Source organism: Spinacia oleracea, chromosome 1 (genome assembly GCF_020520425.1).
Source record: "Spinacia oleracea cultivar Varoflay chromosome 1, BTI_SOV_V1, whole genome shotgun sequence".
In the NCBI taxonomy this organism is placed as follows: Eukaryota; Viridiplantae; Streptophyta; class Magnoliopsida; order Caryophyllales; family Amaranthaceae; genus Spinacia; species Spinacia oleracea.
Genome location: NC_079487.1, coordinates 122,230,409 through 122,301,272, shown reverse-complemented (window position 1 = coordinate 122,301,272; position 70,864 = coordinate 122,230,409). Strand labels below are relative to the sequence as shown.

The 70,864-nt window shown below is 35.5% G+C and overlaps 5 protein-coding genes and 2 non-coding genes across 7 annotated transcripts; 3 read left to right on the top strand and 4 right to left on the bottom strand.

Annotated features, from left to right (window-relative positions):
- The first annotated feature begins 3,993 nt into the window (after positions 1-3,993).
- LOC110787448 (protein NONRESPONDING TO OXYLIPINS 2, mitochondrial) lies at positions 3,994-8,344 on the top strand. Its single transcript, XM_021992072.2, has 3 exons — positions 3,994-4,193; positions 4,302-4,420; positions 7,955-8,344. The coding sequence occupies exons 1-3, from the start codon at positions 4,066-4,068 to the stop codon at positions 7,978-7,980; spliced, it is 273 nt and encodes a 90-aa protein (XP_021847764.1). The 5' UTR covers positions 3,994-4,065; the 3' UTR covers positions 7,981-8,344.
- Positions 8,345-16,088: 7,744 nt separating this feature from the next.
- On the bottom strand, positions 16,089-18,698 carry LOC110787447 (GATA transcription factor 12). The gene is made up of 2 exons (XM_021992071.2): positions 18,087-18,698; positions 16,089-17,130 (listed from the first exon to the last, which is right to left on the bottom strand). The coding sequence occupies exons 1-2, from the start codon at positions 18,414-18,416 to the stop codon at positions 16,366-16,368; spliced, it is 1,095 nt and encodes a 364-aa protein (XP_021847763.1). The 5' UTR covers positions 18,417-18,698; the 3' UTR covers positions 16,089-16,365.
- Positions 18,699-22,373: 3,675 nt separating this feature from the next.
- On the bottom strand, positions 22,374-23,362 carry LOC110787411 (uncharacterized). The gene is made up of 2 exons (XM_021992032.2): positions 23,250-23,362; positions 22,374-23,125 (listed from the first exon to the last, which is right to left on the bottom strand). Exons 1-2 carry the CDS (start codon positions 23,272-23,274, stop codon positions 22,467-22,469), a joined length of 684 nt encoding a protein of 227 aa, XP_021847724.2. The 5' UTR covers positions 23,275-23,362; the 3' UTR covers positions 22,374-22,466.
- A 10,909-nt stretch (positions 23,363-34,271) lies between these two features.
- On the top strand, positions 34,272-42,641 carry LOC110787446 (uncharacterized). The gene is made up of 10 exons (XM_021992070.2): positions 34,272-34,591; positions 34,692-34,736; positions 34,847-34,903; positions 36,947-37,016; positions 37,781-37,822; positions 37,936-38,009; positions 39,843-39,913; positions 40,063-40,148; positions 40,268-40,374; positions 42,360-42,641. Exons 1-10 carry the CDS (start codon positions 34,442-34,444, stop codon positions 42,420-42,422), a joined length of 765 nt encoding a protein of 254 aa, XP_021847762.1. The 5' UTR covers positions 34,272-34,441; the 3' UTR covers positions 42,423-42,641.
- Positions 42,642-42,999: 358 nt separating this feature from the next.
- LOC110787445 (argininosuccinate synthase, chloroplastic) lies at positions 43,000-50,029 on the bottom strand. The gene is made up of 10 exons (XM_021992068.2): positions 49,837-50,029; positions 49,093-49,151; positions 48,849-48,930; positions 48,493-48,622; positions 47,112-47,160; positions 45,206-45,388; positions 45,012-45,086; positions 44,735-44,920; positions 43,779-43,867; positions 43,000-43,689 (listed from the first exon to the last, which is right to left on the bottom strand). Exons 1-10 carry the CDS (start codon positions 49,886-49,888, stop codon positions 43,137-43,139), a joined length of 1,458 nt encoding a protein of 485 aa, XP_021847760.2. The 5' UTR covers positions 49,889-50,029; the 3' UTR covers positions 43,000-43,136.
- Positions 50,030-51,197: 1,168 nt separating this feature from the next.
- TRNAR-UCG (transfer RNA arginine (anticodon UCG)) lies at positions 51,198-51,271 on the top strand. Its single transcript has one exon. It is a non-coding gene; the product is annotated as a tRNA-Arg (tRNA).
- An 8,473-nt stretch (positions 51,272-59,744) lies between these two features.
- Positions 59,745-59,850, bottom strand: LOC130466629 (small nucleolar RNA R71). The gene has a single exon (XR_008926801.1). It is a non-coding gene; the product is annotated as a small nucleolar RNA R71 (small nucleolar RNA).
- Positions 59,851-70,864: the final 11,014 nt, after the last annotated feature.

Here is a 70,864-nt window from a genome sequence, read left to right as displayed (position 1 = left end):
TAGGAAAACAGGCACTATATTATGGGACGGAGGGAGTATTATTTTATTTTAGTGTACTACCCGGTTCACCTTAAGGTTAATCCGAATTCGGGGCGAGTTTTGAGTGGATAGGTTTCAGTCTCCTCCCAATAGTTGTTGTGCAGGATCGAACACGGGATCGATAATATAGTCATATGAGATGACTCTATTCAATGTATTGTATAATTTTAGAATGTCAATTATTTATAATTTCTCCGCTTATGAAATTGAAGATTTTTATGTTTTAAATCGCGTGTGAAAATTTAAATGGGTTAAATATTTAGGGATAGAGAGAACTAAAAAAAAGAAGGAAAAAAAAAAACTGTTATATTAAATTAAAGAATTATGGAAATTAACCTAAGATGGCATATGCATGTTCGGGGCGTGTATGGAACAGGAAAACACATGGAAATCGGACTTCTTTAATCTTTCTCTTAAGGTTACTAAATATCTATCACTATCCAATGGAACTCTTGAGATCATTATCGTAAATGACCTTTTGTTGTCCCTCTATAGAATAGTCTAAAGTGCCCCTACTACCTACAAAGCTACAACTGTACAACTATACTAACATTAATTGTAAAATAAAATAAAATGATATAAAGGAAAATTGGTCAATCAAATTTAATCATAGCAGTCAAAAATAAAATTTTAAAAAAAAATCAATCAAATTTATACTAATATTTAATAACAGGAAATTGCAAGCAATGTGGAGCGTCGCGTGTCCTTGCTTGAAAACATCTTCCCATTTATTCTCTTTAAACTTCATGGTCCTTCCTTCTCCAATTTCATGTCTATTCACCATCGAAAAAAGAAAAAAAAAACAAATCATTCTCCTTCACCTCCAATAAATTTCCTTTATCTTTTAATTCATTAAAATTTTTGTGAAACACTATTTTACTGTTTGTATGTTTTGTGAATATTTATAAAAACTTTTTTAATATTTTCCTACATTATAAGTCTCATTTGCTTGAGTAACACTACCAGTTAAGAACATACATTAACATTCTCCGTTTGTGGGCCCCACCCCAAGATTTTCCTTCCATTTTTTAACTTGAATTTACCTCTAAGTCCACCCTTTACTCCTCTACCGACGACTTTCTCACTTCTCCTTCCTCTTTCCTCGTTCTCAATCTTTGTCCTCTCATTTATTCTTCTTTGTCCTCTCCTTTACTCTCAACTACAAACCGAAAAATCCATTAATGATGAGGTTGTACAAAATCATACCTGATTTCATCTGAAGAAGTGGAGGGTTTATTCGAAGCAGAGCAAGTAAAAACAGGAGAGAACAACGTCGTCTTCTTTCCCAAAACACAATTTTGGTGAGAAAATTTGGAGCAGTTTTTAATCCTACTATTTTGAAGAGAGAAATTGTTGAGTTTCCATCTTAGAAAATGGGCAAGTTGGGGCACATCAGCCATAATTTGGAGGACAATATGAAGGTGAAGAACATCAACAATTAAGGTTCGTTAATGGCAGAAGTTGGTGCTAAACTGTTTGATTAAGGATGCCAATTTTTAATTTTTGGAGGGGCTACCCGGATGTTGAGATTTTTTTTTGAAGTTACTGGATGTGGTTGAATGTGGTCGTAGTTGTGTTTAGATAAGGGGTAAAGGAAGTTAAAGTTGTTGAAGAAAGTCGTCTGGGTGGGACCCATAAACAAAGAATGTTAACGTCTATTGTTAATTGGTAGTGTTACTCAAACAACTGAAACTTATAAGGTAGGAAAATGTAACAAGTTTTTATAAGGTAGTAATTCACAAAACGTCCAAACATTAAGTTAGTGTTTAACAAAATTTCCTAATTCATCTATACATTTCAAATAATATACCAACTTGTGTTACTATTTTCACTATTTTTTTCCAGTGAAACACGAAATGAAATACATTTACTCTTTTAGTTATATGATGCACTAATTCGTAATTGGACCTGGTCCACACTACTTTTATCGTGGATCATGCCTAAAAAAGTCAACAACTTGATTCTAATTTATTTTGACATGTTTGTTAGAATTATTATGAAAAGATATCAAATTGGTGTCGTTAGTATATGCATGTTTGAATAATTTGATTTTAAGTCACGACTCTCTTTTAAAAACATAGAATTACTTTGATTTAAAAAATGGTATCTAAGAAAGTTGGCACAAATTAGAAGGTGCACCAGGTTGCATGTAGAACTACATGCAAACTGGTTAAAAGCATATTTTTCACAGTTTAAAAGCACCCTTTTCTAATTTAAAAGCACATTTTTGCGGTTTAAAAACACAATTTTACAATTTTAAAGCACATTTTTACAGCTTAAGCACATACATTTTTTCAGAAAAAATCTTTTGTTTTAGTGATTGTGTTGTACTTAATAATATGTTATTTTTAAGCCGGATGTGTTTTTTATTTGTAAAAATGTGATTTTTTTCGTAAACATGTGCTTTTAAACAATAAAAGTTGCCTTTTGAAGGAATAAAGATACAAAGTGACCTGGTTGTATGCAGAGATACATACAACCGGGTGTACCTTCTATCAATTGAAAAGTTGGTGTTTAATTTATTATAGTCACTTATGTGAACTATATAAAAGGTCACTATGTAAAAGAAGTGGTAAAGTAAATTGTTGGCTTTAAGTCTACAATAATATTATTGTGGACCAGGTACACGCAAGAATAATCAAATATGATGAATTGAAAAATTAATTTCGCCTTTAACTCACTCAGTATTTTAAAAAGAGATACACTTTCTTTAAACGACCGTATTTTAAAAAGAGATACACTTTCTTTTCTTGACATGTTTTGGTCATCACTTCCAATTATATTAATATTTCTCTTTTTCTTGTGATCCTCACTCACATCATCTTTTTACTATAATAATAATTCATATATTACCCAACTTTCATCTTATTTTAATAATTTCAACTCACTCTCCTAAAACTTTAACCCCGGTCAAAGTGTATCTCGTTTTAAAATACGGAGAGAATAACAAAAGTCGTGCATGACATCACATGCATATAAGACTAGTATCTGGATTTAAGTTCGCACACATAAGGATCGGATATTAAAGCACGTCTCTCACGATATTTGCATGTCTCGTGTACTTAAAGTATCATTTGTTCACCACAAAATCTTATTTACAAGGGGTGTACAATAAATATCGTACACCGGAGTAAAAGTTAACTAAAAATGCTTAAAAGTTACACTTATATATGTAAAAGTTCGCAATTTAGAAGGTGGACCATGGTGCACATAGAGCATGGTGCACCTTAAGAACATTAGTATATAATTAAAAGAACATTTGGTTACGTAAAAAGAACATCGACATATATTTTTTATTATTTTTAATAAATTGTGATTTTTTATAACAAAAAAGTAAAACATTATATTGCATGTTCTTTAGTCGTAGTGTCATGTTCTTTTGTTTATGCACATGTGTTCTTTTGGTGCACATGGTGCACCATGCTCTATGTGCACCCTGGTCCATAGTCTACGGACTGGTAAAAGTTATGTATTTTTTAATCATAAAAGTTTTTTATTTTAACAAAAATTATTTCTTCAAAATCACTAATATGTATAAAATTAATCATTTAACCATTTAAAAGTTTTATCTATCAATTTTTTTTACCAATATAAAAGTTAATTAAAATTACGTTAAAATTACAAAAAACTGGTTAAAAGGTATATTGGTGTACAATAAATTTATTTTACACCTTGTGCGCACAAGGCCTTTTGATTGTTCACAAAACAAAAACAGAAAACATCACTAAATACCTTTTTTTGGTTTATTTATTTGCAAGTACTAAATACAAAGTTTATTGATGATAATTTGGCCTAATGGTTAAGATTAAGTGACTGATGTCTCAAGTTTGAATTCTCTCGCCCTATTTGAAATTTATATTGACTTTGTGGTTAATTCGCCCAAAAAAACTAAACACAATTTATATTTTTATTTTTAAAAAAATTTAAGATACAATTAAAATTAAAATTCCTCTATCAAAAACCCTTTCTCAATTTGCGATAAGCATAAACCCTAGCAATCAACCCATTCCATCTTCTCCACCAACAATGGCTTCCCGTTACCGTTCGTTCTCGCGCCCAGCAATCAACCTTCTCAAAACCACTTTTGCCCAAAAACCGACTTCCAATTCCATCCCTTTTGTTCGTCCTTCTCTCTCCTCCCCCTCGTTTCCCAGGTAAGCATATAACACATTTCAATTTTTCATAAAGATTCAATTTATTTGACATCCAGTTGAAAATTTTCATCAATATTGAATAATTTGACATCGAATTTGAATTTTCAGGGTATTATCACAAATGGGTGCAATCCAATCTCTACTCCCACTTCACTCAGCAGTGTCATCAGCTCGTCTCACATCTTGTCTTGGCATAGACTCAAGCAGCTCCAGGTCGTTGTCTCAGGGTATGATCTGCAGTGCCAATCCAGGAGTTTGATACATTATATTCTCTCTCCAAAAAATATCTATGTTTTTCAATTCATATTGTAAGCAACTTGATCTTTGCCATGTTTTAGGTTTTTATTAGTTTTCATCAATCCTTTTGCATTGCATTATAAGTATAGAAAATCCCTAAATCTTATGTTGTTTGCTGTGATATTATAATTTGTGCCTTAATTTGTTGACCTTTGTTTCGACATTTTTGGGATTTTGGAACTTGTTATTGTTCTTTGAGGTGAAATCTTATGTTGTATGTGAGGTAATCATTAATTAGTTTCTTAATCAGATAGGCATGGTTATAAACTTATTATTGTTAGCTACCTTGTGTCTTGAACTAGTAAGAACATGTTTGTTGCTTTGTTCCTTGTGTATGTTAATAAGGAATTCTACGCGTTGAAGAAGGTAAAAGGAAAATGAGTGGTTGATTGAGTTGAACATAGTATAATAGAGGACGGGGAGAGAAGGTTAAGAGGGTACCTTTTTAACTTATTGGAAGTTTTAGATGGATGCAAATGGGCTAGTTGAAAGGGTAATTTGCTCATTCCTCTGTTGCCTCGTTGGAACACCCTTTGGTTGCTTTAATTAGTAGTAGTGTGCTTGCCTACCCATTTTAAAAATCGATCTCAAGCCTTGGATCAAAGTTTGAGAAAAAATTGAGTGTATGAACAAATGATAGTTCTTCTGTAGAGGAGGAAGTGGAGGATACTTCCATAATGCACCCTGCCTGAATGAGTTGAATCCATGGTTAGATTGGATGCAAGTTCTATATTATTCATTTTAGAGGTTGATCCACTGTTACCTGGTTCGCTAGTATGAGATTGTATACACGTTCGCAATTCACTACCTAATTTGCTAAATTAGACCAAAATTATACCATTTTGATGTTATAATTCGCTTTTACGGTTCGCGGTTCGTGGGCTGATTGGAGGATTAGGTAACACTGGGTTGATCAGCTAACAATTTTCCGATGGTGTACAATTCATTATTCCTTACATTTTTGGTCTAGTTAAGCTAGGAGAAGATCTTTTTGGCTTTGGATACTTTTCCTTCACGTTAGGAGGTATATGTGTATTGCTGTGCAGTTATGTCCACATTTCACACAGTGCCCCTCTTATCTGTGCAGTTAGTTTCCTGTTAACTAATGGTGTGGCCTATATTGGTAAACCTGGTTCATGGAAATGATTTGGTTAGACCAAAATGTCACACTTAACACACTTGCACCTCAAAAGTTGCATTATTCATCTAAGTCCCCCGGGCCCACAAGTCAAACAACTTTCTTTCTTTTCCTTTGTATATCACCAAGAATCCCTTCACTCATATTGGGTTTGGAACTTGGATATTAGGGTCAGCACTCAGCAAACCGATTAAGGATTTCGTCATTGTATATACCATAACATGAATGGCTGCAAAGTCTAACCATGAGTTGTAGAATATGCTTATAGGTTGATTATTTCATCTGATACACTCTGTACTTTGTAGGTACCCACTTTAAAATTTAATTAAGAATAGAGCTTATTTCTTTAGATCAGCTGGAGAGAATGCTCCTTGTACTTGGTTTCTTATTTCTTAAGTGAGGATAGTGTGTGGAGTTGGAAGAAAGATTGAATCTCGTGGAGATTTCATGCCTAAATGCCAAATGTTGAGTTCTATGAGATTTGAAGTTTTGAACAATAGGATCTGTTTGATAGTTTTGCTTTTAAAAACATGTGTCGTGGGGCTTTGAATACTATAAGTCTATAACTACTCAAATCTTGCTCCTTCAGTTGCTCAGTACCTCAGCTCTGATCTTGTTCCTGAGATACAACAAGAGTGCTAAATTGATGGATAATGAATTCTAATGTGGAATCCAATAAAGCTAATCAAAAGCAAATTGTTATCAGAAAATTTATATATTAATGATGGTTTTCTGGACCAGGGGATTTTTTTTGACGCAATAAGACACTTAATTTATGCTAATTTAGAAATACAATTTCGAGCAAGTTTTTTTATACTTTGCTTTATTCTCTAGTGAAATTCATGCATGACTAAGGAAAACTTAAAAAACTTGCAAAAAGTGTTTTGACTGTTATCTTAATGCTTTTGCTAGAATTAGGCACCTAAATTTGACATAGAAAGAGAGGAAGTGATGGTAGGTGCTAATTGAATTAGGTTACGAGTCTGTACTTTTATCTATTTATTGTAACATTGACTTGTGTGTGTGTGGAGCAGACAAGCCTCTCAAATGCAGAAAACTGTACAAGTGTTGTTGCTGTTTTGAGATTAGGAGGGGCGGGGGGTGGGGGGGTATCTTGGTGAAGTCTTGGTAATTTCTGAGCTAATGCAAGTTACGCAATAGCTGGAGAGGAGAACACACAGGAGGTATGGGGAATGATTATCGTAGCCGACTATCCGTCATCAGTCATCTCTTTTTTTTTGGGAAGGGGGGGGGGGGGGCTTGAAGCTCTATACATGAAACATATTCTTGCGATGTGTGCTGGTGAAGGTAAGAACTTAGGAGGATTCTTTTGGCCAATTATAGAACAAATATATTTCAGTCAGATTCTTGACTGCAAATAGTCATGGACATGGATGCTTCAGTCTGTCCAGAAAGATTACCAATGTCAGTGAGGACATGGGTATAATTTCTAGTGCTAAGGATATTGACAAAATGTCTGTCTTTTTGCTTGAAGCTTTATACATGGAACATATACTTGTGAGTTGTGATGTGTATGGGTGAAGATAAGAACTAAGAGCATACTTTTGGCTGATCATAGAACCAATATGTTTCAGACCCCATTTCAGTGTCATCATCCAAATCAGATTCTTGACTCCAAATAGGTATGGTCCGTATGGACATGGATGCTTCAATTTAGCCAGAATGGGAAAGTAGTACCGTTACTGTCCTACTTAATTTTAACTTGTACTCGCTCCAATTTTACTCAATTTGGTAAGAAAGGGGAAAATAGTGTCCATCGAACTTCATTAACACCAATGTCACTAATGTCGTGAGGTGATCTCCTGTAGACAAGTTCGGTGCCTACTTTTATTTGTACTAGGAATTGTTACCAATGGTTGAAGACTTAACTGCATTATTATGTCATTAGGATGCAAGGGTTGTGTTGTCTTGGTCTTAGTCTTTCATGGGTTTGTAACAGTTAGTTGGCTCCCCTGAGACCAGTGGAATAAATGTATGTATCTTGCTCCAAAATGGTGGTCCTATGCTCCCTTTAAACTCGATTGCTTCATGTTTGAGCTACTTGTTTGATTGCGACATGGAATTCGATTATTCATTTTCAGCTTTGGTTTTACATATCTGCTCCTTTTGCTGGCATGTGAGATATCAACACTGTTTGCTTGGAGCTGTAAAATTTAGTTGCTTATTAAGTTGAATATGATGGGATTTTTGAAAATGTAGCAAAATAAAGTATGTACAATTTGGTTGCTTATTACCTTTAATGTCTTGTAATATGGCTTATTCTAAAGAATTTCTTTTTATCTAATGATTGCGGCATTGTTTGCAGAGCTTGGTCTTAGTGTACCTCGATAAGGAGGGGTCAGAATTTGTACTGGAGCTGTGGAGCATACCTCAACAAGTTGCAGTATGGCCTGCTCATTTCTTGCACTGTGAACTTGTTACTGACAAATTATGTAGGACACGCCGCCATGCTTTAATGTTAAAATATTTCAGGGTATGAAGTATTCTGCTCAGACAAATTTTGTTTCATTTCAAAGTGTTGAAAAGCTGTTTAGTGATAAGTAAATCATTTAGAAATTAGAAGTTCTTGGCCAACTAAAATATTCATGTGGAGGAATTTTCTTCCTTTTTTCTGATTCTACCCTTTTTACTTTGGCACTTCTGTTGGATAAGTGATTTAATGACTGTATAAAGTTGTACTCTTTCCATCTTTCCATTAATCGTGTTTAGTAATGTTGCTTAAATCAGTGTTGTTCTAGCAGCGTAGCAAACGCATATGGCTGATAGCCAGTGTGCTACCGGAGCTGGTGTGTGACTGAGCAAGGTGCATGCATCATACACGCCGTATCGGTATGTGCAGCTACATGATAAATATTGGAGGATAACAGACTAGCAGTGTAGCCCAAATAGTTTTCTGGGCTGCCTAGACTTGATCAATTATGAAGTCAGGTAATAAAGTCGATCTGATAGAGAATTTAGCCAACCTTTTGAATTTGTTTTTTTTTTTTGGTGTTAGCACCCGGTTCACCCTTAGGGCTAATCCGGATTCGGGGCGAGTTCTGGGTGGATAGATTCCATTTCCCTTCCAATTATTGTTGCGGGGGATCGAACACGGGTCCCCTTTTGAATTTGTTGTGATTGTGCTTAGGCTTGTTTTGACACCCGACCTTACGCTATAAAACGAAATGTAGTAATATTAATACTAATATCTTCTATAAAAATGTGGTAATGTTTGCTAATTCTAATAGATACGTCGTACTCCGTACTAAGTTTCTCTTGTTTAATTGAATTCAACAAGTCTTAATGTAGTCTAGCTAGCAAGCTTAACAGAACTAAGGTTTGATTGCATAATTTTTAAGGAAAAACCCTAGTTTATTAGCTTCTGTTAAAATATTTGCATATCGAATTGAGAAAGTGTAAAATGTACAGTGTAACACCAAATCAAACTTATGTACTCACACAGTCACACTAACAAGTACTTCTATAATTTTCAAATATGGTGGCAAGGTTACACAATTTTCATCTATGTCTACTACGGAGTAGTTTATTTGGTTAAAGTCTTTGAAGGATGTAACCAAAGACACTAGATCATTTTTTGGCAAAATGACCAATCTAATTAATAATACTCCATGTTTTATATACAAAGAGCATTTTGCCCAACCTTAAAGATGGAGTGATGTTATGTCAAAAGCAAAAAAGAAAATATCTTGTATTGTAGTGACATTTCTTATACAAGAGAGCTATGTCGATGAAATGGTGCAACTATTGTATAAGAAATCTATATTTCCGCAAAGTTTGTAAGGTGAATACATTTTTTGCGGTGAAAGAACAGAAGTAAATATTTCACAATTGTCATAAAAATGCCCTAAACATTAGTAAAAGAGGCAAAGGTAGAGTAAAGAAGAAGACATTGAAGTATAAGAGGGGGGAGAAGTGCACGTGAGAAAGAGAGTGGGAGAGAAGAGTGCATATGTTACGTTGATGTTTTTGGTTTATTGAGATAAAATTTGTCTCCTTATCTTTCCCTTTCAATTTTTATCATCGTTTTCATGTCTCCCTTTTTTCTCATTATTCTCCCACATGCATGTTCACATATACGTATTATCATGCTTAATGTTGCTTTGAACTTGTTGGTTTAGCCTTTGAATTTCGATCAATTTTATTTAATTACTTTTTGATGTTTCTATTACAGAATTAATTAAATGTCAATTTTATTTACTAGACAAAGACATCACTGATCTCATATGTTATATTATAATCATGAATTAATTATGACACCCGAGTTTTTACTTACCTACATTAATAATAATAAAAATAAATTTTACATATATTAAATATGTACATTTGATATCATGAAAAAACAAACATGGTGATTAAAATGACATATATATAGTGGCTGGATAGGTTTGAAAATAAGTTTGAATTTCTCTCTTTCTTTCCCTACATACCCATAGTTGTTTTTATCAAGAAAGATATTCTTTATGCTTAGAAGGAAGCTAGCTAGGTAGTAAAGAATCAATTCTACGCAATAATGCAAGATTAATTAAAGCTAATTTGATATTGTAAACTTGTATCAACAAAATCAAGAGATCGAGACATACTAGGACTTCCAATTTTTATATTTAAAAAACTAGCCACTTTGCTTTATTGTTGGTGTGTTAGTTGTTTGAGTTTGAATGGTAAAGGCAACATGGTAGCACTGCCACTGGTGCACTAGAACATGGGAGCATGCAGCAGTGAACATCGAGCATGTGATAACCCCCGCTAACTCTGCTGCCTAACTATACATTATTATTATTATTATTATTATTATTATTATTATTATTTATTATTATTGTTATTATTATTATTATTATTATTATTATTATTATATTAACCTTGACTTATACCCTTTACATTTTCGGCCACCCCTCTCTTTTTAAACCATAAGATAATATTTGCTATGGGTATTGAACATGCAAATGATATACCCGCCTGCACGGATATATCTAGAGTCAGATGTATAAAATGACGTATTTTTTTCATTTGATCGATTTACAGAGGAATATATGCAGTGATTGAGCTAGGATCTTTATATTTTGGTTACAAAAAAAGTTAAAGTGAAAATAATAATAATTGAGAAACTATATATATATATATGTCAAAGAGGAGATTTGAGCTCGTGACCTTCTAAATACTGATCATAATATATCTCGGCCGCTTGATATACACGTAGTATGATTTATGAAGCATCAAGAGTTCAAGAAACTATACTAGTTCAAGCACTACATACTTTCCACAAAATAACAAAAGTACTTCAATTGTAGTTAAGTTATTCATAAATACCTAATAATTATAAGATCTAATTGATTAATTAATAAAAAATTGGCCTATGGATTAGTGTTGTCTAGGATCTTGTAACGATTACATGGTCCTATAATTCATCGTTAAACAACTAATTTAACTGACCGTGTGCAGTGCAATTATATTCCTCCCTCACATACGGAGTACATCATCTCATGCATTTTCCAATATTAATTAAACCACGAAATAAAATATTAGTCTAACTAATTTCATATGTCTTTGATTCTTTTCTTTTTTACTCCGTGATATAAATTCTTTTAATATATCATACTTCCTCTGCTTTTTAATACTTGCGATGTTTAGACTTTTTATATTACTCACATATTCTATTTTGACTATTATTAGTGATTTATATGTAGGAAATTTTCAAAATTACCACCTTACAAAGTCCACATTTTCAAACTTACCACATTATAAAATCACAAACCTTTAAAGTTACCACGTGTTAAAAGATTTTGTCAAATTTTCCGTTAACAGGTGATAACTTTTAAGGTTTGTGATTTTATAAGGTGGTAATTTTAAATCCAAAAGTGTAAATAATGGAGGGAAAAAATAAATAAACCTTCAATGTTACCATCTGTTAACAGAAAAATTGACAAAATCCCTTAACAGGTGCTAACTTTGAAGGTTTGTGATTTTATAAGGTGGTAATTTTAAATTAAAATTTTATAAGGTGGTAAGTTTGAAAAAGTGGACTTTACAAGGTGGTAATTTTGAAAACATCCTTATATGTAAGAAAAACCATAATCGTGTGTAATAATTTTGTTAGATTCATCTCATTGCGTATTTTCAAAATATCAAGTTTTTATAATTTTTGCTTAAAGATAATTAAATATATTAATGATCAAAGATATGCATTGACATACATGAAAGTGACAAACGTTACAAGTAAAAAAAAATCAGAGAAAGTATAAAATATGACAATTATTAATAAACTATCAGATTACATGACACATCATTTATAAGTTATACGAAGTACTTCATACGGAGTATAACCTACCTCATACAGAATATGTTACTTAACTCCGGATGACCGTATTCTGTATGAGGTTTGATAAAAGATTAACTGTTTTTAAGTAAAGAAGGGTATGGTCTACCTCGATTAGTGTGCAAAGTAAGTTGCAGTTAGAGATTAATCATACTAGCAACTGGGGCAGCTTGATTGGGCATAGATAATAAAAAGAAAATTAAATAAAGAGGTTAATCATGAAAATCTCTGCTACTAAAAGAGTACTTCACCGTAACATTCTCTGAACTGGGTAAAATTCTGAATTCACCAATCATCATCAAGGTGATTATTGGTCACTCTCTTCTCCTTGTTTATTTAATATTTCGTATTTATTTATTTATTGGGTTTCGATGTTTCCCCATGTACTATTACATTTTATAATTTCACCGACAGTTTTCATATCACTCAAATGTTCTTGTAAATTGGTTTATGTATAATACTTATACACATCAAGAAAATGTAGCATTGTCTTCCAATGGAAAGATTTAAGACTCCTGTATTTTAGCTACATGTACCAGCTGCGAATTTAAAAATCATACTAGTTGGGTTAAATATATTTGATAATTTTTAGTGGTGTTAAATGGTTAATTTTATGCGGAAAATTTTGAAAATGTAAAAGTTCTAATAAAATCTTTCAAAATTAGCAAATTTAAGCAGAGTCAACTGACCCATATTTCACTCAGTGGCTCTGCCATTGTGTTATACTAGCTATCAAAATGGGCGAAAAACTATTAAACTACACTTGGTATATACGTTAAATGGTAAAATATCACCTTTCAAGCTTGAGGTTTGGGATTCAATATGGCACCAAAATCACTTTGGGACAACGATCTCTTACAATCTTGTTACTTTGTTAGTCCTATCGGTTTGACTTGTGCGGGAATTTAACCCGATAGAACAATTCTTCCTTACCTTTCCAAAAAAATAGATGGAAAACTGCTTTCAAAGCCCAAACCAAAAGGTTAGAGAAGTAACTTTTTTGGGGCAAATGCTCCCTCCCCAAAGGTTAGTCATTTTGTACGTAGTTAACCGCCAACAATTGATTTCATCAAACATCGATCTTTAATTCTTTATACATACTGCGTAATCGATATTGCCATATTGATCGAACAAAACAAGTGCTAAATCAAACCAATAATGTCAAACAAGATGACAGTGGATCGAAGGAATTATATTATTTTAACCAACTCTATTTTTGGGTTATTTAGTTATTATTTTGGAAAAAACAATACTTCGTACAATATTAAGCTAAATTGATCGAAGATATGGATTTGATGAGGTGAATTTGGAGTCCAATTATCAGTTTTTGACATCAATCTCAGCTCGTCTGTTGAAGGGTGCTATTTAATTTTCTTTGATGTTGACTCTGTTTTGAGCATATCTTTTAATTCTATTAATTGATCTCGCGTTAAAAGAGATGATAATATATTTATAGATCATCTTGCTAAGCTAATTCCATTTAGAGTTGAACAAGTATGAGAAAATTCAGTGTCCTAAAGACATTTTTTCGGTTTATACTTATGAATACTTTGTCCTTTGACTAACTCGCTTTACTCTTTAAAAAAAGTACTTGCTTGGAGATTATAATTTATAAGATAATATTATTGAAATATCAAAAGTAACTAATAAAAAGTGGTCTTTTTTGTTTACCAAAACCTTACATTGAATCCTACTTCACCTCTACCCAAAAAAAAAAACCTTAAATTGAAGATATTTTGGGAAGGATAACATACAAACCGCAATGTCAGGTCCATCATGTACTTTGTTATGTGTTTTTGTGTTTATGTTTTACTTTTTATAAATTTGAATAGAAGATATAATTAACACCAAACCCAACTTTAGGATTTCCAAAGCATATATATATAGTCGGCAGGAGCTATAAATAGCGTACGTACCAAGTATGGTACACTTTATTTTGACGGAATGGTACCCTAATATTATGTCTGCGTATTTGATATTTTTCTACCTATCTAGCATACTAGTATGTTCTTTCCAAAGATAATGCCGAACTCCACAGAAAAACACGTTACTTATTTACAAAGGTCGTATATCTTTGTCATTAACTCACTTTTTTTCTCATGTCTATTTTGTCAATTTTTTGTCAGTCTTTATATTAGAAATAATAAATCCGCTCATAACACAAAAGGGGAAAGTATATTTGAATCGTTATAATCTGTATTGTTTATGCAATAGATCAACCGCTAAACACTTAAAGTGAGAGTTAATAGTTATAAGGAAGGTGTTGCATATCTTTCTACCAATTCTTAATCACAAACTACCTTCATGATTAATTAATTCCAGGAGTTTATGCATCCTTTTCTTTTGCTCTCTCTTCTCCAACTCTTGCTTCTAATTATATATATGTACCGAGCAATTTACAAATCATTTAAATATTTAATTTGGTGCAAGTCATTGTCTCTTCAATATCAGCTAATAAATAAAGGCACAATATATATAACGACATTACAAATTAAAGGGATTATATTATATTATAGCTCTGTTTGGCAACTTGCGTACTACGTAGTATCAGTTTGTCGTAGTTAGATGTAATATCTAGTTGTATTAGGTGGGTTGAATAACTAATTATATGTGTAAAAGTAATTGGTAAATACTCATTTACTTCTTAACTGTTAGCTAGTATTACCTCCGTTTCAAAATGATCTTTACACTTTTCGTTGTAGTATGTTTTATACGGAGTAATGTTATTTACACTTTGCTTTATTTTATTTTTTGACATGAAAAATTACTACTTTACCCTTCTTACCCCACTATGTTTACAATTTTCCTTCACTTTATCTAACTTTTTTTTTTTTCTTACATCCACCCATCGTTTTACACATTTATCTTACTTTATCCGTGTTTTATTATATTCAACCAACTTTTTAACTTTTATCTTAATATTTTTGCAAATAGTAACTGTAAAAATCTTTAATTAAACAGGGTAGTAGCCAGTAATCCATAATAAATTTGCCTACTTACAAAATATAACAAAACTAAAATAAATAAATTAGAATTCCTTACATGAATAGTAATCTAATCATTTAAAAATATGTCCTAAGTAAAGTAGAACCGTTGATACACTTGAACTTAAAAATTAATATTGGAAGGGGGGGGGGGGGGGGGGGGCAGGACCCCTTTGCACTTACTTCTTTAGGGACACTTACTTGTAATTTAAAGAACATGCACATGATGTCGCTTCAATGCGCCCTTAGCAAGGGCCCCTTTCTCCTTGCCCTGCCCCTCTGATTTTACCATCTCCCTCGCCTAACCCCCCTTTAAGTCACCATAACGGTATGTGGATAGTTGTTGCACTACCATCTATGTTCCTTATCTTTCTCTTCCCCTTTTCATTTTTCTAAGCATCCATATATAGTGTCAATATGCCGATGCCGATGCCGATGCCGTTTATACTAATCATGTTCTGCGTATGAGCATGTGTGTTTTTCTTTACTCGATAGGATTTACCTCGATATGAGAAATAAAAATTGGTTAACTAATTTAAATCTCTCACGTATTTGGATCGAATATTAAAATTATAGACCTGCTAGCGAATGTGACTCACGTAGTCAGAACGTGTGAAGTTGACGAGTTAATTACAACTAGTTGCAAATTTGAGAGAATTGTAATTCAAATTGTGTTTCATAAAAGATTACTTCCTATAAATTATTAGGTTAGGAAGAGTGAACATGTTATGCTTAGTGGAAGCACACTACTCCGTACTTCATTATTTTTCTTTTATTATTATTAAATTTAACAACCAAAAGAAAAAATAACAAAGAGAAGGAAGGAAAGTGGCAAGACTAGACTTGTCGATGCTCATGCACGTCCAAATTAAGATCAGCAAAGCTAGTCATCGAAACCAAAAAAAGGAGGACAAAGTTGCCAATACATGGAATTATTTTTCTTGAATTTGCCAAAATTGGAAATAGAAGATCATAGGAATAAAAAAAAGAGGCTACATTAATAAATGACAATACGGAGTACGTCTTTTGTCAAACAGTCTAACCAAATACTATGGTCAGATTAATTCAATTTTTACCTTCAAAAATTATGTTTTACTACTATTTGGTTCGACAAAAAAAGAAATTATCACACCATAAGAATTCACTAATGACTAATTTGCAGAATGCAATGTGCTCCTACAATTTTTATATTTTTTTAATAATTTTATAAACTCTTCCAAGCTGGGTTTAATTTAATCCCTTGCTCAAATATTGCTTTCAAAACAATTTGGAAAAGAACAAAAGAAATTGAACTTGGAAAAAATGTTTCTTTTTTCAAAAAAAAGAAAGAAAAGCCTAGACAAATGCTAGCTACTATTACCAAACTCGTCTAAGATTAAAAATTGTTACCCCTTCCTAGCTAGCTAGCATAATTCGGTTCAACTATATGAGTTGCCTATAGTCCGGCCCGATTTGATGGATCAAATAATCATCACCATTAGACGGGTTAAACATCATATTGCTACTATTATTTGGATTATGATGGATGAGTTGTTGTTGATATTGGTGTTGATGTTGCATTTGTTGTTGCCTCATCAGTTCCTTTTGCCTTCGGAGCTCAACCACTTTTCGGTGGGAGTTCGAGTGCTTTGTTAGCATGAAGGTCGGGCTTGCAGCGGGTCTGTACTCGGGTACTAACCGACCCGACTTGTACCGAACTCCGCAAGCGTTGCAAAGTGTCTTTGGGCCCATAGGCCCGGTACGCCACTGCGGGGTCTTGTCCGTCGCGCAATGCAAACACTTCCTCACCTCACCACCAGAGTTCGGGTCCACTATGGTCCCAACCCCACCCAAACCCAACCCTTTCTTCTTCGACCCGGCGGGCTTCACGGGCTTTGTGACCGGCACTTGCTCGCTAGAACCCGGGGCAAGGACAAGGAGCCGCGAGGCCCAATTGCAAGGGGCGGCTCGGGAGCGCTTGCTTCGGGCTTTCCCGGGTACAGACATCTCCGGGCTGAAAATTGGGCTAGTGGGGACTGTTACTGTCCGGGTTGGTTCGGACGGGTAGAATCGAGTTTCGGACCGGTCATCGGTTCGGGTCTTCATTGCTGATATGGTAGGAATGAGGTGGAATTTGTTCAAGTCTTCACTAGAGAAGGACTCCTCCACAAAATTGGAGAGCCATTCTAGCTCAGCTAATTCGTCATACTGCCAAAACAAACAAAACATAAATAAGTACGTACAATTATGAGTTAATATACTGTAAATTTGATAAAAGCCAATATAACAGTATAATTGATCATCATAATCAAAAAAATTGGCTTCATATATTGAATTATTTGTTGGTTTTTTCTCCCTCTATTCATGGAGTACAAAGCCAATGGACCCACAACGATTACTTCCTTCATAATGCAGTCACTGACTCCCTCCCCCCACCCTTTTCTAGAGTCTAGACAGTGACGTTATAAAGATCAAAGCACAAGAAAATTTCACCAAAATTTCAAAAGCAAACGGCACAAAGAACAAAACTTTGCTACAACAAATTTCCTAATTTCAAATTCTCATCATAAAAAAGTTAAATTACCCAATTAACCATAAATAACACGGAGTACTGTTAATTGGGTATTAGATGAGTGGCATGATATGGGGTCTGATAATTAATAAATTATTCCACAGTCACAAATGCTTTTATTAAAATTTATAAAAAGTCTAACAAATGACCCCCTTATTGTCATTATCTAAACCATAAATTATTACCAAAACAAACAAGGTTCTAAAAACTCAAGTCTTTAATTCTTACCTTTATACCCTAAGCTAAAATTCATAATTAAAAGAAAATTGGGAAAAAAAACTTCTAAAAAATTAAAAAGAGTAATATTCATAATTAAACTTTAAAATAAATAAAAATAAACCCCATTCTATTAGAATTGGAGTAATGGGAACTAACAAATACGAGGACTTTACTAAAAATAGGAAAATTAGGAGATGCTATAGTGGTTAGAACTTAGAAGTGTCGTGAGCCAGCCCTCTAGGCTCTAGCCCTGTCTAATAGTCAGAGCTCAAGGGTGGGATTCTTATATGACCTTAATTTATACCTCCTTCAGATTTTTGAAACCAAAATTACGACACAGTAAATTGAGTAGACAGGAGTTAAGAAAACGTACCGGAACACCGAGTTCGCCGGAAAAGTGAGACCCAATATCCCCGGTAACAGGGAAAATGGAGTCATTGTTGCCGGAGAAGGAGGAATTGCAACTGTCAACGGGGGTAACAACGTTGGAGGAGTCGGAATTTGAGTTATGATGATTGTCAAACGGAACATTATTAATATCATTATTATTGTTAATATCGTGAAGAATAAGACCATTAAGATTATGATTATCATCATCATTGGAAAAGTCGAGAAGGTCCTCGACAATGAAGGGATCACAAGAGAGTCTCCTCTCGGGTGTAAGCGTAAGCTGTCCGAATTCGGAAACCGAAGATGCTTCCATTGTAGTGTTGTTGTTGTTGTACAAAATGTAGAGTTTAATTTGTTTGTTTGAGCTAAAGAAGAAGAAGAAGAAGAAGAAGAAGAAGAAGAAGAAGAGTGAAAAATGTGGTGTTGTTAGAAATAATAGTGAAGGAGTTGTGGTTGTGGAAGAGAGAGAAAGAGGAGAGAGAAAATAGAGGGAAGTGGTGTGGAGAGACTTATGGAGTGGGAGATGAGAGAGTGAATTGGCGTTTGAAGGGGACTTGTGGACAGCTGCTCTATAATGCTTGCATTTTCTTGCAACAAACTAATCACTACTCCTACTTCTTCTTTTCATATAAATAAATTAATAGTAATTAGTTTTATAAATTAAATAAATAATTTTTTTTAAAAAAACAAATTTCATTAGTACAGACTACAGAGTCTCTTATCAAATCGGCCATATTACATTTAAAGTTGTCTAACTATGTTATACTCCGTATCTCTTCTTTGTCAAAAAAAAAAAAAAAAAAACAAAAAAAACTACCTTATACATTAGATGGTTAAGAAATTGGAGACATGGAATATGGTATTGAGTATGATAGGAGTAGTATACCAAGTATAAGACGATTTTTTACGATAATTTATGATTTTTTTAATTAATTAGATTTAAATTAAATAGGTTGAAAAATACTTTGATGCCTTTTAAATTTATTGCTTTGATTTTTATGAGAGGAGGGTTGCTTGTTTTACCGGTTTTTGTTCTTGAAGCTATTTTTATTTTTTAACACTTTAGTATTTTTATTTAGACACTTTTGACAGTTAAAGGGTGAACCATATTTTTTTTGTTTATCTTTACAGCTAGTTGAGGAGAATGGGGACCTTGGGGTTAACTTGAGTTTCAAGTAGGAATTGTTGCTTGGATTTTTATTTTTAAAATCATTATTATCAGAGTGTGTGCCGTGCTTTAAATTTCTGTATAAAAGACAATTTCATTCTAAAATTGTACTCCGTATAAAAATTGTATTTTTTTTTTATCTTTCAAACATATACGTAGTATTGTATGGAGTAGTAATTCATAAATTAAATTTTACTCTGAGTTGGTTTTATAAAAACTATTTAATTTACATGAATTCAATTAATCTATAACTCTTATCTGAGCATATTGTGCTACCACGCGGAAAAATGATAATAAAACAGGCACCAGAAATGATACGTGGTATATTCTGGTGCAATTTTTCGGCCAAAAATATTTATTCTTAACAATATACTTTATTTACCTTTTTCACTTTCTATCTTCTTTTATATACTGTTTATTTATGGAAAACGAATATTATATAGATATTTTCTTAAAGTAATGTGTGACAATATTTAAGTCAAATCGGTATAACAAAATACGGAGTATATATTTACTCAATTTTTTTTTATCAAATTAGCATACCAAGCAAAAAAAAAAAAAATCTAACATACGGAGTATTAAGCATAATATTTCAATCAAACAATAATTTTAGAATATTCATGCGTGCATGAGATCTAATCTAGTTTATAAATAATAAAAAGTCCACTTTCTTTTCATTTTAATATTTATAAGGTCAGCGTCGGGTATAGCAATCTTACGCCTTGACCAGTCACAAAGTCGTTCTTGATAGCAACCGGCCCGAAGTCTAACTCGACCAACTCGTTCTTGTTAGCCGGCCCGTTAGCCCCTCAAAGATGATGGAATATCTATAGTCTTAGGCCATGTTCTGGTCACCTTATTTCCACTTATTTCAGGAAAAATAAGTTCAGATAAGTTCAGTTAATTTCATATAAGGGTGTGTTCTATTCACCTGATTTTTACTTATTTTTTCTGAATTTATCTGAACTTAACTGAACGTATCTGAACTTATCAAAACTTATTTTAGTTATACGTTGTACTTGGTCAACCCTTATTTTTCCTGAACTTATCTTATCTGAACTTATTTTTCCTGAAATAAGTGGAAATAAGGTGAACAGAACAGGGCCTAAGTTCAAATAAAATAAGTTCAGAAAAAATAAGTGAAAATCAGGTGAATAGAACGCAACGGTATGAAAAATGAGTAAGCTTTAACGTTGAAATGCACCCTTGAAGAGCCTGTTTGCATAAGTTGTAAAAAGGGAAATCTTGGGATATAAAGTGGACGGCTGGTTCTAATAATCAAGAGTTAATTGAACTCAAACTAGAATGAAAGATTCATGTATTTGGAATTTAGTGCATAACCGCAAAATGTATAAAAGTATAAAACTTCAGTATTTAATTTGATGAACTCCGTATATATTTATTCAAAATAATTATACTACGTATATAGCTCATACTAAATACTACCTTCTTTCATTAAAGTTTTTTATATTGACCGTGCTGCACGAACTACAATGAAATATTTAACCACTAATATATCCAATTTCAGTTGTGACATAATTATATTCTGAAAATACATATTGAAATCAGTCTAACAATATCTTAGATGATACTACGTTTTGATGTTGATATATAATAGTGAGAATATATTGTGATGTATATATATAATAGTGAGAATATATTGTCAAGGTTTTCATACTTTGGACCCATATTTAAAGACGTAAAAAACTTTCAGAAACGGATGTAATACATAATATCTATTCGTTTTAACTATTAATCCGTATTAAATGATGAATTAAATCATTACACTTATGTTAGTTAGGAACCTTATAATAATATTTCTACTGATTCTCGAATGCATCATATTGACTTCTTACACTTACGTTGTTATACGAATTCTGATTACGTATAAAATAAATGTTTTATCTTTTTTTAAAAGGTTATTATCAATCTTACTTTCTCCGTTCTTTTTAATTGACACATTTATTTTATCATTTGTCAATGCAATTTTTTAATTATTAAAATACTTTATTATCAAAAAGTAAAATTATAAGAAGTTGACATTATATACAATTAGATTATTATAATAAGATTATACATGACTAATTTACACTCTCAAAGTGAAAATATTATAGTACATTGTTTGGCCAATATACAATATACGGTTTTTTCATGAAATGCCCCTGAGGTTTTAAAAAACGCACCAAATACCCTCGCCTGTTTCGATTCACATAATATACCCCTATTTTTTTCCAAGTTTGCACCAAATACCCCTTAACTGACCTTCCGTTAGTCATCCGTTAAGTCGTGTTTATAATTCACAGTATACCCCTTTTTATAAACTTAATGCATAATATACACCTATTTTAAAATTAAGTTGCACTAGATACCCAAATTGCAGGAATTTGAATTTAACGGCTAGTTTTTAAACCTAGGAAGCAAAATATAGCCGTTATGTTCTTGCTGCCTATAAATGCTACTAGTGTTCACCTCACTTGCATACTTTCCCCTCTCCAAATTAGCCATGAGCTCTCATTCAAAAACCGAATCTTCTTCCATCCCAAATTTAGCATACATTAGAGTTCCTAATAAAAATTGCTATTGCGGGAGAAGATTTGCAATTAGGAGCTCGGAAACGGCAAAAAATCCGCAAAAGCTTTACTACAAGTGTGATCCTTGTGATAATTTCAAATGGTGCAAAGGTTTTCTTGAGCACACAAGTGATGAAGTTCAGAGCAAGGGAAACAGAGATGATGAAAACAGGGGAATGCAAGAACAAAGCTGGGGAATGCAAGAACAGAGCAGGGGAATGCATGAAGAGTTGAAGCTATTGAAGAAGAAGATCAAACAACAGAAACAGCAAATCAATTTTGCAATAAAAATTGGTGTATTAATGTTTGCATTTCTGATTTGGATAGCAATGAAGTAAAGTTGTAACAAATTTCATGAAATAAAGAGACTTTGTTCCATAAATACTTGTTCAAGCAAATAAGCTTTACATAAACTGAACTTTAAGTGGACAAACACCACTGAACTGCACAAAAAGAGGTGTTCTATGCATTTCACTGTTTCCAAAAAATTATCTCTGCACAACTGTTTCCAAAAACTGATTCTAACTAAACTGATTCTAACTAAACTGATTCTGACTAAACTGATTTGACTAAGTTAGTTTAGCTTTGTGCACTACAATTCACAAAATATAGCCAACTGAGGTGACTATGCAGCTGCCTTTGACCTCTTCCTTGTGTTTGGTCCCCCATTTGATGTACTTGCTCCTGCTGCACCACTCTTTGAAGTGCTTGGTCCAGTGGCACTTGTTCCTCCACTCTTGCATGTTCTTGAGTTGTGACCAAACTCTCTACACTTTCCACATTTCACATTTGTGTTCCTCTTCCCTTTCTTTGGTTCATTTTCCCCTCTCTTTCTCTTCTTAGCAGGTCTGCCAGATGGTCTTTTGATGGTTGGAGGCTGAATGGAAGGAAGGCCAAAGTCAGGCCACTGAGATGGATCTGCCATAGGATGAATATGTTCTGCATAGGTTAGCTTGTATGCAGCAGCCTTGAACCATGGGGATATGAAATCATGGGGGTTCATCCTTTGGTCATATATGACCCTCAGTGCATGCTTGCAGGGGATTCCACAGATCTGCCACTTCCCACAGGCACAACTTCTTGTTGCAAGCCTAATTGGGAAGTTGACATGTCCATCCCTAACCTCAAATTCACCCCCTCCACATGCTGTGGCATAACATAACCTGGACTCAGCTGTCCTCTCCTCTAACTCTTTCAATGCATATGCAGTGAGCTGACCTTCCTCCATGTCAACTGCCTTGTCAAATCTAGCCCCCACCCTCTGCATACACCAACTTCTGATTGCTGTACACCAGACATTAAACAACAAACAACAAGTTCAGGGGTATATTATGCATGAATATGATTAAACAACAAACAACAAGTTCAGGGGTAATATTATGCATGAATATGATTAGAAGAGTTATACCTTCCAATAATGAGAAGACAGGCATGTCTCTGAAGGTCTTTGTGCATGCATTGAATGACTCCACAAAGTTTGTTGTGTTGTGATCACAACAAACAGTAGAGTCAAACTTATGCCTAGACCACTGCTCAATGCAGCTGTTCAAGTATGCAGTGGCATTTTCATTGTACTCACTGATCTTTTCCATGGCCTTACTAAACACATACTCATTGTATGCATTAGCAGCTATCCAAAAGAGCTTGTGGAATGCAGATCCACTGAAGCCATTGTTCTTACAATTCATGTATAGGTGTTGGCAGCAAACTCTCCTAGTTGCTCTAGGAAAAGTTTCTCTAACTGCCAACTCAACACCCTACACATCAGCAAACAACAAAAACAGGTTCATTAATATAGAAACATAAACATAAGAAAAAGTAAAGATCAGAAAAGAGTAAATATCAGATCAGTACACATACCTTCATCCTATCACTGATGAAGGTCCAATCATCTCTGTTGCAACCCTCCTGCTCAAACATTTGCCTCAAACATCTCATGAAGTAGGTCCAACTGTCACAACTCTCAGTGTCTACTATCCCATAGGCAAGAACAACATTTGCCTCAAACATCTCCTTTTAGGGGTTAGTTTCTTAGAAGCAGGCTTATCCTTGCCTTTTGACTTAGAAGCAACATGATTTGTGTGTTTGGGTGGGGTGGGTTGTTTCTTTGGGGATTCTTGTGTTTGTTGTGGTTGAGAGCAACCTGGAAACACCTCATCAGCATCATCTTTGCTAATGACTCTCACATACTCAACCTTCATGTCCTCACAATCAACAACAGGGACCTCCATAGCCACAGTGTACTCCATTTGTTCCTGTATTTCCCTCAAAATGTCCTCCCTTTCCTGTTGTTTCCTCATTACCTCTTCCTCCTCTCTTTGAGCCCTCGATCAACAGTTCCTCTTGTCTCTCCTTAAGTTGTCTCTCTTTTTCCTTTCTATGATTCTCAATTGTTGCAACAGCATTCCTAAACACCAATCCTGGTTTATCTGTTCCCTCAACCCAAATTTCAGCAGTGTCTTTACCCCAATTCCATCCCCACAGAAGCCTTAAAGTCTTATCATCATTCAATTCAACCTTACCACAAGGACCCTCAACATACAAGCTAAAGGTACTAGGCAAAAAAACATCTTGCTTAACTGATTCCTCAAAGATATCAAGAAACAACTTCAACAAACGATATTTTTCCATGTCACCCACTCTAATATCAAAACTATGTGACCCATAACGTAGTAACAACCAAATAGCACTCATCCTAAAGGGAAAAAATAATGAAACTAACATCAATTTTCATTCCAACAACCACAATTGACCAATAACCAACAAGAAATTTGCGCAATTTAAAAAAAAAAAAACTGACAATTTCACAAACCCTAACCCTAATCGATTTCGTGAAAAAAAAACAAGTTTACCAGCAAAATTAAACAGAGGAGAAGAGATTATTACCTGGAAGTAGACTAACCAACTTTAAAATTCCCGTTTCCTCTTCAACACTAACTCAGCTGGAAATCGCCTCAAGTTTCTCCCTTTTTTGTCGCGATTGAAGCAAAATCACAACCCACGAACTCGCCTTTAAGATGCGCAGCAAAATTCACAAAAATATTGAAGATCTACCCAGAATTTCTAGGGTTTGAGTAGGATTAGAGCTTGAAGAAGAACAGGGGAGAGGAGAGAGAAAGAAAAAAATGTGAACGGTTTTTTTTTTTTTGGTCTTTCTGTGAAAGTGAAGGAAGTCAATGGCGCTAAACCAAAATTAAGGGCAAATAAGTAAAACACCACTAACGGCAGACTAACGGCGTTAGCTGACAGGTGCATGTCATGAACAGTACGGATAAATAGGGGTATATTATGTGAATCGAAACAGGCGAGGGTATTTGGTGCGTTTTTTAAAACCTCGGGAGCATTTCATGAAAAACCGTACAATATATTTATAACTTCACCCCTACCTTCACTCCACCTATAAAAAATGCAGTAGCATAAACTCTTATAGCGGTAATTTTGGGGATAATGCCTAATTCCACTGGACGACTACCGTACAACGTACATGTTCTTGCATTATTATTCTCCTTTTTAAAAGAGAATTACATGGTAATTAATGATTTATTGATTAATTATATTGAAAAACAAACAGAAAAAAAGACTAATTGATGTCAAAATTCAACCCCTTAGGAATCGATCTAGCAGGTTTGTCGCTGCGACTCGTGCATTAGCGTCCAAGTTTACAGCCCGGATTCTTTTTCCGTTAACTTTTTTTATTTTCTTTCTCTTTTTCTTTTCCTTTTATCTAGAAAACTGTGCCATTTCCCTTTTTTTTCCTTTGTCTGATTTTATCCATTTTAATAATTGATCTTTTTATTTATTGGAAGATTAATTAGGTTTATCTCAGGATTGACCCCACTTATTACGCACGATGTTACAGCTCACCATGAGGCGAAAATTAACAGTTGGGATGTCAGTGACGTGTCATTCAATGATGGGTTAATTTTTTTTTACAGTTTACTAATTTTGTTATTTTACATTTACAGCTTGGAAATAAAAGTACATTTTTGAAAAGTTAAATTAAGGATAAGGTGACACGTGGTGCTACTTGGTTAGAGGTGGACTAGGTGAGTGGGACCTTCAAATACTTCATTGTGGTGTCAATCCCTAGGCATAAAATAAGTGGATAATTTTGAAGAACAAACTCACTATTAACAGGAATAACAACGTTAATCCCGAGGCAGAAATTTTGGACCCGATTTAAAGGCCCGACTCATACTGGCAAAGTCGGACAGATCTTTTGAAAAATTTTGGGCTTTAAGCAGCATACAACTAAAATTTTGGTTCAATATTCAGCCCGATGCGAACTATCATATTCGATCAAAAGTAGCGGGTTTGGATTTCAGCCCAAACAAGCCCGACCAACCCAAGAATTAAACCTAAAATGGGCCATACTTTTTGCCAAAGCTCGGAATTGGCACGACTTATGAGTTATGACCACCTCTAAAATGGACAAGAGAGAGTAGAAAAATATACTTCGTATCTAATACTTCCTCCGATCATTTTTACTCGCAACGTTTGTCACTTTCATTCATGTAAATGCACAACTTTGATCATTAATATCTTTAATTCTCTTTAAGCAAAAATTATAAAAAGTTAATATTTTGAAAATACACATTAAGACGAATCTAACAAGATCTCACATGACTATGTTTTATCTTACGTATAAGTCACCAATAATGGTCAAAGTATAATATGTGAATAGTGTAGAAATCACAAACGTTCCGAGTATTAAAAATCGGAGGAAGTATGGCTTTAATAAAACTTCACTTTTTTTTTTTTTTTTTTTTTACTGTGAATTGATTTCAATTTTGATAAATGACATAACATACCTATACTAAATATATTTTAAAAAAAACGTTCATAATAACGTACATGTTCCACATAAAACCTTTAGAACATATCATGTCATGCTCACAAGGATATAGCAAGAATATTACTTTGTACTATATACTTAATATGTTGTACAACAACACAAAAAATCTTATAAAATAAGACTTGAACATGGACATGTAACATTTAATGTTCAATTTTTACCATCTTAGGCCATTATTGAATATATTATTTACTGCACAATATGCCACACAATATGCTCCATATCATTCATAACATTTGAGTGTCTTTTACATAGTATGTACACACCATGTACAATACGATATTCAAAGTAGTACTTATAACATTGTCTAAGCCAGATACCAGTTCGTTACTAAGATTACTAATCTACAATTAAATGACTATATAAGCCAATTATATAAATTTATGCATTAACACACTCATTTGATATATTTAGTTTGGTGGACCTAGCTTAAACTAAAAGGAACCTATATGTAGGGTTCCCATTTATAGTTGCTTATGGAGGAGGGTTTAATTTCTCAGAAAAACACAAGATCACATAATTTTATTTATTTATTTCTTTATATTTGGAATAATAATGATGAGTTATGATTTTGATTAAATTACACATTTTCGCCTTTTCTTACAAGAAGGAACTAAAAAAGAAAGGGAGGATGGGTACCAATACCAAACGGCACGTGATTAGGCTAAGAATACTGTCAGTTAACCTTCCCACATGTGAGAGAGTGTCCTAGCTTAACGTCAAAAAGCCAAATCTAACGGTGGTCAAAGACACGTGGCGGGAATCAATGGGTGTCTTTTCCTTTTCTCTTGATGCTTTTAACCGTCTGATCTGGAAGTGTTTGATGATATAACGTGAGCCCACGTGCCATGCTGTCACGTGATGTAGTTCTTATGAATTTTCGTTTATTGTTTTAAAATATTCACGTACTTGTTGAGTTTGCGTATCTTGTGACCCGCACGTCGGGTCGTCGGTGGAAGTCGTAGAGGAGGTGATTCTCGTTTAATTTCTCCCTCCTTTCTTTTCAGCACGGTACGTTTTAACCATTCGATCTTATACTAATCGGCATCCGTATATTCTACACGTACAATAATCCATTGATGTGTAAGTACGTGTACTTATACTCTTACTCCCTCAATCTTATTTTACTTGTTTTATTTTATAATTTTTGTAAGAGTTTTTTTTTTATTTATTTTTTTTATCAAAGTGCGTTTAACGATTAAACATTACCTTAAAAGATACACATGCTATTAAGGAATATATTACATACTTACAATAAAGGTGCATATTCTGATATTCATAGCGCATGCTCGAATATGTTGTGTGAGAATTATAATTCAACGTTTCAAAGCTACATCACAAAGTAACTTTACTCAACTTGTACTGAATTCCTTTAGAGTGCAACCTATTTGGATCTATACTTGGTAGCATGTCATTGTTTATGTGATTACTATTTACTAATTATATAAAGTATGTTTTAATTGCAATGGGGTAGTGAATTAATGTGCTAAGATTTATAAGTTACAACTAACAATGATCATTGCAATGGGCTAGTGAATGTAAGTAGGCATTACCAAATACTTTCTCAATGGTAGTAGAGTTCCCATGCCCCAGTAAGTTAGACTGTGATATCTTGAATCATATAAGACTGTATTCTTTTACACTTAACTAACATGAGCTAAATTGAATTAAACCGAAATATGATGAACTGAATAAAGTTGAACTGAGTTGAAATGAATTGAACTCGACTGGACTGTATTCAACTCAACTCAACTCAACTGGATGAACCTAAATTGAATTGAACTAAGCTAAACTGGACTACATTGAACCGAATAGACCTAGAATAAGTTGGACTGAATAGAATGAACCTGAACTGAAATAAAATTTAGTCCAAAAGAACAACCCTATTATTCATATTGTTTTCCCCTTTAGTCAAACTGTTCATCATCTAATTACAAACAAACATATACCGAGCAATTGTTAATTTTGGGCCAATATACGTTTCAGATGATTTTAGAAAAGAAATAGGAACTATTACTTTCAATTTACAATAAACATAATTTCTACTAAATTAAAATAAGTTCAATAATTAAAAAAGGTAAGAAAAAGTAGATTCAAATATTAAAAAGGCATGTGAATAAAATTGAATGCACCCTAAATGTTCGTCTAAAAGTGAAAATTATTGTGTGATTAAAATGTGAACGGGTCAATGTAAAATCTTTGCGCTCAATTTTAAGCTCATCGAGCGTTTAAAGGGTTTGAAATTGCTTTCCAAGCAAAACATTACTCCATTATAATCTTTAAATCTATACTACAGAGTAATATATTTTATGGAGTAATATGTTTCCAATTAAGTTAATGTGTGACATGACCCTCTCAAGTCTCACCCATTAAATGAATCTCGTTTCAATGTCATCCACTTAATCACACACGATGAGAAACGTGGTTTGTACAAGGCTATTATAATCATGATTTTAATTAATAAGTAATTTATTTATACTGATGTTTATCGGGATTGGACTTTAGATTTGAAGTATTGGCTCAAGCTTGACATAAGTAAAAGGAGAACCAAATCATCAAACGTCAAACGATATAAAGTTTGTAAAAGTCAATTTAGGTAATATAATATTTTGTTTACCTTGTTTTCACTTATTTTTTAGAAAATTAAGTTTAGATAAGATAAATACATGAAAATATACACCAAAATTACAATTAATAATTAAATTAAATTAAATTTTGATTAATTCTAATAAGTTTGGATAAATTCAATTATTCTCGAAAAAAAAAAGTGAAAATCAAGTGAATAAAAGCAAAGTAATTAACTTAATTCAGGAGATATTTCATTATCCCTTGAATGGAATAAAGCAGCAATAGGGAAGCTGATATGGCATATTGCTCAAAAACAGATCCTTGTGGGTGAAGTGCGTAAGTGAGGTTTATGCAAAGCAAGACTCTTGGTGGGGGTTTGAAGCTCCAATGTTTGGTAGTTGGAGTTTAAAGTGCATTTGCAAGCTAGGTTAAACAAGAACAGGTTCAAGCTATAAGGTGTGATATTTGGCCTACAGGTCAACATTACTCCATCTCACAAGTTTATCAAATAGGCATTTTGCTTCTGATGATTGTGCATGTGATTTTTTGTGGGTGTGTTCCAGAAACACAATATCACATTTTTGGCTCATGTATTTATGTTGTAAGGTGCTTTACTATTATTATACAGTGGTTGTATGTCCCTTACAGAATTGTAGGGATTGATGCTCTATGCAGGTGGATAAAAAAATGGATATAGAGCATCCAAATGGAGAAGAGAAGTCCTTCTTACTGCTACTGTCTATATGATTGGGCAAGTTAGGAATAAGAGCTATTGAGACCATACAATTTTGTGTGGTAGATAAAACGGTAAAGGATATCAAATTTCTTGTAAAAAAATAGAAGCATACATACAACAGGGAAGAATGTTAGTCGTATAGATAGGGACTAGATTGAATCCTTACAGAGTTTTGGTGGTGTTTTTCCCCAAGTTCTTCGTTATGGTCCTTCATAGAGGGTTCGTTTTTGGAGAACTAACTTATGGAGTTATGGGTATTTGTATTCGTTTTGAGATTTTGTTAATATACTTTAACTTTAACAAAAAAATCATTATCCACTCTAGAAGCGGATGTTTGCTACCATAAAGTGAAGGAGGAACTCTAAGTCTCAAGGGGCGTATTTTGTATTGTTATTAATACCAGTGCGATATTGGTATATCAATCACTATTAAGAAGTACCGATACGAGTTATTTACCTTATTGATACTGACATATTATGTGTTGATACTAAAAGTGATTATAGTAGAGTGACTTGTGTCCAATTGGTCATGACATTTAGCAATCCTCGATATTCAATACTTGCGAATGAATATCATCTACCCTTTGTACCTCCCAAAACATAATCCAATCCCCTGAGATGTTAAACCATTATAGATTTTGCATGAACTTTGTAAGTACTCCATCATTCAATAGCCTACGAATTTAGGTCATACTTTCTCCGTACGTTCCATAAATTTTGTCACTTTTACTTTCAATTTTTTATGCAGTCAAATAACCATTGTTAGTTACAATATTAGATACCTACTATCGAATCTCATCGAATATTGTTGATTATAACCAGCTCATTTCATTTAAGAAACGCAATTGGAATCTTTTTTCCAGTAATCTTTTCGTCTACTTTATTTTTCATCATTTTTGCGGCATGGCCGAGTGGTAAGGCGGAGGACTGCAAATCCTAGCTTGTTCTCCAGTTCGAATCCGGGTGTCGCTTGATTTATTATAATTAACAAAATACTCGGATTTCCTTATCGGCTGCTATTACCGATAACTCCCCTAATTCTTAGGCATACAAAGGAAGCAGAAAAGGTCTGTTGGATACGTACTTGATTCTAAGTGTACGGGAAAAGTGAAAGTTCTGTAAATTTTTTGTGTCTACTATATAATTAAAAATATGAAAATTTCATGAAATGCCCCCGGGTTTTGCCATATTGCACCAAACTCCCATGAAGTTTCAATAATTAATAAAATACCCTCACAATTTGTACAAATACCCAATATACCCTTACTAATAACGGGCCGTTGGTCCGCCGTTAGCCAAATTTCTAATTCACCCAAATACCCCTATTCTGAAACTTATTTCACCAAATGCCCCAAACTTAAATATATCTATTATGATGTTCCAACTAGGGGTAAAAGTTCGGTTTTCGGTTTGGATTAAGGCCCAAACCGAATTCAAACCAAACTAATTCGTTTTTCATTTTTTGAAACCGAATCCAAACCAAATAACCTTTTAATCCAAACCAAACCAAACCGGATTTTTAATTTTCAGACCAATCCAAACCATAAAATCGAATTTTCACGGGCCTTTCATTTGGGCCTGTATTTGAGCCTATATTATACCTGTTTTAGACAATTTTCTGACCCTTATTATACTTTTTAGCTAAATCGGTTTATTCGGTTTTAGTTCGGTTTATTCGGTTTTAGACTTTCAGTCCAATCCAAACCATAAAACCAAATTTTTTTAAAATCTCAGTCCAAACCAAACCGAGTAGAAAAAAAAAAACAAACCGAATTTCTTATTCGGTTTGGTTTGGTTTGGTTTTTAGTTTTTTTCTACCAAACTTTCACTCCTAGTTCCAACAACTAGTTTTTGTGTTTGAAAAGTAGTTGTTGGTCATGGTTGGCTATAAAAAACTCCTTTGTTGAATGGTTTTTGTATTTTAGATATTATTTTGCTTTGCTTTGCTAATTTCATAAGATTTGTGTCATGAGTTTTCTTTCAAAATCATCATCTACACCCAATGAGTCCACATATATTAGGGTACCCAAATTTTTTTGTTATTGTGGTAGGAATAGAGGTTGGAGTGGAGAATTGTTCTACAAGCTCTTATGGATAGCTGCTAATGCTTTTTGGGGTAGTTTTTTTGCACATTTGTTTTGATCTTGCACATATTCATTGAGTAGAAAAAAACATTAAATGTAGTTGGTGCAAAGATGTTTTGTAAGTGAAGCTAAAAACAGAAATGCTTCTCATTTTGGTATTTTGTGCAGATTATGCAACAACAATTATTTATGAAATGTGAATTTGTTTCTCATTACTTGTGTTTACTTCAAGATTACAAACAATAAAATTACAAACATCAATATCCTCATTTGCATTACAACTTTGACTACTTTTTGTTGTTGTTTTAGCTTCTTCTTCATTTGCTTCAATACTTCTTGCGTCTTACTGTTTCCCCTGTTTTCAATACTTTCTCCTTCGTCTAAGGTTCCCCCGTATTATACTTCGTGTTGTTGCCCCTTGTTTTCTTGCTCAACTACTCCCTTGCACCATCTCAGATCGTTTCAAGGATCACACTTGTAATACTACCTTTGTGGATTGAGTGTTGTATCGGAGCTTCGAATGGAAAATTTTCTACCACAATAACAAAATTTGGTAGGTACTCTAATATATGTGGACTCATTGGGTGTGGATGATGATTTTGAAAGAAAACTCATGGCACAAATCTTATGAAATTAGCTAAGCAAATCAAAATAACATCTAACTTACAAGAACCATTCAGCAAAGGGGCTTTTATAGTCAACCATGACCAACGACTACCTTTCAAACACAAAAACTAGCCGCTGGAAGATTAAAATAGGTATATTTAAATTTGGGGCATTTGGTGAAATAAGTTTCAGAATAAGGGCATTTGGTGAAATAAGTTTCAGAATAGGGGGAGTTGGGTGAATTGGAAACTTGGCTAACGGCGGACTAACGACCCATCATTAGTAAGGGTATTTTGGGTATTTGTACGAATTGTGAAGGGTATTTTATGAATTATTGAAACTTGATGGGCGTCTGGGAATTATGGCAAAACTCGGGGGCATTTCATGAAATTTCCGAAAATTTAACGAACACATAACAAGTTTTGATTCTGATTCATTTTTTTTTTGGTGTACCACCCGATTCTCCCTTAGGGCTAATCCGGATTTGAGGGGAGTTCTGAGTGGATAGGTTCTAGTCCCCCCCCAGTTGTTGTTGCGGGAGATCGAACACGAGTCATCCCTACTAAGTTCAGCCTCAATCACCACTAAACCAACAATCAATTGGTTTGATGATAGCATACTTTTGGTTTTGGATCCTCTAGAGTTTTAAAATAAATCTACATTGTAGAGTTTGGGAAATATCAACAATTGATTGTAGAATCAATGACTCATATATTATCTTTCCAAAATCCCCCCTATTATTTCTCATCAATATTCACCCCTCGATTCTCCCTTCCCAATAATATGAGTCATTGATTTTAAAACGTATGGTTTAGATACAACTCTACCTTGTAGAATTTTAATAAAACTCTAAAGGATCCGGACTACTTTTTAGCTTATACGAACCCTGATCTAGGGATGGCAATGGATCGGATTCGGGTCGGATGTAGTAAACTCCAAACCCGATCCATTTAAAATTCGGACTCCAAATTTGCATCCATATCCAAATCCATTTAAAATTCGGACTCCAAAATTGCATCCATATCCATATCCATATCCATATCCATTTAGAATTCGGACTAAAAAATTGCATCCATATCCAAATCCGAATTTATATCCATATCAAAATCCGAATTATGCGTTAACTTTACTTACATAGAACTAATAATTTTAAAATAAATTAGAAATCCTATTTCTCATTTACCAAAATCTAATGAGTTTCTAATAATTTTTTATTTTTTTTAGGGAAGTTTCTAATAAATTAATAACTAATATATGCGCTTTAATTAAATATATTAGATTAAATTAAGAACTTCCTTTTAAAAAAAAGTTATGTACAAAAAATAATACACTTTTGAAATAAATTCTAGTTGGATTTGGACTAGGATTCGGACTCGGGTCGGATTCGGGTCGGAGTCTCTGCAGACTCCATATCCGATCCATAACCATTCGGATTCAGATTTTTTTTTTCTCGGATTCAGATCGGTTTTTTTTTCCTTCGGACCGACTCGGAATCAGTTCGGATTCGGATGTGGTTGGGAATTTGGATCAACATCATTTTATCGAACTCCGAAATGAAACCATCAGCCCGACATTTAGCACATATGGCAAATAAGCCCAATTCCTAATTCCTTGAATAAGCCCAATTCCAGAAGCATTACATTTCTTCACCTTCTTCAACTTTACAGCTTCAAAAGTTTCAGTGAGAAATCAGTTGCAGAATTTTGCACCATTGTTGGATTGCTAGATCGATCAAAGAAGAGAGAGAGAAAGATGATAAGAAATAGGCTGCAATGGCTGAACACAGTAGTAACAGAACCACATTACTTCTTCCATTTCCTAATCTTCTTCTCGTACCTTCCAATTCGTATTTCTGCTTCTTCCATCTTCTCTCCCGACATCTCCCTCCGCCTTCTTCGCCGCGTAATCAATGTTTTCTCTCTCCTCTTTGCTTCTGATTTTCTGCAATTATCGTCAATTTCTTCTGTTTGTCTTTATACTGATTTTTATTGATTTTTTGCAGGAGATTCAAGCGGTTCTCGCATTTTTAATCTTTTCTGCTGTCAAGGTAGTATTTTGAAGAACTTTAATTTCAATTTTTTTGTTTTTGTTTTTTTGTTTATGGTTTTGATTGATTTTTATGTATAATTTTGTTTATTTTGCTGGAAATCTCCCCAGATGATAAGGGAGGAGACATGGGAAGGAGTTATTGCTGATACTTTGCTTTACGGGAAGGTGACGACTTTTGATTATTTTTTGTTGTTGCTGCTGCATTTATTATTTTGATAATATATGTTGAATGTAGCTTAGTAGGGAATTAGGGATTTAGTAATTGCCATTGGCATTTAGAATAACAACTTATGATTAAGAGTAATCGCTCCTTGAGCCAAGGTTCAAGGACCCTATCGCCTTGTTGACTAACTTTGAAGAAGATGATTAGGAAACCATTGGGTGTTTATCAAACTAGTAATTGCCCTCTTGCTTACCTAATTGGGCACCAAAATGAAGGGGCTATGTAGTATTACAAACTTCCAGATGGTTTCATGTAGTTATCACTTGAGAAAAACCCAGTTCCACTTCGGTCTTCATATTTTTTGTGGCTACTTGAAGATACAAAGACAACAGACGAGATGCTATAGCAGTCAATCCTAGAATTTCAAATACAACACCTGGTTAGCAACTATATTTTGTTTCATTCTTATAGTTCTAAATTCTATTATTAGGTCAATGGAAGCATCTCGTTAGGATTTTACAGGGGAATAAGATGAATTCATTTGAGTGCAAATTAAATCACAAAGCAGATGCCAAAATTGAACAAACAAAATTAAGTGAGGTTGGTGAACCTTTGGGGAATGTGTCTGGCTTGTCACAAACAACAGTATTAACAACATCAACCTAGTATCACTCCAATCATATGCACCTATACCTATATGGCACAGACAGAGGAACAAGAAACATTAACGCAGAATTGGGTTTTTGGTAAACTGGGAAATTCCTATTTTATACAAGTAGGAGACTTGAAAATGCAGAACCGAGCAATAAATCAATAATTTTTCTTAGAAATCCAGAATTGTGTTTGTTTGTTATCAACGTAATAGGTAAATGGCACGTTTACAATGTTAATTTGTTTTTGAGAAGAGACAATTAGAAAGAAAAGGTGATTTTATATTTTTATGTCCCTTAATATATGCTTATCATCCACAGTAAAGACTTCACCTTGAATTTCCTTGAGTTTCTAAGTTTTGTAAACAGGAAATGTGACCTTATGGGAGTTTTCCTGTGTGAAAAGCAGACATTATATGGGACCTATAGATGTATATAGCCTTATACCTAAACTAAATGAACCAGTAGAGTGACTTTTTCCTCGACAAACATTTTGTCTTGGAATACAAGTTGCTAATCTGTGCAGTAGCTTTTGTTAGTTCTTACCACTTCAACATTATGATACATGACCTTGTTTATCGAATAATTCTCTATTTTGTTTTGTATTGTAAGTGATGAAATATCCTTTGATTGATCCTCTATGTATACCTGGTTAACTTTGTTATTTATCTAATGTGTTCTACTGACTGTTTAGTTTTCAGAAGATTGCTATTTTCTTTAACATGAATATCACATTACCTCTGAATTATATTCTCTCTTTTTCTTTTTGAAGTTTCTATTTTGAATATGGGAAGAAACCAAGAAAAGGTGGGTCGGGTATGATAAAACAGAATGGGTGAGTGGAGTTAACAAGGTAAGTGACACCCATTTGGTGTGGTATTTGTGGTAAATAATGATAAAAACCTGGGTGGAAGGAGTGAGTGTGAGTCCCATTAGACAGGGTATTTGGGGGCTAAAAAGCCAAAAATGGAGCAAAATGAAGGGTTTAAAAGGAAAGATTCTAAATAGAAACAACATTTTGAAATGGACTAAAAGGAAAGTAGGAACATAAAAAATAAACAGAGGGGTATTTGCAATGGATGATTGTTCAGCGTACTGGATATAAACTTGGAATGGAGCAATCGAGGAACTTCTCTTACTACCATACTCCGTAGTTCACAAGTCATAATATGATGACTTGAAATTTGAGAGAATTCTGACAGCATTAATGTCTGGGATATGAATAACTTAACCATTCTGTAATTTTTGACCAAAAAAAAAAAACTTTATTTGTTTTTGTTAAGAAGCTTTAATTTTATTTTTACACTTGAGGTAGAGATGTTGGCTTATGCTAATATTCTGATTGTTTTTTTCTTTTTTAAATTCTGATTCCAACTTTTTTTTTTCTGACATCAGGCATTTCTTTTTCTGCTTGCTCTATACGTGGACTACCATTTAGCTTTATGGTACATGCTGGCATTTGTAGGTAGGTCTTGTAATCTCTGGTTTTAATTAGGATGTAGGCTGAATGAGTGTGTGTAAGTTTGGACAAATAAGCTGTTAATGAGATCATGAGCATCAAATGAGTGTCTCTCTCTCTCTCTCTCTCTCTCTCTCTCTCTCTCTCTCTCTCTCTCTTTGTTGTGTATGTTATCCTTTTTTCCTTTTCTTTTTTAAACTTGGAACAAATGATCATTTGCATACCTATATTCCTATACCCACAAAAACTTGGTCAAGTGTTTTGGAGGTTATCATTTTCTTTATGTTTTCTTTTAAACTGTGTCTATTCTTTGAATCACCACCTGTGTGTACATATTAACTTTTTCAGTTTGGACATTCTATTTATGGCTTTATGCTGTTGTGATGTTGTCAGAGGCTTAGAGCTTATTCATTCATGTATATTAAACAAGAGCAGTGTTACCTAATTCTCTAATCACCCCACGAACCGCGAACCGAAAAGGCGAATTATAACATGAAAATGGTACAATTTTGGTCTAACTTAGCAACGTAAGTAGCGAACTGCGATCCCGTACCCAGTCTCATACTAGCGAATCAGGTAACAGTGAACAAGAGTCTAGCTCGAGTGACATACAACATTTTGATGCTGTTTTTGCATCAGTCAAGGTACTTGATTGGATTTGTAATTGCGGCTTACTTTAGTCTGGAAATTACTACGTCTTAGAAGCTTTGTGCAGAATTAAGTTGGTTGTCACATCTGTCTGATACAATTTTTGCGTTTTCTTCTTGTAGTGCTATATATACTAGCACAACAACCTGCATTTCCAGTACTAGGTATGCCATAATGTAACCATACATCTCTCTTCCCCCTCCCCTCTTTTGAAAATGAGATTCCATCATAGATATTTCAAACTTGATACTTGACTTCTATCATTGGATTTCCATAGGCGAAGTAAAGACTATGACGCCATTGCAGTTGGAAAGTACACTGATTGAAGGGGTTTCTTCAAAATACTGGCTGGTGGGTATGTCTATTATGTTCTTTAAATGTTTCATCTCTCATACTGAATTAGTGGGCTGAAGTTTTCTTTGATGATGGTTTGAACTTATGATAGCATTTGCAAATTGCAATCTGTTATCTGTTATCTTTTAATCTTCTCTCTCCCTTGCTCCTTTCGGAGGTCTTATGGTTTGTTGTTGTAAGTTTAGTTTTTAGGAACTTGAAATATCGACCTTTTAGACAGCTGCTGGTTTATCTGGTCTGAAAATATATTTTCCCACTGAGATAGTGAGATTAGGGATTACAACTATTATGAGAACACAATGCAACATCATTTGAAGAAACTTCATGATTCATCATGCATAGCAAAGAGGTTAGTAATTGTATAAGAATAATACATTCTTTCACCGTAGGAATGATGTTGGCTGAAGTGAGATGTATGCGGTCTTATGGAGACTGTTCCAGGAAGCTCCTTGCAGCAAGTGTAAATATAAGTATAAAATAATATAATAAAAAATGTTTTCAAAAATTAGTACTAAATTGCTCAACTCTGCAAAACTTAGCTGTGTCTTTGTCCACGTGCATGGTCTCTTGTTTGGAGAGAGAGAGTGAAACATGGTTGAATTTGATGTTCCTTTTACCGTCTTTCTTAGATGATAAAACCTGTGACATGCCATCAGGTGCCCCCCTCTCCTTGCTCCGCTCATATGTTTTGGCTTTTACTTGAGAATCTGCATACATTGGCCTCGTGTCCACAAGTCCAGAATGTCCACACCAAAGTTTCTATGGGGAAAGTTGCTTCTTCTTCAGATTCCTAATATCAAAGCCTTGGAGTATTAAAGGTGGGCCTCAGTATGCTAATGCATCAAGGATATGAATCTTCACCTCCAACTTTATGTTGTTTGATTTTGAGGAAGCCTAAAATGGCTTTATTATGGCCCATGGTTTACCACGTATGCATTACAATGTGTACAAAGTTGTACTTGTGAAGTAGAATTCCTCCTCTTTGTTCATCCATACTTGGGTGTTAATCGAAAAAGTGAAGGTTATGAGGTAATTATTAAGCAGGGACTCTGGAAACCTGTTTAAGTTGGTCTAGATGAATCTTCTATAGAACCCAACACTTTCAGCATATTCTAAAATCTGAAGCAATGAGCTGGATCTCTGTGAAACTATCTAAGTTGACTAATCTGTTAAGTTATTCACTGCTGCGTCATGTTCAAGCATCATCCATGCTGTCCATGACATGTTTAATTATGCATGTATTGACATCTGATTACTATGAGATTATTTGCAAATTGCAACCATTTCCATGGAAGTCTTGAAAACATTGGGGTTCTATTTCAACCTACCATATCAGCTTGGCTATTTTAAAGGCCATGACTGTATTAATTAGATACCTTACTCTAGTCATGTTGTTTGGCACCAATAACTGTCATGACTTATGGCATACACACACACACTTACACACACACACACACACACACACACACACACACACACACACACAATAAAAGCGATAAAAGTAATTGGCGGTGTTAGTCTGACTCCCTTTAGCCAACTGCATTTTAGTCTCCAGCAATAATTTCCTTAAAGATTTAAAATCTCTGTATGAGTACAACTGTACAAGCATTAACCAAACTTAGTAGTCCTTATCAAAGTCTGTATTAGACCCTCTTCTCAAAGTCTTGCTAACCTGAAATTCTGATATCATGCATGTATAGTTCTTGCCACGTTTGGACATTGTCATGGGACTTTGCTTAAGTTATGCATTTAACTCGTTACCGGTTTCATTGTGGCATACTCAAATAGGCCTTTAATGCTTTGTTTCATTGATGACTCCCGGTGTTTCAGGTTGAATTTCGTACTTTATGTTCGTCAACGTGTGTACGGCACAGTCGGAACTTTCCTGAACTCTCTATCACGTGAGTGTCGTCTTTAGTGTACATTTAATCCTTAGATACTCATTTTGTCTTAGACTCTTAGGGATGCCAGATTCTGATGAATTATCCTTATTTTTATCTGTCTGTTCTGCTGACAGTTATTCTGTATTTCTGTTGAATATTCAATGCAGATATGCAAATAGTATTCTGTCCTTTGGTACAGTTGATCTTGGGCTTTTTCCTAATGTTGCTGAAAGATTTGGAATCTCACTAAAAGGTAATTATTTACCTTTTCTTATAGGTTTATTAGTCTGTTTTTGCTTTTAGATTTAGTTATTTGTTGTTAATTATCTGATACTAAAGAGCACCTACTTGGTAAAAACTTTGTATTTATAGGAAATGTGGGACTTCCAGCATACATATTATTTGAGAAAAATTCCGAGATAGCTCGTTTCCCGAGAGTAGATTCTGATGCAAAAGTTTTTCATCCATCTACAACCAAGGTATTCTTTCAATACTGTACGACTGATACGCCGTAACTATGGTACTCAGCGATTATTGTGATTAGATTTCCCCTGTTAATTGATGGTTGAAGACGTGTATAAATGCTCTCTTTAGCTAAAATGGTCTGGATGTAAAATCCCCGTGTGCAGCTGTGCCCCTTCCCCCTAACAGGGAATACAAAAAGGATAGAAGAGGTGTAAAAATAATTGGGTATCCTCTCTATCTGTCAAATGTGTCAATGTTTTTTCAACTTATAGGCAAACACAGCGCATTAACAAGAAGCGAATAGACGATCCTTCCCATTCTAGGTTGGGTTAGTTGCAGATATTTCTCTTTTCATGCTCCAGCTGCAAGGGGAAGTGATAAATCCAAGGAAAATTTTACTTCTTCCAAGGAAATCCACATTTTTTTATAGTTGATTTCCTTGGAAGAAGTGAAATTCTTCCTTGGATTTATCATTTCCCAGCTGCAAGGCATTGGGGCAAAAGAGAAATGGCAAGGAAGAAGAAAGTGTATATGGGTCATTTAAATGTCTGTAGGAGCATATATTTTGTAATGGATTCTTCCCAATATGATCTCCCACTTAGGCGGCAGCCAGTGGCGGTGCCAGTATGGGTTCAGTGGGTTCAACTGAACCCATACTGGCCTGAAAAAAAAGCATATAGCAGTTTCTGAAGCTATTAAATAAAAGTCTTATACTGTTTCAACGCTGCTAATAGACAACAAATGTATGTTGGCACATTGGTTGAAGCGGGTGATATACCTGTTGATCGAACATATTGATAGCGGGTTCGATTCTTAGCGAGTGGCACTTGACTTTTGATTTATTTTTCTTTCTTCTTTTGGTTGGAGTAATATTTTGTTTCTTACACCTTCTACAAAGAAGTAGCAATAGTTTTGAACTTTTAATAAATACAAATTTTTATACTTTTCTGTTACTAAATTTCTTTCAGATTTTGAAAATTATATAATGCACTAGAAAAAAAAGATTTTGTTTAGTCATTTTCTTTGAAAGTATTTTTTATAATTAATTATGTTATGTACTATAGTATGTATAAATCTGTTATTTCAGATTTTGATTTATTTTTCTTTCTTCTTTTGGTTGGAGTAATATTTTGTTTCTTACACCTTCTACAAAGAAGTAGCAATAGTTTTGAACTTTTAATAAATACAAATTTTTATACTTTTCTGTTACTAAATTTCTTTCAGATTTTGAAAATTATATAATGCACTAGAAAAAAAAGATTTTGTTTAGTCATTTTCTTTGAAAGTATTTTTTATAATTAATTATGTTATGTACTATAGTATGTATAAATCTGTTATTTACACATAAAAGTCAATAAAATATGCCAATGTATGTTTTGCACAAAAAAATGACTTATGTTTTAATTTTCGAACCCTTAACACGGATTTTCTGGCACCGCCACTGGCGGCAGCATGCATATTAAGAAAACTAGTAAGGGATGCAAGTATGCAACACTCTTTAGAATGGCTCCCTGGTAATGGGTCAATTTGCATGTTAGATGTGAATGAAATTATTGAATGTGGATGAAGAGAAAAAATATCAAGAGAGTGTACGAATGATGAAAGAAAAGGGTTGATGTGACTGAGAGGGTAGAGGTAGTAAGATAAAGGCATTTTTTCCATTTAGGTAAGAGAAATATTTCATCGGGTTGGATCAAGTTGATTAATGAAAGATAAAATTGTGACAGTGGCAGTATGCCCTCATCATACCTAATAAGTTGCTCCATGTATTTCGTGATCATCTGAATTGTATGGCAATTTCCTCTAGTTTAGGACATTCGTTTTTCCTGTGTCAAGAGGTAATGGGTATTCAGTTGTTGGGGGTATAGGATTTACTGGGTGCAAAGCAGTAGTAGTGAATGAATCTATTGGTCTTGCTTTGTCTTGCTTTTATTTGATTATTTGAAGATTGTTTCTAGTCACTCACTTACATTTGTTTGTTAATGCTTGAAATTTGCAGGAATTTTTGTCTCGGCATTTCGAGCTTGACCGGCTTCTACTTGAATATGTACATAGCAAATAGACAGATGGTCAATAGTTGTATCCCTCGTGCTGTATGCCAAAGATTCGTCTGGAGTTTTCAACCCCACAAGCTTAAGATTCATTTATCTGATTTACTGCTGGAAATTTCTTACCCAAAATTTTGTCTTTTTTGCAATTATATACGTACATATCATTTATGTATACACAGATTTTGTACTATTAAAAAAAATGTATACAGAGGTTTTGTTACTTGTTTCTATAGTTTATTTGCCAAAGTTGTTACTAATTATTTAGGGTGGATAAATGCTAGAACAATTATAGACCAATAATGCAGTTTTATTTCCAGTTGATTGCATTTGCGAAGGAAGGATCAATCATTGAACCATCTGAAACAGAGCTCTTTGTTTTTAAATAATAACTACAAAAGATTATGGCTAAGAATTTGTGCTACATATTAAGTTGGTTAAGAAGTAACAAAATTGACGCTGATGCTGCTATGAAAGAAACACAGGCAATCGCAATGAGACAGCACCTGCTAGTTGCTGATAATAATTTGGATTTTGCTAACATGAACTGATTCATAATATCATGGTTGTAACTTGGATTAACTTTCCTAATTAGTACCGAGTAAACTTATTCAGGTTCCTCATTTGAAAATTTAAATATGATGTTGATACAACTCTAATGCAACTTCTCAACTGAACTAACCCGGAACAGGTCATGTCAAGTTACAAATACAGGTTCCGAAAATTTGTTACATTCCCTTTTCAAGCATGGCCCTCACTCTCATGGGTAAACCATAGAGTCTGATAAATCCACCAGCATCTGCCTGATTATAAATCTGACCAGTCTCAAATGATGAGATATCTTCTCTGTACAAGCTATATGGACTTTTCCTACTGGTTACCGTGACAGACCCCTTATACAGCTTTAGCGTCACTGAACCAGTAGTTGTTCGTGTTATTTGCTCCATGAAAGCATCCATGGATTCACGAAGCGGGTCAAACCATCTACCAGCATAAACAAGCTCCGCGTACTTGAGGGCAAGGGAGTCTTTTACTTGCATTGTCTCCCGATCAAGTGTCAGAGCCTCGAGTTCCCTGACAGCGCTGAAAAGGATGGTTCCACCAGGAGTTTCATAAACCCCACGACTCTTCATACCTACCAACCGGTTTTCAACCATGTCGATTCGTCCAATTCCATGTCTTCCTCCAATTTCATTGAGCTCAGATAACAAGTTTGCTGGAGAAGGTTCCTTTCCATTGAGAGATACAGGGATTCCAGAAACAATGCCAATTTCAATGTATCTGCAGCATTAAATAGCGATTAGGACAAAGAAAATGGAGAAACAATTACTTAATCACAAATCTAAAAGACGTTTTAATGAAGCACGTACTCAGGCGTGTTTGGTGCATCTTCTGGATCAACACTCATCATGTACATATCCTTCTTCGGCTCATTCGCTGGGTCTTCCAAGATGTCTCCCTTCAACATCAAAGGGAAAAGTTCACTCATTAATGTAGGATTTGAATTTTCATCTACAACAGAGCAACTAACACCTAATGGTCCCTTCTTTAGCAGAGAATGCTAAAGTGTAAAGCTTAAGCTTAAGTTTGAAAAAATAGGGCGATGCAGGAGACAGCTATCAAACACCAGGCTCCTTCAATATTCGGATTTCTGTTGCGTATTTTCTTTATAATATACTATGCGGTAGTTATAGACTTTCTTTGTTTCTTAATAGTTGCACCAATTTGACTCACGCTTGCAATGCCTACCTTTTGACCATCAATATCCCAAATTATATACTTCGTATTAGTAAAAATTATAAAAAGCAGATGTTTTAAAATATACTTCATATATTGAGACTAATCCAACAACACGTCACATGAAAACATATGTTTTGATATATTAGTCAAATTTTGAATTAAAAATCTAGATATACGGAGTATTAAAAGGGAATCAATTGATTAGCTACCACGTAAGTTTAAATAGACTAGTCACAGATTCACAGCCGATTACCCAATCAATAATCGTGGAAGCACAATTACATGCATGCAAGACTGCAAGAAATAAACCCAGGCAGTTGGCATCGAAATAACTCAAGCCGCTTATTGTATTTCACATGCCTATATGGATAACAACATGAATTATAGGTGACTCTACATTTCTTATGAAACTAAACCACCACAGCACATTATTATAGTCAGCAGTTCTGCATCTCCACCAAGAAACTAACATCACGATTCTGTTGCTTTACCTAATGCAAGTATGCAACCTACCAGAAATATTTCCTAATATGAGGCACATCTAGAAGCTGTAGAACATGAAAGGATATAATATTAAGAATAATACCTCATGGCTAAGGTGCCACAAGTTCCTGTCTCTGCTATAAATAGATTTTTTTGTTACAGGAACAGGTACGTTATGCTTTTGAGCATACTCTATAGCATCTTCTCTTCCTGTGATGTCCCACTCCCTCCATGGAACAACAACATTAAGAGCAGGAATGAGAGCAAAGAATGTAAGCTCAAAACGGACCTGCAAATGAATAGTAATAGTGGTTTGATCAGAGTGAAAGAGAATGAAACAGAGTTCTCATCCTACTTTGTATGGAGAGAAGATATCATGCCTGATCATTTCCTTTCCCAGTGCACCCATGAGAAACAGCATCAGCTCCGACTTCTTTAGCAACATCCACCATAGCCTGGAAAATTAACCAGAAACACATAAATATTACTAATTATAAAGAAATTTCTTGGTGTACGTATTGACAAACAAACGGTGGTATCGGACAAGTGCAACCAGGCGAGCTAATAAGCATACCTTTGCTATGACGGGACGTGCCATTGACGTACCAAGCAAATACTTCCTCTCATAGACAGCACCAGCACGTAAGCAAGGATATATATAATCTTTGACAAACTCCTCTTTCAAATCCTTCACCACTAATTGACACGCGCCACTCGCCTTTGCCTTCTGTTCCAAACCCTCTAGTTCTTGCAGCCCCTGAATTAGGAGAAGGACTTTCAACAAACGAATCACAAAGCAAGAGAAGGGTAGCTGGTGCAAGATAGACCTAAGGGTGACGTGTGTGCTCTTTGTATGACAGAAAATGTAAGTGTCGATCATTTATTTTTCATTTGTTCCTACACTGCTGAAATTGGAACAAGGTCTTGTGTTGGTTGAGAACTGTTAGAAGTGCTGAAGACTGGAGCAAGGAATTGGCTTTTGCCTCTGCTTTTAAGGGGAAGACTGGTCTATATCAGGTATATCAAATGGTTTTTATGGTTGCAGTAAATTGCATTTTGCATTTGGGCAGAGAGAAATCAAAGATTGTTTAGAAGTTGCGCCAAGTCTGCCGAGGAAGTATATAGACAAATTCAGTTTATTACTTTCTGTTAACGTTTTTCTTTGAGTAAGCTTCATAGTTTTGTGTAGTGGCCTGTGACCTTTAGGTTGTTATCAGCTCCTTGTTGGGTTCTGATTAAGCACCTGTTTGTTTTGGTTTTAGCTGTTTAGCTTGTAATCCTATTATTCTGGTTAATAAAATCTCTAGTTACAAAAAAATGGGTGCAGTCTAGTAATACACTAATACCTGAATCGGACCCTTGTTTTTTTATGTACACGAGTATACCCACCCATAGAGGTTAAAATCATAGACCCTTACCTGATCTACATCTAATAGGGGTATGGGTGGGGGACTGGGGTCTAGGATCCAAAAAGGGTATTTTACCTGATTTTCTTTAAATGTTTATTATCATCAAATTCTAGACATTTTCAATCTATCTATAACTCTATACTAAAACAGACACTAGGAATGACACATGTCACTTAGTGCAAAATTTTCCCCCAATTTTTTTTTTCCCTGAAAAAACATCTACTACGGTGTATGTATTTATTTTATTTCCCCATTTTTCTTATAAACTATTTATGTAAGGAAAAAAAATATTAGTGTATATATTATGGCAATAATAGATATCACGTTGATGTAATAACAATTTGCTAAAATGATTTTCGGTAATATTTTATTCAAATCAATATACTAAATATTAATAATGGAAAATATATTTACTCAATATTTTGGTCAAATTAACATATTAAGCATATTTAATAATTTTTTCAAACACTCAAATTAGCATATAAAACATATAAAATATGTAAAACGTAGTGACAAAAATTGCATATTAGATGACTAAATAGCTTTAGGAGGAGAAATATTTTAGTTATATATTTTATTAAAAAAATAGTCAAATAATAATTTTGAATATTTGTGCCTGTACGGGACCTAATCTAGTTCGACATAATTTTACAACTTAAAATGGCTAGTAGAGTAGTAGCCACACGAAACAACTTTTTGCTCATAGAAATGCATACATATACAACATAAACAATTTACTAACAACAATGTAACAAAGCTTCAATTTAATAGTTGAAGCTCATATCATTGTCAAGATCGTACAACTTTTTTTTTTAAATGGTATTTTAACTTGGGTGGGTTTGTCGTAATTATTTGCATTAGGCAGGTCTTTGGGTAGAACATTGGACCCATAAGTCTAAAACCCATACCCTATACGGTATCAAATAGACCCATGCCCTAGGTCCAAAAAATTAGGGTAGGGTGGACAGGGTATTATTGCTATCAGTAGTTCGAATTAGGGAAATTTAGGTGAAAAAGAGTGAAACCATAATCATATAGAAGAGCAACAAGTAGTGAAAAACAAGGATATACCTGACCAACATCAGCAGTGAAACAAACAACTTCACAGCCATAGTTTTCCCTGGAACAGAGAGCAACTATTCTAAGCATACACATAATTTAAAACACAACCTCTATTATGAATAAAGACAGACACGAAATATAAGTACACAGGGTAAATATTTCTTGGCACACAACTGTTATCATGTGCATGACAACAACCCATTCCATCTACAAATGTCAACCATAGGCTCCAATATGTGCAGTACTGTTCATAATGAATCAGTCCATCACTTCATGATCAACAAAACTCTGAGTTGACATTACAACTCACAGTGGCGGTGCTAGTAGGGGTTCGGTGGGTTCAACTGAACCCCTACTGGACTTTGTGAATGTGGAAAAATGAATAAATAAAATAATAGATACATACAATTGTGTGCATAATTGCTATTGATGAGAAGAAATGGCGCAGCGGTCCACTTCCCTCACTAATACCTTGTAGACACAGGATCGAACCCTAACCAAACCCCTTTCTTCCCTTTTTTTGTTTATACTTATTGTTCTTTATTTTTCCTTAATACTCAATGAATTATTATTTTTACTTATTGTTCTTAGTTTTGCTATTTTTTTATAGTTATTATTTTTTGTTTTCCATTTTTTTTATAGTTATTATTCTTTGTTTATCCTTTGTTTTTCTATTTTTTATAGTTATTGTTCTTTGTTTTTTTTGTACTTTTTATTCTCAGTAGTTTAGGGGGTCTATCGTTTTTTGAAAAATTCGATCAATTATTGGAAACTCCGAACCCTTAATGGGAAATTCCTAGCACCGCCACTGACAACTCAGTAGAACCTTATGGTGAGACGACAGTCATTGGAGCACCAAAGTACACTGCACCTGTGACAGTTTCATATTATCCTTTCAAACTTTGTAACACACGGGAAAGCTAAATACTCTTAAGGAGTCTTAACAATGATGTACAAAAATGGAGCAAGGAAGCAAGTAAAGTATTGAACAGAGATGGGTTATAAGATTCGTAGGAAAAGGGTAAGCTTTAGCCAACTAATAATCTGCAATCGATTTCATTGACACCCAATTCAGGACAATTTGCAATTAACTTTTTTTCATGGCAGTTCTCTCCCTAGGAGTTATAAGTAGCAACTAGTAAGCTGATAAGGTTAGTACAGGTCGGCATTCTTTTAACATCGGTTAGCTATTGACCTTATGGTTTTGTTTAGCATCAACTGGATCAGTTCCGAATTAGCATGCAGATGAATTTCCTCTCTACAGTAGCTTCGTCTTACAAAACAAGATTTAAAATTTCCCTCCATTTCTTCCTTGTTCTCTCAGCCTTTCAGTCATTAACCAAACTAAAATTCTAAATAATCACATTAACACATAATAATTCGAATTTACCTCAGCCATGGTACAATAACTGATGTGTCCAAGCCCCCACTGTAAGCCAGAACCACTTTGTTCAATTTGCCACGCAGACCTCTACCATTGGTTTCCACCTCTTTGTCACTTGATAGAACTGCTTTGATAGCTGTATCAAACATCTCAGGTCAAAGGGATTGCAAAGTGGATTTTCTAGTAGACAATCAAATCTAAAAAGCAGACCAACCATTCAAGAAAAGAAAAAAACGAGATCATAAACAAGCATTCTGTTTGAGTCTCTAAGCCAGGTCACACAAGATACAAATGGAATAATGCCCATCCTTTCTTTAAAAAGTCCATAGTATACAACATCAACATATTTTCTAAAAGCTCACCATGATTCTTCCGAGCTTCACTTGTGCACCTGCTATTTTGAAGAACAGCATTGCCACAGAACTCACTGACATTTGCACCAAACTAACAAAGGACAACAGAGAGAATAAATTCGAGCATTGCCCCCATTGCCGCAGACAAAAAACAGTAAAATGAAGGAATAGATGATCCAAAAACACCATGCTTTAATTAGGAACACTTCATAATTGAACTAAATAGCAGAGTAAAAAAGGCAAACTTAAGTACCTTGTTAGACAAAGACAATCTTCTTGAACAACATAGCTTCTCATGAACCTGGAGTAAACCTATACAATAAATTTGACAGCAACAAGGAGATTTGATTAAAAGAAAATCTTAATAACTATTTTATTTGGTGTATAGGGAGGGGCATTGATGTAGATGAGATATAATACCACCCGCACGACTTCGACCCAACTAAGCTGATCGGCATCCACAAAATCTCGATAACTATAACGATACTTTAAGTGACATTCGAAAAAATGACCAATTTAACAGTCAGACTAGAAAACTAACATCATAACTAACAACATTTCTATCTTCCTTCCCTTTCAATTTAGTATCTACCTAACTTTAGCACGATGCTTTTAGCTACATTCGAAAAAATGACCAATTTATCAGTCAGACTAGTACATCAAAATTAACAACATTTCAATCTTCCTTCCCCTTCAATTTAATATCTACCTAACTTTAGCATCAAAAGTTTTAAGTTTTTCTGCTATTCTAGAATCAAATATTTCGTATTCCATAAAAATCCATCAAAATGACACCCTTTTTTTTGTAATATCAACGCAACCCCAATACCATTTCATCATCAAATTTCAAAAAAAATCACTCACCATTTCCATTTTCATATCCAGCAATAATCTTATCAGCAATTCACAAATGCGCATCATTTGAATTCATAAAAAATACCCAGAAAAACTACAAAAAATTATCGGTATTTCAAGAATAAGAAAGAAATGGGGATACCTGAAGATTTAGGAGCAACTGTGGCAGCAGAGAAGGCATGCAATTGAGCCATCTTTCTCTATCTTCCTTGGAAATATCACTCACAATTCACGAATTAAGACTGGGGTTTTAGGGTTTTAGTGGAGTTCGATTAACAGGGAATTTCTCCCAAATAAGCAGCATCAACTCATCAGTCAATCACACACAAAGGTTTTATTTGTCAGTTGGGTCGGGTCTGAACGGGCCTAGAATGCGAGACGCATCAGGGTTTTGGGCTGAATGTGGATCAGGGAAAAAGTCCGCAAAGTCTGCTTCATGAAATCATTTGATAGTTGATACATAATACTCTCTTAAAAAAATATACAAAAGTTATGACAGTTTTCTCTCAAACACTATATCCTAACTTCTCTAATGAAATATAATAAAATAAAAATATATATTGTCTACAGAAGGATCAAGGATCTATATCTTAGTTGCTTGTAATGTGGTGATCAATGAATGCAACGTAATCAGTAGCGCATTTAGCTTTTCGATATACAGGCCGTGAAATATGACTGTCAGAATTAAGAAGCAGTTATTTGATGTCTTCCTTAAGCAATTGTATTTTCCACGGACATTGAATACGTTGCTGCAAAATCTGAATTATGAGTAAGCTATCTCCCTCAATGAAAATATGTTGAATATTGTTTCACATTGCCAATAATAAGTCAGTGCGAAGTGCAATAACTTCTACAAGAAAAGGGGATAGCCCCTACGTTCTAGGAGCGACTTGTAATGTTGTTTCCCATGGGATACCTAATTACGACACATGCTGCACCTGAGTTATGTCGAACAAATCCATCAAAATTAAGTATTAGGATGCCAAGGGCAGGTAGCGTCCAAGAAACATGGATAGATCGATATGAATTTTAGAAACTTTCTTCATTGAATGTGAATCCGAAGAGTCCAAACAAGTACGAGTGTTCCATTCACTGAAATTCTCAATTTTCAGATGCTTCATGAGGAAAGTTTATTATTTTCTTAATTAGGAGGCTTGCATTATTTCGCATATTACGAAACAAAGAAAAATTGAATTTTTTTGAAGGTGAGTACCTAGCCTTATGATTGTTGTAGCAATTTGATACAAAATATTATTACTCCGAATATTGGTAAGAGAATACGTCTATCCAGCAAAAATCCCTATAGATCAGCTCAACTTGTTACAACTGCACGAGTATATGGTTGCTACTGCTACGCCACCACCTTACCACCGCAAAGTAAGCCGGCGGCCTCCACTTTCCAACCTTGAACACCTTGCGTGAAGGCCGTGAACTAAATTCGCCAATAATTTTTATTGGTAAGAAACTAATCTGAATTGTACGTACTAAGATTCTAGCAAAAGTGACCGCATAGCGCAGTGGATTAGCGCGTCTGACTTCGGATCAGAAGGTCGTGGGTTCGACTCCCACTGTGGTCGTTATTAGTTTTTTACCTTTTTAGTAGAACTTAAGAAACGAAGTCTACAACTGCCATTATTCGATAATTATAGAGGTCCCTTTTATTGTTTTTGAAAACAGGAGCAAATTACAGATACTTTTTCATTCTAATTTTCTATTTTGTTCATGAAACACCAAATTTGATACAGAGGATTTTAAAAATCATCAAAGCAAGTTAGCAACCCCAAACTAAGGTAAACTGTTGTATAAGTTTTTACTGAAAATAGTACGCAAAATCTAATCTATACTATTATTAAAACTCCAAGGCAAAGAATATCATGTCGTCACATTTGCTTCCTATATACCGATGACATGACGGTCATCGTTGACATGTTATCTCGTAACATTTCATTATCATGAAAAAATGTTGGTTATAGGTATTGAATCCGTGACCTTTCATTTATTAGTCACATATTTTCACCACTATGTCACAACTAATTTTGTTGTTTCTTATATGTTCAAAATTAAAGTCACTCAATACCATTAGAAAAATGATATAAATAATTTCTTAATATTCTCGCATCACTAATAAGTCATTACTTTTATGAGTTACTAATCCTTACATTGTAAGATTTATTAAAGCATACTCAAAGCAAGATATATTGTAATGTAACAAAATTAATTTATACTCAAAACGAGTTATGTAATAATCTAATCGATCCATTGTTCTACTATTCGGGGCATCGCCCGGGCCACTAACTAGTTCTAAAATAAAAAATGTTATAGTGAAATATTTTGCTGAATTGAAGCATAATCTTTTCATAGAACACGCGTGAATCTGTGAGTGTCTACATTGATAAAAGATGAGAGAATTACTCCCTTTACCCCCCGGAATTTTTTTTTGTCAAAGGCATGTGCTAACGGCCATGGAAATAGAGAAGAAGTCTAGGTTTTAAGAGAAGTTCACTACCTCGAGAAGGTGACTGACTGAAAAGAAACGTGTCTTAGGAGATTATTCTCACCTTGTTGTTGGTCGCAGGCAGTGGCGGATCTAAGAATTTGAGAATGAGGGTACGAGATTAGAGTAAAAAAACATTACCGAGCAATTTTTATTTTTTTTTGCCAACTAAAACTTGATTTTTTTTTTAGGTGAACTAAAACTTAAGTTATTGATTTATTTCAATATCGACCTTTTAACCTTATACTCTGCTGGAGACGAAATTTTATAAAAATTATACTCGTAATTGATATTTATTTAGTAGTAGTGTAATGAATTAATAAGTCTAAGTTAAGAGATCAGGTTCTCATACAATCGGACTCTTGGTGTTTAAATTCTAAATACGCCATCCAATGTTAAAGCAAGGACGCCATCCAATGTTAAAGCAAGGACGCCATCCAATGGTAAAGGGAGGACAAGCTTCCCATGAATATAAGAGACCGGTTATTCCAAATTTCTGGTGTTTTAGTATTATTAGAATGTCACAGTTGCACATGGCGCTGTTAGGTTTTTCTAGTGTTATCTAAGAGAGCTATTTTTTGACAAAACAGGTCTTTAACTTTGCAACTTTATGTTTTTGAGAATGGGGGTACATTGTACCCCAAGGCCCCAATGTATCCCCGGTCCCCCTATATCTGCCCCTGGTTGCAGGTACCGCCGTACAAAGCGAGAATGAAGAGGAGGGTTGTTGGCCTATGTTGGAGGTTTCAAATCGACTAAGGAAGAAGCTAATGCCTTGTAGTTTGGAGTCATGTCCTATTTTTTGTTTTTCTAGTATCCAGTTACACATGAACTTTCTACTTAATTATGCTTTTTTAGAGTTTAGGTAAGTTTGAGGTGAGTCCGTGGATAATTTATTATTGGCAAAATAGGGAGAATATGAGTCATAAAAATAATAATAATAATAATAATAATAATAATAATAATAAAAAAAAAATAGGTAAAAGTTAATGCAATTCCACTTGCATGGACCCGGTCCACCATAAGATTACCATGGACCAGGGTAATTAGGTAATTTTAACAGTGAGTAAATTATAGAAATTGTAGGTTCTGTAAAGTAACTATATCTCCAGAATAATAACTATGAAAATAATAATGATAAGAATAACTATTCTATCCAAAGAGTAACTATATCATATAGAAAAGTAATTTAACTGTAAAACAATTACTACTATATATTCATTCTTGCAGAAAAAAGAGTAAATTATAGAAACTATAGGTTTTGTAAAGTAACTATATTTTCAGAATAGTAACTATGAAATAAATAATAATAATATAGTAATTTCGATGAGAACAATTATTCTATCCAAAGATTAACTATATTATATAGAAAAATAACTTTAGCTGTAAAACAATTACTATATTATAAAAATAAACAATATGATATAGATGGTTTAGAGGTCATATAGTAATTTTTTCTATTATATATCACATAATTACTGAAATATAAAAGAGTAACTATATCAAAAGTAACAGTAATTATAACTCTTGAACAATAATAAAGAAACATTAACTACTTGGTTAGTTGTTTTAGCTACGACATTCTAATTGTTTGCATCTATTAAATAAACCATGTTAAACTCAAATGTTTTTTGAACTAAAAAATACTAATCGACACGTCCATGTGGACCACGTCTCTTTTTTCCACCAACACATCATGTCCTTCCTCTACCACGTTCTTGGTTTCCATTGTTGTCAGGATTTTCTTCTTCTCCTCTTGCTTTTGTTTTCCTTGCAAAATTTATTATTTGTACGATTTCAATTTTGGGTGCATCATCTTTGTATTTCTGAATCAATAATATTTAAACTAAGTTAATAATTTAACATTTAAATATGAAAAAGTAACATAGTAACTATGTAAAACGTGTAGTTTCTATTATGCATCATATAGTAACTCTTACAATTAACGATGGTAAAATACTTGCAGAATTGCATATATAGTTATTGTTATTGTTATAGTCATATAGTTACTGTCAAAATAATATAGTCACTTTTATTAATAATAACATGGAGTACAAAGAAAGATCATAAAAAGAACATAATGATAAGATAATAACTATTAAAAATATATAGTTACTATTATACATGATATAGTAACTCTTAATATTAATGATAGTCATATACGAGCAAGGTTGTAGATATAGTTATTGTTATGATCATATAGTTTTTGTGATCATAACATAGTAACTCTTATTACTAATAACATAGAAGACAACAAAGAACATGAAAAGAACATTATAATATACATAAAAAACTATACCAAACATATAGTTACTATAATACAAGATATAATACCTATAAATATTATTGATGGTCATTTAGTCACAGAGTTGCAGACATAGTTGATGTGATAATAATATAGTAACTCTATCCATAATACAGTAACTATATCATTAAAAATATAGAATAACATTAAAACATGCACATAACATAATAAACTAACATAGTACCTATTTCAAAAATATAGTAACTATATAAAACGTACAATAACTATTAAAGAAAATAAACATATAGTAACAAGTCATGTTAAAATAAACATAATATCTATTTCAGACATATAGTAACTATATAAATAATATAGTAACTATATAAATAATATAGTAACTATTGAAGAAAATAAACATATGGTAACACATCATGATAAAATAAACATAGTACCTATTTCAAACATATAGTAACTAATATAATAATATAGTAACTATTGTACACATATAGTAACCATTATAATCACACAACAACCAGCTTAACATATAGTGACTATTTATAAGGAAAATTTGTAATTATTAATCCAACCTTTGCCCGATTTTCTTTAATTAAGCCTACCTATGCGATATTTCTAAATAATCCAACCTTTATGACCCAACTACTATTATTAAGCCTAACAAGTTACTAACCTGCTATAGGCGTTATTCACCCTTACGTGGCATATAACAGTTATAATTATTTTTTTCCCCCTTATTTTCTTTACTTGCTATTTTAATTTTCGTTCCTCTCTCCTCTCCGATTTTCTGCTTCATCTCTGAACTCCTCTCCATTATTTCTCTTCTACCTCTTCTCCACCATTGTCGATCCCTCATACCTCTCCATTCGAAGTTCATCAAAAATAATCAGCAATTGCTATGGTTGGGGTAAAGCAATTGTCTGTTGGCTCTGGATCTTCTTCAAATTCAAGGTTTTTTTTCTTTCTAAATTTTCAACAAGACCACATAACCAACATCCCACAACATAAAAAAAAAACTATATTATTTCAACAGTTCGGGTTTTTACGAACTGACCATCAAGGAAGCCCAAAATTCAAAATTTACCAAAAAAGGAACAAAAACGCTAAGGTTCGTAAGTTCACCTTCAATTGTACGATTTTGGAGACGGAATTTGAATGCGCGTGGATGAAATCACCTATTTCCACAAGAAAATCGCTGATGATGTCATGAACCAGTACAATTGTGGTTGAAGCAGCAGTAATGGAGGAGAGAGGAATTGAAACACGGTACAGAGAAGAGAAGGGTAAAGGGTTTTTTGAAAAAATAAAAAATAAAATCCTTGTTTAGGTGGCAAGTGATAATGACGTGTCCAATATTTTAGCAGGGAAACCAACTTTAGGTTGTCAACGTTTTTAACGTTGACTTTGTATGTAGCAGGTAACCGGTCATCCAGGCTTAATAATAGTAGCTGGGTCATAAAGGTTGGATTATTTAGAAATATTGCATAGGTAGGTTTAGTTAAAGAAAATCGGGCAAAGGTTGGATTAATAATTACAAATTTTCCTTGACTTTGTAGCAGGTAACCGGTCATCCAGGCTTAATAATAGTAGTTGGGTCATAAATGTTGGATTATTTAGAAATATCGCATAGGTAGGCTTAATTAAAGAAAACCGGGCAAAGGTTGGATTAATAATTACAAATTTTCCTTATTATAATATAGTAACTATTGTACAAATATAGTAACCATTATAATCATATAGTCACTATCTAAGAAGCAGACAAAAATATACTCGAAATAACATATTACATAATGTAATCGTATAGTAACTATTATTTATCAAAAAGTCACTATAAACTGTTCTTAACATATACTATCTTATACAAATGATATTGTAAAGTAATTTTGGAGATTCGTCACTAGATAGTGCAACTTTAGGACCTGGAATAACATGTGATTGATACTTCGTATTATTTTCTTATACAAATATCAAATATATAGTAACTATATAAACCATATAGTAACTATATAAAACATATAGTGACTATTATTATAATATAGTAACTATTGAACACATATAGTAACCATTATAATCATATAGTCACTAACTAAGAAGCGGACAAATACATACTCTAAATAACATAGTACATAATGTAATCGTATAGTAACTATTATTTATCAAAAAGTCACTATAAACTGTTCATAACATAATAACTATCTTAAACACATAGTTACTGTTTTAAACTTATAATAACTTTCTACAAAATATAGTGACTATTTTAAACACATAGTTACTGTTTTATAGTTATAGTAACTTTTAAAAAATGTATAGTTACTTTAAAAACTACTACTAACATAAACACAATGAACATTCCAGTAACTATTAAAAACACTAATTCGCAACATAAATTAAAGGTAACTATATCATTTATATACTAACTATGTGAAACACTAACCCTAATTTCAACAAAACAACAAACATTTCGAATCACTCAACAAAATAATAACTATTGTACACATATAATAACTGTTGTACACATATAGTAACCATTAAAATAATATAGTAACTATTGTACACATATAGTAACCATTAAAATTACATAGTACCTCTTTAAACCATATAGTTACTGTATTACTCATATAGTTACTATTTAAAATCGTGAAGTCACTGATCGAATTCGCGAAGCGAAAACGATACTTCGGTAAAACACAAACATTAATTTCTTCAAAACAACAAATATTTTCAATTTTAAATAAAAATAGACTTAAAATTCTTTAAAAAACAACAAACCGAGATGTGATCTCTAAAAATTCTTGCGAAGATTTGTAGGCGAGCGCAAATTCTTCGATTCGATTTCGGCAACGACGAACCTCTGATGAATCATATTTATATAGGGTATTCTAGGCTCATTTAGGTTGCATTTCTAGGCATTCGTCTCATTTTAGTTGCATTTAGAGTCATAATTGCATAAGTCGTCGTTATTGTACTCTATTACGCTCCGTTTGTGTTTTCTTTGATATTTCAGGTGATTTTACAATCATTTGGGTGCTTTCGGAGTGTTTGGAGGTGGAACGAATGATCACCGGATGGTTTGAGTCGGAGACGAAGTGTTTGATCGGAGAATTGAGTTTTCCGGGGATGATTAACTCGATATATCGCTTGTGCATAGCTCGCAAGATCCCTCGTTGGCTCGCAAGATCCCTCGTTGACTCGCAAGACATTTATCGTAGGCTCGCTACATTTATCGTTGGCTCGCTACATCCATCGTCGTGCCTCATCGCTTCATGGTTGCTTGTTCACTAGGCCAGCGAGGGATGGCTCGCTAGCTCCCTCGCTGCCTCGTTGCTCGTCGCCTTGGCCTGCTATGCGTCTCACTAGGCCAGCGAGGGATGGCTCGCTAGCTCCCTCGCTGCCTCGTTGCTCGTCGTCTTGTCTTGCTGCACTTCACTAGGCCAGCGAGGGATGGCTCGCTAGCTCCCTCGCTGCCTATAGCTTCGTCGTCTTGTCTTGCTGCACTTCACTAGGCCAGCGAGGGATGGCTCGCTAGCTCCCTCGCTGCCTAAAGCTTCGTCGCTTGGCTTGCTACACACACGCGCAGGGCAGCGAGGGATGGCTCGCTAGCTCCCTCGCTGCTCTACCTTCTTGCTAGTCGCTCATCATGATGCCAGCGAGGGATGGTGCGCGAGATCCCTCGCTGCCCATGCCTCGCCATCTATCTTCCCGTGTGCGCGGCTCGTGCTCGGGTTTGGCTGCCACATCATCGCTCCATCGACCAATCATCGACGACTTTTATTTTTATTTTCATATTTATTTAATTTTTTTTTATTTTAGAAAATAGGGGCATATAAATACTCAAGGGAACTAATTAATTTCCCTCATGTTATTATTTTCCTAGAATTCTTTTAAACGTTCAGTTTTATTTTTCTCTCTACACATTATTGAGCCCTAGTTCATTCCATTCAATTATTCAATATAGAGGTATTTTCATAATTCTTCTTGCTTCTCTTACTTTGAATTATCGTTTCTTATTATTGTTCATTATGAAATTCATTGTTAATTCATATTTCATGCTTGTTAATTCAATTATGAGCGAGTAGTTTTATTCTAGGGCTAAGTAAGGGAAGCCATGTTTATACCATGATTGATATGCATTAAAGTTCGTTAATTTATAAATTATGATTGAGTAATTCCAATTGATTTGTTCTTAATCGTTGATTCATGTTATCGGCCAATTTCATGGATTAATTATCTAGCTAATAGGAATTAGAATCGAAAGATCGTGTTTTTAGAGGCTTTGTACAATTGGCAATTCTGATTATGTTAGCGACCGTACTGCATATGTTGAATTGAAAGTGTTAAGACCCGACCGTAGGATTAGCATGTACTTTAATTACTCGGCCTAGTTTATTCGTTGTCGAATTGAATTGTGTTATTGGATTGGTATAAGCATGGTGAACCGAACAGACGCCCTAGACCTTTAATTCATTGATAAATTACGCATTTTTATTATTGTTTTAGCTTTAGTAGTTAATACTCAAACTCAACTTTCGTTATTGAAATAGTTCGTATAATTGGGCAAAAACTAATAGAACTTGTCTCCCTGTGGGATCGACCCGTATTTGCTAAGTATCTGCTAACAACAGACACCGTGCACTTGCGGTATCACTTTTTAATTCATCAAGTTTTTGGCGCCGTTGCCGGGGAGACGGCTAGATTCTATTAGTTTTAGTTTGATTATTTGAACTGTTTCCATTGTCTCATTGGAACTCTCAGTTCCAATTGAGGCAAATCTCACTACGTTTTCTTTCGTTGTTGTTTATGCCCAGGTCTGCCAGAACGGGTACCTTGGTTCCTCCCGATCCCGATCTTGGAAAGACCCTTCGTCAACTAAAAAAGCAACAGAAAAAGAAGAAGCAGTCAGGGTCCCAAGACTCACAGACTCCACCGAGTCACACGATGTCTAAATCCCTGAAATCATATGGGGTTCCTTCCTCGAATAGTGTTCCGACTGGGCTCACAATGCCAACTATTGATGCAGTCAACTTTGAGATCAAGCCCGCTCTAATCTCCATGGTCTCACAAAGTCAATTTGGTGGCCATCCATCTGAGGAACCCACCAACCATTTGCAGAGGTTCAACCAACTGTGTGGTACTATCAAGCATCAAGGGGTCACTCAAGACCAATTGAAAGTCATGTTGTTTGGTTTTAGCCTTCGTGATAAGGCTCAAACATGGTTGAATGATGTCAAGGAGACAGAGTGGAGTGCTATTTCACAGGCCTTTCTAGAAGAATTCTTTCCACCCACCAAGACTGCTGAAATAAGGCATAAGCTGACTACATTCACTCAAGAACCTGGTGAATCACTTCGAGAAGCCTGGGATAGATTTAAGGCTTTGCAGCGGTCGTGTCCGCATCACAACATTGAAAAATGGTTCTTGGTTCAGATTTTCTACCATGGTTTGCAAGATGAAACAAAGAACACGGTTGATTCTGCTGCTGGGGGTGTTTTTCTTGACAAAGAAGTGGATGCAGGTTATGATTTTCTTGCCAATTTAGCTGCCAACCATTACAGCACCACCAGATCCACATCTAAGAAAGGAAAATTGGATGTCGATGCTTATGCTCTATTGTCCTCACAAGTGGCAGCCTTGAACCTGAAGATCGATTCTTTGAAGGCTCCTCAATCTAGTACTCCCCCAATGAGTATTAATGCTATGTCTAGTGTAGCTCCAGTGACAACTTCTTACTGCGAAGTATGTGGAATCCAAGGTCACTTTGGTCATGAGTGCTCTTATAGTTTACGGGATACTACGCAATTGGAGCAAGTGAATGCTTTTCAACAGAGACAACCCAATGACCCATACTCCAATTCATTTAATCCGGGTTGGAGGAATCATCCAAATTTCTCATATCGGGGCAACAATGTTCAGAATCCTCAACCCCAGCAACAATGGTCGCAACCACAGTTCCATCCACCTCAACCACATGTTGCTAGGCCTCCATTTCAACAAGGAGCCTCACATAATGCTCCCCCGGGGTTTAATAGGCCCCCGCATCAAGGATATCAACAACCCCCTCAGAGCAGTGCTACTCCAGAGCCTAACATGGGTGATCTGTATAAGCTCATTGCAAATATGCAGAAGACCGCAGAGATAGCTCAAAAGAACCATGATGAGAGCATCAAAGAGTTGAAGAATCAGAATAGAATGTTGGAGAATCAAGTTGCTCAACTTGCTGACACTCTATCTCAAAGGCAACCGGGTACACTACCAGGGCAACCTACTCCGCCCCAGAACAGAGAAAGTGCCAATGCTATCACTCTTAGAAGTGGCACTAAATATAATGGACCCCCGATGCCCACTGATGATGCAACTCTTGCTAAGGAGAACACAGATGGACCAGGGAAAGCAATTGATGCAGAGCCTCAAGTCCTGGAAGTTGGTAATGCTGATGATGTTGGTGCAAATAAGGGAAAAGAGAAGAATTCTGATTCTCTCCCTATTGTGCCTAAGTTACCTTTCCCTCACCGGATGCAGAAAACTAAGGATGATCAACAGCTTGGTAAGTTCTTGGCAATGGTCAAGAATCTTGAGGTAACGGTCCCTTTTACTGATTTAATATCTCAAGTTCCTGTTTATGCAAAATTTTTGAAAGAGATGATCACTAAGAAAAGGGATTATGGTGGTGTGGAGAGAGTTGCTCTAACTGAAGAGTGTAGTGCCATATTGCAAAATAAGTCTCCACCCAAACTTAAGGATCCGGGTAGTTTTTCCATCCCCTGTCATGTAGGTGCATTGTTCATTGATAAAGCATTATGTGATTTAGGTGCAAGTGTGTCTGTCATGCCCCTTTCTGTCTGTAATAGGTTGAATATGGGAAAACTAAAATGCACACAAATCACTTTGCAAATGGCAGATCGTTCTATAAAATATCCTTTAGGTATTTTGGAGGATGTTCCTGTCCGGGTTGGAAAATTCTACATTCCTGTTGATTTTGTGGTGCTAGATATGGAGGAGGATAGTCAAATCCCCATAATTTTGGGTAGGCCATTTTTATGTACTGCAGGTGCTGTTATTGATGTCAAGTCTGGGTCTCTTACTTTGAGTGTTGGTGATGATACTGTTACTTTTAATCTAACCAATGCTGTGAAGTCTCCTATGCTTGAGAATACTTGTTGCAGGATTGATATTGTAGAAGAGATTTCTCTAGACAACATTCCTAGAATGTTGTATGATGATCTATTGCTGGCGACTCTCACCTTGGAAGCCCATAAAGGAGAAGGAGATTTTGAGATTGATTCCTTGATCTCGGATTTAGATGGAATTGAAGTTGAGAAAGTCGATGGTTTTGAGGTATTGGCAACTGTTTGCTCTATTTCCGAGCCACAGGTAACGAAGGTAGAACTAAAACCATTACCATCTCACCTTAAATATGCATTTCTTGATGATAATGAGGATTTTCCTGTGATCGTTAATGCTGCACTCGACGATAGCCAGCTTTCCAAGCTTCTGACCGTGCTACGTATGCACAAAAAGGCAATCGGGTATAGCATTGACGATCTCAAGGGCATTAGTCCTGACTTTTGTATGCATAGAATTAACTTGGAAGCAGATCACCGCCCTCGCATACAGCCACAACGTCGTTTGAATCTTAATATGCAAGATGTGGTGAGAAAAGAGGTAGTGAAACTACTTGATGCGGGCATCATCTATCCCATTTCAGATTCTAAATGGGTGAGCCCGGTGCAAGTCGTTCCTAAGAAGGGGGGGACAACGGTCGTTAAGAATGATAAGGATGAGCTTATCCCCACTCGTGTTGTCACAGGTTGGCGTATGTGTATAGATTATAGAATGTTGAATACGGCCACCTTGAAGGATCACTTTCCCCTCCCCTTTATTGACCAGATGCTAGAAAGATTAGCAAAACACAACTTTTTCTGTTATTTGGATGGATATTCAGGTTTCTTTCAGATTCCCATTCACCCAGACGACCAGGAGAAGACGACGTTCACCTGTCCATATGGAACTTTTGCATACCGCAGAATGCCGTTTGGTTTGTGCAACGCCCCTGCTACATTTCAAAGGTGTATGATGGCCATCTTTTCTGACTTCATCGAGGATATCATGGAGGTATTTATGGATGATTTTAGTGTTTATGGTTCTGACTTTGATGTATGTTTGCATAATCTTTCTAAAGTGCTTAAACGTTGTTCTGACGTGAATTTGGTATTGAACTGGGAAAAGTGCCACTTTATGGTCAATGAAGGAGTGGTACTTGGTCATCTTATTTCTGAGCGTGGCATCCAAGTTGACCGAGCAAAAATTGAGGTGATCGAGAAACTTCCCCCTCCCGTGAATGTCAAGGGAGTGAGGAGTTTTCTCGGTCATGCGGGTTTCTATCGCCGTTTCATAAAAGATTTTTCTAAAATTGCGAAACCCCTCACTCAATTACTGCTCAAGGATGCCACATTTGAGTTCACTGATGCTTGTTTGGAGTCTTTTGACAGGATAAAGAAAGCATTGATAACTGCTCCGATCATTCAGCCTCCGGATTGGGATTTGCCGTTCGAAATTATGTGTGATGCGAGTGATTATGCTGTTGGAGCAGTGCTTGGCCAAAGAAAGAACAAGGTGTTGCATGCCATCTATTATGCAAGCAAAACCTTGGATGGAGCTCAGATGAATTATGCTACTACTGAGAAAGAGCTCCTTGCGGTTGTCTATGCACTTGACAAATTCCGGACGTATCTTGTTGGTTCGAAAGTCATTATACACACTGATCATGCCGCTTTGAAGTATTTGTTGGCCAAGAAAGAGGCCAAACCGAGACTTATTCGATGGATTCTTCTTCTCCAGGAGTTTGATTTGGAGATTCGGGATAAGAAGGGTGCTGAGAATGTTGTTGCAGATCATCTCTCTCGGTTGAAATTTCAATCTAGCGCAGACGGGCCTATCAATGATTCTTTTCCTGACGATCATCTATTCTCTGTGTCTACTAAATCCCCATGGTATGCGGACTTTGCGAACTATTGTGTTGGTGGCTCCCATCCTCCGGAATTGACATATCAACAACGTAAGAGATTCTACCATGATGCTAAGCGGTATTTTTGGGATGATCCACATTTGTATCGGAAGTGTGCCGATGGTATGTTTCGTAGGTGTGTAGCGGATTGGGATACCCACGGGGTTCTTAAGCATTGCCACAGTTTACCTTCTAGTGGCCATCTTGGTGCTATTCCGACCGCCCATCGAACTCTTCAAAGTGGTTTCTATTGGCCTTCTATATTCAAGGATGCTCGTTTCTTTTGCAATGCATGTGATGAATGTCAACGGACGGGCAATGTTTCGAAAAGGCAAGAGCTACCACAGACCGGAATTCTTGAAGTTGAGCCATTTGATGTATGGGGCATTGATTTTATGGGACCGTTCCCTTCTTCATGTGGGAATCGGTACATCTTGGTTGCCGTTGATTACGTTACAAAGTGGGTGGAAGCTATTGCATCGCCAACCAACGACTCTAACGTCGTAAAGAAGCTTTTCAAGAAAATCATCTTTCCGCGCTTTGGGGTCCCAAGGGTCGTGATTAGTGATGGGGGTTCCCATTTTCATCAAAGGACTTTTAAGGCTCTTCTGAAGAAGCACGGAGTTACTCAAAAGGTTGGCATGGCTTATCATCCTCAAACGAGTGGCCAAGTCGAAGTTTCTAATCGACAGATCAAGAGAATTCTCGAAAAAGTGGTCAACAAGTCTCGAAAAGATTGGTCGTTGAAGTTGAATGACACATTGTGGGCGTTACGCACGGCCTACAAGACTCCGTTGGGGACAACTCCGTATAGGTTGGTGTATGGCAAAGCTTGTCATTTACCAGTTGAAATGGAATATCTCTCTACTTGGGCCGTCAAGGAGATCAATATGGATTTAGAAGCGGCCGGTGAAGCGAGACTTCTTCAATTGAATGAGCTAGATGAACTACGGTTTGAAGCTTACGAGAATCATAGGCTCTATAAGGAGCAAACGAAGAAGTTTCATGATAAGATGATTCAAAAACGGGAGTTCAACATCGGTGATAAGGTCTTGCTTTATAATTCACGACTACGGCTTTTTCCAGGAAAGCTTAAGTCTAGATGGTCCGGACCTTTTACCATCACCGAAGTCAAGGAACATGGAGCTATTGAGGTTGCTAGTGAAAATGGCACCAAGTTTAAAGTGAACGGTCAACGTTTGAAGCTATACATTGAAGGAGCGTTTATTGGAAAATTGGAGACGATCTATCTCTCCAATCCACCCACCGACGCTTGACTATTGAGGTTTGGAGTCAAGCTAATGACTTAAAACGAGCGCTTATCGGGAGGCAACCCGATTTCTAACTCTTTTTCTTTTCAATTTTTTCAATTAATTCTATTTTTCATCTAATTCTATTTTATTTATTTGGTTATTTCATTGAAAAAAAAAAAAAAAAAAAAAAATTTATATAAACAACAGAAGAACAAAAAAAAAATATTTTATTTTTGAGTTCACTTGAATTCATCTATTTATTTATTTATTTTCGTATTTTTATTTTTATTTTATTTTTAGATTAGTTTTCAGTCATCGTAATTTTTAATTTATTTTTGCGTGTTTTAATTTTTACTAACGATTCTAATTTTTTTATTTTAGTGGTGATTGTTTCCTTTTAAAAGATGTGTAGGTGCAAGATCGAGTTAATTTCGGAAATTTTGATGCATCGACAGGCCGCAAGCTCGCGAAACCCAGCGCCTACCCAGCGTGCGCGCTGGCCTATAACCACTCCGATTGAGAGCCACTGCCTTGCCCGCTGGCAATCCAGCGTGAGCGCTGGACTTGTCCCATTGCGTGCATCTCTCGCCAGCGAGCGAGCACTCGTCACCAGCGAGCGATGTCTCGCGTCCTGCCAGCCTTCACTGCCCCTTGCCAATGCCCGCGCTGCTCTTCGTCGTGCACCAGCCAGCCCACCCATGCTCGCGCCCAGCGAGCGCTGGCTCGATGCAGCGAGAGAGCACGCGCAACAAGTCTCGCAGCGCCCAGCGAGGGATCCCTCGTCATCAGCGATCGGTCTCGCGCAATGCCCATGCCAGCCAGCGATTCTCGCGCAACAACTCTCGCAGCCAGCGATCGAGCACTCGACGCCATCGATCGAGCTCCTCGCGCCCCTGCCAGCTCGCAGCACCTGCTCTTCATCGTGCGATCCTCGCGCGCAGCAAATCCCCCAGCGAGCGCTGGCTCGATGCCAGCGAGAGAGCTCGCCCACAGCTCTCCCAATGCACGCCCTCATGCCTAGCAAACCCCAGCGAGGGATGCGTCGATAGCAGCGAGGGATGCCTCGCCTCACCCCTTCCTTTCAGCCCACAAGCAGCACACCCTAGCCCTTTCACTCTCATTCCACACGCAAACACCCCGCTCCTCCCTCACTCTCACTCACCAATACTCTCCACCACCATCACCCAACATCCCATCACTCACCATCACCTACCAACTGCCACCACCACAACACCGCCGGCGACCACCCCCGTTGTCGGCGACGCCCCAAACCAGCCACCCACCCTCAAAATCCTTCACCTTTTCCCCACCTTAACACCATAAACCCTAGACTTAATCAATTTGGGGGTTTTTGTTTCTCATAATTGGAGTTCAAATTGGTTGAATTGTGCACTTCATAAGGGTCAAAGGAGGAGATTTACATCAATTTCATGCTCTATTCATCACCAAATTGGTAGTAAGATTTGAATTACTCCCTCTATTTTACTCTTTGACATTATTCAAGAATTTCTATGCTTATGGTTAAATTGAATTACATGAATTACTTGATTGTCAATTGAAATTGATTGAGGGACAAATTGCTTCATTGTGAATTCTGGTTTTCATTGATTTGATTGTTGCTTGGAGTACCGGAGTTTTGATTTACTTGGATTGTTGGCATTGTTGATTGTGGTGACACTTATCACAGATTTCATACACCATGACACCACCAAGACGCTCAAATCCTAAGCGTAATGCCACTAAACCAACTGCACCCAAACCTACAACATTCAAAAAGCCACCCACCCCAAAACCCCCACCACCAAAAGTCACCCCACCCATATTACCACCACCCTTACAAGCCCCCACACCCATAATACCACCACCACCACCACATCTAAATCCTGAGCTTCGCCAACAATCTTTGCTAGCCGCCTTGCACAAAAGACCGGTCCGTTCTACACTTTTCTACTCCATAGATGCGGCTACCAAATTGGGACTTCATTCTAGTATTGACGAACTTCTTTCTGGTTCGTCTTGGGAGAAATTTCTTGGTATTACTGAGCTTACTTTTGCAGATTGGACTTATGAATTCCTAGCTTCCTTTGAGTTTAAAGGAGAGCCCTCAAAGATGTATTTTAAACTTGGTGGTGTAGCTCGCGAATTGACTGTCGATGAGGTAAATGATATATTTGGATGGGAGAAAGGATGCTTAATTGATTCATACGGGTTCAACACCTTCTTGGATGACAAGATAGGCGAGGATGGTACACCTTGTGATCTCTCCCACTTTTGGTTTCGAATAACTGGAAAAAAGGATTGGAATCCCGGCCATAGCAAGTGTGGCTCGATCATCAATCCTTCCCTCAGATTACTCCATCGGGTGATTAAGAGTGTCTTCTACCCTAAAAAGGAGATGAATCAAGTCACCTCATCTGACCTCAGACACTTATTGGCTTTCACTATTGAAAGGACCCCGGACTTTCCTACGATTGATTATGGTTCTTTCTTGGTCTCAGCTTTTCATACTGCTCGCAACAGAGATGTTGGAGATATCCATTGTGGCGGTTTTATCACTAGTATTGCCAAACATTTTGGGTTGTCAACTGAGGGCAAGAAGCCGGTTTCATCGAAAAACTATTTGCTTGATATTAAGGCATTGGGTCGTTTTGGTTGGCTCAAGGAGACAGGAGATCGTTATATTTGGAACGTGAAACGAGGGGGACACCGCCTGGCCGACTCCCCTTATGCCTATCTCCCGTGTTCTCGAGCGGATCTCACTACCTTGGGATGTTTGACATTCTCACCTGACTTTCGACGATCGGGGAGCCGGACGGCAGACTCCGCGCGTCCACCCCCCGGACCCTCAGTGAGTCCTCCTGCGTCTCCCATTGCTGCTACCCTCGAGGGTCCGACATCACCTACTCCTATTACTGGCTCTGTACCACTTGAGCACCAGCTGGGGGCCTTTGTTTCGCTTTGCGAAACTTTTCATACTGCTGTCTTTGAGCGTCTCTCTGCTCTTGACGACCAGGTTGCCTCTTTGCGACAGGATGTTTTCACCATTCTTGGACGGCTTCCAGCTCCTGCCCCGACTCTTGCTGAGTGAGTCGTTCCTTTTTCTCTTTCCCTTGCATTACTATGTATTGTCGCAGTGGGGTCACTGCATCATTCTAGCTTGGGGGAGGGATATCCTATCCTTTATTGCTTTCTTAGTGTACTTTTTATCGCTTTCATAGGTGTTGTACGCTTTGTACCGTCCGTTAGGGGTGGGAGTTTACGTGCAACGAAAAAAATGTACTGCTTTCCTAGTGTTATTGTTCAATTTAGTTGCATTCTTACTTGCATTCATATGTCTTTATACCCTGCATTGTGCAATTGACTTTCAAACTATGTTCGGGCTTTATTTGACTCTCTTGAGCTTCTTTTGAACTTAGTTATGATTCTGAAATTCAGTCGGTCATGCTATACATTGATAACTGCTTGGCATTGTGTGAACCAATTGAATGGTATGCGGTAAGATGTTGGTCTCGTGTCAAGAATAGCTAGCCAATTATCTTGTAGGTCACCTTACTATGTGTTTGTGTGATTGATGTGACTTGTTATCGTATGATTTTGGCTTGAGATTCATTAGTAGTTTAGTTGCAACTCACGCATGCCGCGTATGACAGAGGCCATTCTCTTAGGAAGCCTTCAGACGAACTTAGAAACATCAGTTCCTGCCTTTCATACCCATGTTGTAGCCTTGTCCGTTTATTGTTTTAACTCCACAAAATTGAGCCCTATTAGCCCCGTTGGTTACTTGTCCCGAGTCTAGCTTGGGGGAGCTTCGGTGTTCGTAATGGTTTCATTGATGTTGATTGATTGGCACACTAAGCCAATAGTTCGTGGTTCGAGGCTATGTTTGGATTTGTGGTTCGGAAATGGTGTATATTATTGTTGGCACCCAAGCTTGTAACAGTTAGCATTAGATTTATTTATGTACTTTCGATTTCATTATCTAGTTTCATTTTCATTCAATAAAAAAAAAAAAAAAAAAAAAAAAAAAAAAAAAGAAAAAAAAAAAAGGAAGAAAAAAAAGAGAAAAATCAAAGAAAAAAAAAAAAAAAATATATGTTTTTCGTTCTTGTATGTAATTTGAAAGCAAGGAAAGGGGAATGAAGAAAGATCATTGACATTATATTATGTTTTCCCTTGGTTGTAACTTGGTTGATTGTTAGGGTTTCATGGTTCGATGGAGTTGGATTTGCGGCTTTATCACGCCGACGCATATAGTTCACATTTGCTCCCCAAGTTGGACCTTACTCTCACTTTTTCCCAAATTATACCCTACCCTTCCTTTTCACCTAGCCCCATTACAAGCTTATTATAAAGACCTCTTGATCGGCATGTTTGTTTTGTGATTGAATGAAAATCGTTTCTTGCTATTGTCATCTTACCCTATGTTGCATCATATATTTATATTCTACAAGGTATGCGGCGACGACTAGCTTGATTGAGAACGGTTTGTGGCTAAGCTTGGTTGTTTCAATTGTGGATCATGATGCTTTGTGGTTCTATTTGTATCCGAGCTAAATTTCTGTCTTAATAACTTTGTTTGATTGTTTGCCCGAGAGTTGAGTAGGTTTGTTCAAGTTCAATGAAAGTCATGTGCGTCTCATTTCTCTGTTTTCGGTCTAGTGTTGCTTGGGGACAAGCAACAGTTTAGCTTGGGGGAATTTGATGAATCATATTTATATAGGGTATTCTAGGCTCATTTAGGTTGCATTTCTAGGCATTCGTCTCATTTTAGTTGCATTTAGAGTCATAATTGCATAAGTCGTCGTTATTGTACTATATTACGCTCCGTTTGTGTTTTCTTTGATATTTCAGGTGATTTTACAATCATTTGGGTGCTTTCGGAGTGTTTGGAGGTGGAACGAATGATCACCGGATGGTTTGAGTCGGAGACGAAGTGTTTGATCGGAGAATTGAGTTTTCCGGGGATGATTAACTCGATATATCGCTTGTGCATAGCTCGCAAGATCCCTCGTTGGCTCGCAAGATCCCTCGTTGGCTCGCAAGACATTTATCGTAGGCTCGCTACATTTATCGTTGGCTCGCTACATCCATCGTCGTGCCTCATCGCTTCATGGTTGCTTGTTCACTAGGCCAGCGAGGGATGGCTCGCTAGCTCCCTCGCTGCCTCGTTGCTCGTCGCCTTGGCCTGCTATGCGTCTCACTAGGCCAGCGAGGGATGGCTCGCTAGCTCCCTCGCTGCCTCGTTGCTCGTCGTCTTGTCTTGCTGCACTTCACTAGGCCAGCGAGGGATGGCTCGCTAGCTCCCTCGCTGCCTATAGCTTCGTCGTCTTGTCTTGCTGCACTTCACTAGGCCAGCGAGGGATGGCTCGCTAGCTCCCTCGCTGCCTAAAGCTTCGTCGCTTGGCTTGCTACACACACGCGCAGGGCAGCGAGGGATGGCTCGCTAGCTCCCTCGCTGCTCTACCTTCTTGCTAGTCGCTCATCATGATGCCAGCGAGGGATGGTGCGCGAGATCCCTCGCTGCCCATGCCTCGCCATCTATCTTCCCGTGTGCGCGGCTCGTGCTCGGGTTTGGCTGCCACATCATCGCTCCATCGACCAATCATCGACGACTTTTATTTTTATTTTCATATTTATTTAATTTTTTTTTATTTTAGAAAATAGGGGCATATAAATACTCAAGGGAACTAATTAATTTCCCTCATGTTATTATTTTCCTAGAATTCTTTTAAACGTTCAGTTTTATTTTTCTCTCTACACATTATTGAGCCCTAGTTCATTCCATTCAATTATTCAATATAGAGGTATTTTCATAATTCTTCTTGCTTCTCTTACTTTGAATTATCGTTTCTTATTATTGTTCATTATGAAATTCATTGTTAATTCATATTTCATGCTTGTTAATTCAATTATGAGCGAGTAGTTTTATTCTAGGGCTAAGTAAGGGAAGCCATGTTTATACCATGATTGATATGCATTAAAGTTCGTTAATTTATAAATTATGATTGAGTAATTCCAATTGATTTGTTCTTAATCGTTGATTCATGTTATCGGCCAATTTCATGGATTAATTATCTAGCTAATAGGAATTAGAATCGAAAGATCGTGTTTTTAGAGGCTTTGTACAATTGGCAATTCTGATTATGTTAGCGACCGTACTGC

Coding starts and splice junctions, on each gene's coding strand:
- LOC110787447 (XM_021992071.2), bottom strand. CDS start 18,416: ATGGAAGCATCTTCGGTTTCCGAATTCGGACAGCTTACGCTTACACCC. Junction 17,131..18,086: donor CCGGCGAACTCGGTGTTCCG/GTACGTTTTCTT, acceptor TTGTTTTGGCAG/TATGACGAATTAGCTGAGCT.
- LOC110787445 (XM_021992068.2), bottom strand. CDS start 49,888: ATGGCTCAATTGCATGCCTTCTCTGCTGCCACAGTTGCTCCTAAATCT. Junction 49,152..49,836: donor AGTTGCTCCTAAATCTTCAG/GTATCCCCATTT, acceptor TTTATTGTATAG/GTTTACTCCAGGTTCATGAG. Junction 44,921..45,011: donor CTGGGAAAGGAAATGATCAG/GCATGATATCTT, acceptor ATTCATTTGCAG/GTCCGTTTTGAGCTTACATT.
- LOC110787448 (XM_021992072.2), top strand. CDS start 4,066: ATGGCTTCCCGTTACCGTTCGTTCTCGCGCCCAGCAATCAACCTTCTC. Junction 4,194..4,301: donor TCCTCCCCCTCGTTTCCCAG/GTAAGCATATAA, acceptor TTGAATTTTCAG/GGTATTATCACAAATGGGTG. Junction 4,421..7,954: donor CTCCAGGTCGTTGTCTCAGG/GTATGATCTGCA, acceptor CATTGTTTGCAG/AGCTTGGTCTTAGTGTACCT.
- LOC110787411 (XM_021992032.2), bottom strand. CDS start 23,274: ATGCCTGTCTTCTCATTATTGGAAG. Junction 23,126..23,249: donor TGTCTTCTCATTATTGGAAG/GTATAACTCTTC, acceptor TCTGGTGTACAG/CAATCAGAAGTTGGTGTATG.
- LOC110787446 (XM_021992070.2), top strand. CDS start 34,442: ATGATAAGAAATAGGCTGCAATGGCTGAACACAGTAGTAACAGAACCA. Junction 37,017..37,780: donor GTACATGCTGGCATTTGTAG/GTAGGTCTTGTA, acceptor TTCTTCTTGTAG/TGCTATATATACTAGCACAA. Junction 37,823..37,935: donor ACCTGCATTTCCAGTACTAG/GTATGCCATAAT, acceptor GGATTTCCATAG/GCGAAGTAAAGACTATGACG.